Below are 72089 nucleotides of genomic sequence, written 5' to 3'. Positions count from 1 at the left end.
CACAGCATACCCACAGTCGCAGGATCAAAATTTGGATGCTTGGCAACTGGCATATATTTATGACAGGTTCACGTGATCACCATTTGCGACCTTCCCAGCCAGCTTTCCACAAGCAGGGTCAATGGGGCAAGCTGATTCATTTAACAACCATGTGATTCACTTAACAACTGCAGTGATTTAATCAGAATGGCAAAAAAAGTTATACAATCAAGTGCAATTCACTTAACAACTGCCTTCCTCAGTAATTCTGGTTCCAGCTGTGGTCTAATTGATCAGCTGAATGATTGCGTGACCTGCCCCCAATTTATTCCTTTGTAACCATGTATCAGTAACCATGTTCAAATAACAGCAAATTACTAATACAGATAGTCCTCAGGTTATGGCCACAATTGAGCCCAAAATTTATGTTGCTAAGTGAAACAAAGGTTAAGTGAGTTTTGCCCCATTTTATGACCTTTCTTGACACATTTGTTAAGTGAATCACTGCAGTTGTTAAGTTAGTAACGTGGTTGTTAAGTGAATCTGGCTTCCCCATTGACTTTGCTTGCCAGAAGGTCACAAAAGGTGATCACATGACCCCGGGACACTGCAACCATCATAAATATGAGTCAATTGCCAAATGTATGAATTTTAATCATGTGACCATGAAGATGCTGCAATGGTCACAAGTGTGAAAAATGGCCATAAGTCACTTTTTTCAGTGCCGTTGTAACTTCAAAAGATCATTAAACAAATGGCTGTAAATCAAGGACTACCTGTAATGGCTTGAAAAGTTTAGAAAGTCACTTTTTTCAGTGCCGTTGTAACTCTGAACAGTCACTCAGTGAACTATTGTAAGTCAAGGACTGCCTGTAGTTTGAAGTAGCATTAATGGGCTAGGGCAGAGGAACACAGCTTTGCTCTTTCCTCCCATCAACTTGCTTCATGTGGACAGAACCAAGATTTCATCCTTCTCCAGCAATTGTGATCGAGGTGGTTTGTTTTTATATGGGTATGGGTGTGTGTATGTGTCTGTTTGTTTGTGTGTGTGTAAAAGTATGTGAGTGGTGTGTGTGTGAATAATGTAATGTAACCCTTCCATGGCTTTTTTTTCCTCACAGAACGCTCAGAACGGAGTTCCGGCACCTTTTTTGGATGGAACCTTGTAGGGTAGGCAAGGCGGGTTATATGACATGTGTGAGTTCCGGCACCTTTTTCTTTTACAAAAAAAGCACTGCTTGAGACAAACATGTTTCTCTCTCCCTATTTTATTGTTCATCAATCAGTTATTTCCTATACTAGCAGCAAAAAGTTGTACAAATATTCTGCATTTATCGAAGTACATCTACATTTATTTTGTACGTGCAACTAAGAGACAAAAAAAAATAAGAGAAGAACATTCCTGGAAAGAAAATATTTTCCTGCCATACCTATCCATTTTCTACTTTTGCAGAAAATTGCTTTTCTTTCCAATTGCATGACTGTCTTATTACTTGGGAACTTTAATACCGTTTTGTTGCCCTCTCTTTTATTGAATATTAGACTCTTTCTCTTTCACTAACTTACACACTTTTCTCTTTCACTAATTGACACACTTTTCTGGGAACACAATCATTTCAGAGTAGGGAAGCATTTATCAAATTATTTAATGGCCTCCGTTAACAGCCATAGATGAATGAGTAACTAACCTACTAACAAGAAACGGCCTCTACTCTACTCTACTCTACTCCCATGCCAGAAGAAGATGTGAACTTGGAGATCTGGATAGAATAGACTTTCACCCTGATTAGCATTTTCCAACCTAGCGCTCTAAAGACATGTCCAACCACAATATTCCTTGCCAGTAGAAGGCCATGCTAAAAGAGAATGTTGGGTATTGTAGTCCAGAAGATTTAGAAAAGACTAATGCAATTTAAATAAGGCAGTGCTGAAGTCTTCAGTAAAGTAAACAGAACAGGGAAGTTACACTTACAGTCACAACCTGAAACCATTTCTTCCTTCTGAATCTTACATTGTTTCCTTGAAGTGGTTTTTCTTACCACTTTTGTTTCACTTGTCTTCCCTAATTATACTGTTCATTTCTCCTGGATGCATTGCTTGCTTTCAGTAATGTTACGATATTTGACTTCGCCAGTTTGAATTTGCTCCAGAGAGAATGTTATTGCTCGGCATTTTTACACATTCCCTCTTTCAGTGAAAGCAATCAGAGTCTTGCCAAAGGCAACTGACTCATACTATCCCTAAAAGGACTTCAGTTGATTGGTAGGTAACTTGTTCTCTGCTCCAAAGTCTGAAGCAGAAGCACCATGTTTGATATTTCTTATTTAAGTGTGAAGGTTCACTGCCATCTGTAGGTCAGAAAGAGAAACAGCTGTCGGATAGCACCATTTGAGAATTTGTCAGAAATCTATACCTGTCAATGCTCATTCCAGCAAACTTTTGCCACATGAAGAGCAAAGGTCATGATGCCAGAGACCTGCAAACATGCGTAGTTGTAATTAACTGAACTCTTCTAACACAATTGCCTGAGGAATTCTGTAATAAACATAGGAGGAAAAAGCAATGAAATACAGTATGTTAAACTAGGCTCCTTAAGCATAACGCAAACATAACGTTAACCCTCCCTTTATGGATTACTGCCTTGTCGTGACGAAGGGGCTTCCATAGCTCAATGAAGCTATGAGCTATGCTGTGCAGGGCCACCCAAGACGGACAGGTCATAGTAGAGAGTTCTGACAAAATGTGATCCACTGGAGAAGGAAATGGCAACCCACTCCAGTATCTTTGCCATGAAAACCCCATGGACAGTACCAAAAGGCAAAAAGATATGATGCTGGAAGATGAGCCCCTCAGGTTGGAAGGTGTCCAACATGCTACTGGGGAAGAGCAGAGGGCTAGTACTAGTAGCGCCAGAAAGAATGAAGCGACTGGGCCAAAGCCAAAAGGACGCTCAGCTATGGATGCATCTGGTGGTGAAAGGAAAGTCTGATGCTGTAAAGATTTTTTCTCCACAGGAACCTGGAATGTAAGATCCATGAATCAAGGCAAGCTGGACGTGGTCAAACAAGAGATGACAAGACTGAACATCGACATCTTAGGAATCAGCGAACTAAAATGGACAGGAATGGGTGAATTTAATTCAGATGACCATCAGGTATACTATTGTGGGCAAGAATCCCTCAGAAGAAGTGGAGTAGCCTTCATAGTCAATAAAAGAGTAGGAAAAGCAATACTGGGATACAATCCCCAAAATGACAGAATGATCTCAGTGCGAATCCAAGGCAAACCATTCAATATCACAGTAGTCCAAGTCTATGCCGCAAACCACAGGTGCTGAAGAGGATGAAATTGACTGGTTCTATGAAGCCCCACAGCACCTTAAAGAATTAACACCAAAACATTATGTCCTTATCATCATGGGGGATTGGAATGCTATATATGCTATCTTATTTTCAGGACTTAGGCTAAACAAAAAGCTTGTATAAGAAAAAATATTAAAAAGGAGTGAAATACAGAAATTGGCATTTGGCATTTGGCATCAGAGAATTTTAGGTCCCTTAAAATAGACATAAGAAACATAATGTTAGAAATAATGTTAACATACTATATAACTGAACCCCTTTTATTATGTAGAGTGGAATTCTGTGTGTATGTTGCAGCTGTAGTAGTTTAGGGATCAAGTCACATACATCTTGAAATCCAAACATATGTTTGCACCCAGTGGTGGGATTCAGCCAGTTCACACTGGTTTAGCAGAACCCGTAGCTAAATTTTGTTGAATTCAGAGAACCAGCTGAATGTACACTGCTTCCAGAAGTCTGTTCTAGGCCTCGGAGGCCTGGAGGAGGCCTTCCAGGCCTATAATGGCACACCAGAAGTGCATGGATGCCACTTCTGGAAGTCTGTTCTAGGCCTTAGAGGCCTGGATGAGGCCTCCCAGGTCTAGAACAGCCCAGCAGAAGTGCGTGGATGCCACTTCTGGAAGTCTGTACTAGGCCTCGGAAGCCCAGGCCTGCATCCACGCAGAGAACCAGTTGTTCAGATATTTGAATCTCACCACTGTTTGTAGCTAACATTGCTACAAATTATGCCACAACAACAACAACAACAACAACAACAACAACAACAACAACAATAATAATAATAATAATAATAATAATAATAATAATAATAATAATAATAATAAAAACAAGGTTAAAACAAAAACAAAGCCCGTTGTTAACCAACTGTTATAATCAACTTGTAGAAAATTTGCCATGGCATTTCATCTATCCCAAATCATTCAAGACGTTAAGAATAATTCCTCCTAGATCAAATATCCACGTTTGTTTCTTAATGGCATCTCTTATCAACTGTTGTCTAATTAAAAGCAAGTACTTTTTTGAAACACTGGAAACTTTGTATGGACTTGTTGACGAAAGCAGAAACAAATGAAATGATGATTAATGGATCTGAGGACTGAAGAAGGTGTAGATTAAATAAAGGGATTGAAAGGATTTATGTACTATCCAAGAAGAAGGAGGGATAATAAGTTTGTAAATATCTGTTTGAGAAGAAGGTTGGAAATTGTTTATTTGTTTCTTGCATTTTTCCTCTTTTCTCTTTCTTTGGATTTATCTTCTACTGTTTGAAAAATGTTATACCTGTCATGTTTTAATCCTCTTATACTGAGTTCATTGCCAACATTATTAGACTCAAAATGGGTCTTCTTTGAATGTAAAGAGAAATACATTCCGGACTTAGTGTCATTTTTCTGGGAACAAGTTCTTTAAAAAATTACCAGCTAGATTGATACGTGGGTGTGAAGTTACTTGGTGAACACTAATCGGTGCTATGAAATAATTAGACACCTGTTTAATGTCTTTTCCCCCCTGTGGCTCTAGACCAACCATAATTAAGGCCCTGTATAAATCATGAAAATAAGAAACAAATTAGATACATTGGATTATGGTCAGAGAAAATGAGATTTCATGCCTTGTCACAAAGAAAGAGAATGATCATATGATGGTAACACTGTGTGGATAATTTTGACTTCTCAAATAATTGCCTCCCCTTAGGCTTCTGTCAGTACCAAGACAAACTGTGTCTGTGGAGAAAGATTTGGAGTCAACTGAGCCAAATGCAACAGGATTTGCAAGGCTAAAAATCCCCATGTAACAAGTATAGATAGAATTCCAGGCAATCCGTGGTCACACTTCCAAACAATAGATATAACAAATTGCTTTTCTCCAAGTGAAAGCATTTAGACGTACCATATCTGAGCTGCAAATGGAGAATGATATGTAACAGCACCCACAAAAACCACAGGGACACCCTAATGATACATAAGCAGTGATATCACCATGCAACTGCTACCATTAAGCATTGGTGTCCTAACATCTGAAGGGCATCCATAAAGTCACAGGATTTATATGATGGTGTTTCCATGCCTATCTGGTCATGTGTGCTCCTTCTTGTCTTCCCTTGTGGATACCATGGTGACATGATCTGCTATTGGCTCCCTTCTACCTCACTGCTGTTGGCTCCAAATAGCTTCAGAGTTTCGTGCAAGGATCTTCTCAAAAACTACCTAGACAGATCACATGCTGAACCTGAGATTTACTTCATGCTAAGCAGGTACACTTTTATAGCCTTCCACAAAAGGTTTGAAAATTCAACCCTGAGTGAGACCAGCTGCTGTCTGCAATTCTTCAGAGCTACATTAACATCCATCCTCCAGGCCTTGAGTCAATATGGTGACATAACTGCAGTGCCTCCATGGCTTAGCTTCAATGTGCTTCAGCACGGAGACCACTGAACGGTTTGCACCGACAGATTTAATGTAGGACAACTTCAGAGGAACAACTGATGGATTCTCCAGTTTACTTTCCCCTCCTACTCAATGTCACCTACTGAGTGGAAAAACAATCAACCAACAACTTCTATTATCATTAAGTATCCTAGTTGAGAGGTTCCTGGAGGGAAAAAAGTTACAGGTCAAGCAGGAGATGGGATTTCATTATAAAAGTTCTTTTATGGGAGATTAATGCTTTCATCATGATCTTGAGCTTTTAAGAGAAAATTTTACGGATAAAGCTATTTGTGGTTTTTTTGGACTTGTATATTTGCGAACTGCCTGGAGTTATTTTGGAATCTGGTGGTATACAAAAACTGAAACAAACAAACATGCATATGAATACATTAAGAATATCCAGAGTCAGACATTTAAAATCCAAAAGGACAAGTGTAGGTAATCTTGATTTATGACTGTAATTGAGCCTAGATTTACAGTTGTAAATTATACCAGTTGTTAACCATCCCATGACTAACTCAATTTTATGACATTTTTTTGGCTGTTTGTTAAGCGAATCTGTGGTCATTAAGTGAATCCATTGTCCACAATGGGTGTTTTTTTCCTGAAAACCAGAAGTAAATGCCAATTTCTAGCAAAAAACATAAATTGCAGTCACAAGACAATGGGATGCTACAAGTGGCCATAAATGCAGGCTGGTTGCTGAGCACCCAAAATGCAATCACACTGTAATAAAATTTATTTGCTACCTATAGTTCCATGCTCTGACAGAAGGGACGTGTCATTAAGCTTTTCTCCCCAATGTGGGAGAAAGGAGAAGGGGGAAATATTTTTTCTGCAGGAAACACAGAAGACAAATATCTACAAGTATCAGTCTTATGATCAGAAGTGGGACATTGAGAACTAGACCAGAGGTCCCCAACCTTTTGGGCACCAGGGACCAGTTCCGTGGAGAGAGGTTTTTCCGTGGACCGGAAGGGGCGTGGTTTTCTGTGCTGCCTGCATCACATGGATGGGGCTTTGCTTGTTTGCGCAGACCAGTTGCTGGCATGCTGCGGCCCGGTACTGGTCCATGGACCAGGGATTGGGGATCCCTGAACTAGGCAATCTCCAAGGTTCATTTGAACCCTTCCGTTCTATGTTTGGATATGAAACCCTGTTTACTAACTTCACTCTGTCAATGTCATTAGTGGTCCATAGAACACACAGTGCAAAAAGTCAACACTTATGGATTTGTGTCTCCAGCATCTTAAGGGCAGTATCTGTTTTGAGGCATGATACTTTAAAAAAGATTTAGAGAACCCGGAATATATGGACAATGGGATGGACAATGGGAATCATGAGAGACTAAGAACTATAGAGTCCTATAAAGACATAAAGAATGATCTGGGTAAATTCAGTTTTGTGAAAGGGATTTAAAATAGCACTAGTGAAATCCCTCTACAGATGTCACACAGACACACACACCCCAAAATAGATGAAGATTGTTGCTGTTGTTGTTTTGGTTACTCCAGAGTGCAGAACGTGAATTAATAAATTTAAATGCCAGAAAGTAGATTCTAAACGTTAATAAAACTAGGGCTTTGGTTCATGTCAGAAAAGTGTTTTTGTACACATAGGAGCATAAATGAAGCTCTGTCTGCAACTCATCAAAGCCGCCAGATCTGTTTCCAGGATTATATAAGGGCAATGTAACCTTTTCTTTAAGAGCTGCTACGGGATCCTGAGTTGCAGGCAGGCATTTGTTCATGCTCCTGCACTCCCGAAACAGATCTCCTGAATGAATTGTCCAGAGAGGTTGTGGGCAGAACAATGAAAGCCGCATGGCACCCTTATGACACAAGCTCTATCCCTTTCATACATGAGTCATGACATCAGGCACATGCCCACATTTGCTGGAGCCTGCAGCATGATGCCTTAAGGATAATGAACATGTATTTTTTTAATGCCAAGCTACTTCAAGGTAAAGTTCTGAGTTCTGAACATGATTATCAAAGTGGAGGAGACTAAAACATTAAATCCTCCTGATTTTAGAAGAAGCAAAGTCAAAGGGGTGCTGTGGTTTTGTTGTAGATGTAGAAACCATTAACGAGCTAACCTCATCCTGACCATATCATGAAGGGACTCACCAGTATCTTCAACTGGGCAGCTGCATAGTCTCAGGGCTGGCCTGTATTGCAAAACAAAAAAATGTGTCTTGGGACAGCTTTGTTCTCTTGAGAGAGACACTTTGGGGGACACAGAGCGAAAGCGAGAAAAAAGCTGTTTTGCTCTATACTTTTCTGGCCCTGTTCATGACCAGGCTAGAGAACCAGCTCTGAAAGAAAAAAAAAGTTGAAATAAGAAAAACACATACACTTCCTGAAATCATTCAACAAGAGCTTTAGTAGCTAACTATTCCCCCTCCTGAAATAAGATCCGTCTTTTTGCTCAATTCCAGTATTAGTCACGGCGCTGCGGTCACAGCTTTTCTTCTTCTCCTGCTTCTCACTTTCTCATCTCTAAGAAATGTTATTTTTATGGGGTGCCCCCCGAGTCGGCCCAGTCCTTTGCCCCACTTTCAGGTGGTCAGAGGAACCAGGTTATTGATGGGCCGTGCCGGTGGCAGGAGAATGAAGTCAACTTGAATGGATACAGCATTCTTAAAAATGGCTGCAGAGCGGGGAGGAGATTTCAACACCTCTGGTGAGGAAAGATATTAGAAAGAAGACCTTTCTCCTTTCCTATGAAGGAAGGTTGGTGGCAGGTTGCTTATATAGTCTCACTCGGTCGCCATCAAACAAGCCTGCCTGTATGAGCTTGTTAGCTGCAAGGAACCATCTGATGGCCACGTCATTTGAAGATGATTAATACTAAGTGGCTCTGACAGGGTAAACTTTGCTTCATTTCACATATCCCGGGCATTCGATATTCATCTTGCTCCGGTACAATGAAGTGTTATCTGGAAATCTATCGCACTTTCCTTTGGCAAGCCGAATAGCCATTTAGCATGGCTGAGAAAGAGCACAGATTGCAGAAGGATAAGCGTGTCTCCATTTAGAAAAGGGGGGAGGATTAAAAAGAAGCCGTTGGGTGGGATTTCATAGAGCAGTCTTCAATTTTCACCCAGCTGGAAGAAGCAGTTATTGAAACCTTTCACGGTGGCTAAGATATGCCAATTGTTTTAGCTGCTCCACTTTCTATGGAGCTAGATATGCTGTCAGACTTCTGATCAGGGTAGGGGCAGAGCATGGGAAGTGCCCAAATCCTCTGACATTCAAGGATTTGTGCCCTGCTGGGAGTCAAAGATGGGACGGAAGGAAAAGTGGAAAATGTTTGCATTTCCCTATCTGCTTCCCATCCTCTACTCCAGGAAGATAAGCCAAACAGTAAACAACAGCCTAATCAAGGAACCACCAAGGCCACTCCAACCAGCACTGGCAGGGCAAATCATGTGTATAAAAAGAGAGCAAATCCTACTCCTTTCCAGCACTGATGATGTTACCGAGTTGGGTAATAAAACGTCTACAAGGAAACAACCAAGCTCAGAGAGCACCAAGGACTCACCCACAGTTCATCCCTAAGCTACAAATGTTCTCTTCTGTTAAGCCAAACAGCAGATCTATATGCACTGAAGTCAAGGTCATTATTACTGAATCCAGTTTATGCCCCTGCTGCTGCTATTTTGTGGGAAAAGGAGCCTTCGGAGGTTTTTAGTGCATTTGCTGCTGGATGCATATTCACGCAACTCCAATAGTAGGTGATCCATCACACATTTTAGTAAAGCTACAGTGACATCCAGGATGTTCCACTGAAGTCATTTTCAGGACTTCTAAAAACCAAAATGTGATAATGGTATTGCTCTAGTAAAGTAAGCAGTAGGCAATAATGAACTAAACTTTATTTTTCAACAAGAATGCTATTTTTAAATGTTTTGTTAAAGAGCAATTTCATGACACAGCACAGACTTTATTTTATTTTATTTGTTAAATTTATTTGCTGCCCATCTTGTATTGAAACAACTCTGGGCAGTAATCAGGTACTAAAACAAGAGGGTGTCTGTTCTATAAGATTTGAAACTCCTGAGATGAAGGTTTTCCAGGAATAGAGAATAGCTGTGTCACAGGGCATGAACTCAGAATGTATTTGGATTTTGTTTAATGTTAATGCATGAATACAAATGACATGTATAGGCCTGTAAAAAAAAGCTGCAGAACTAACTGAATGGTTGCTAGTTTTTAGGAATCATGTCACTGTTACAAAAATGACTGCTCATTCTAACTCCTCATAAGATGTGCTGAAACCACCTGATCATCCTCTGTGGTATTGTTGCAAAAATGGTAGAAGATTGGGGAGTAAATATTGGACTATGCTGGTTACCCTGCTCTTTGTCTATTCCGTCATTTGATTTTCCTGAAGTTAATGGGGGAGATATACAAACACAAACAATGTGTATATACCTGGATGTTTATGTGTGTGTACAAGACAGAATTAGTTTGGGGAATTTAAATTCCAAGAGTCTGGGTTTTTTGGGGGGGAAAATGACTCTTTGTTGACCTACCGGCAATGCATCTTAATTCCTGATATTATACTCGTAGGATGCAACATTTTTCATAATGTTATAGCATCAATTGGCTAAAGGTTACCTCATTTGCTTGAGTAATCACTGGTAATATTCATATTTTGGTGTTCATTAAAGACATCTCAGTATACTTCAATTTATAAGTCACCTTCCATGGCCTCAGTGTAGAATCTTGTTATTTGTGAGGCTTTAATATGATTACCAAAGCAAAATTTCTTAAAAGATCTAATACATTTTGGGATCTTTCCCACTGATAAATTGACCTTGACTTTGAAGTTGAGCCTGAATCGGTCAAAAGCTGATTCAGGCTCAATGTCAAGGTCAAGATCAATTTATTAGTGCCTTGATTTGACCCTCTGAAAGCTATACTAGTGTGAAATTTGTTATCCTATGGTCAACCCCAACTGTTGCCTCTGTCTCCAGGTAGTGCAGTCGTCAGAGCTTTCTTAAGTTACTGATAAAACCAAACTGATTAGTTCACCTTGGGTGGGACTACAACAGGTATGCAATAAGACTGAGTTTTATCCATATCCCAAAGGTGTTTTTTCAAAAGGCAACTGGACTTTGTTTTTTCTTTGAAGACTTTTCACTTCTCATCCAAGAAGCTTCTTCAGTTCTGACTGAATGGTGGAGGATGGAAGGATTTATATTCCTTGCAGTCGTCTGGACATTAGCACTCTTTCTCAGAGTGGCTGAGGTCACTTAGAGGTTTATATGTGCCCTCCAGGTCACCTGAATAATGCGAATGGGTGTGGAACTTCTTGAAAATGGCTGAAAGGACTGTGTGGTAAGTCTTTCAGCAGTTCCAGAAGGTTCCACACCCATACATATAATTTTGTTCATCAACCAGGCCCTTCAACCAGAAATACGGTACCTATTTGGATGGAAAACAGCACCTTATATGTGTATGTGGAACACAGCCTTATATGTATATGTATTATTTATTTAAGATGAAGACATTTAAAAGGGCAAAATGATGACGAGAAGCTTTAAGTGACCCTTCCCCAGATTTCACCTGCAAAGAGCCCCGTGACCTCATCTGAATTGCTAAATCTGTTTATAATTGCCATCAGCAGATTTATTTTATCCTCAAAGCCTGCAAGGGGAACCACTTCATGTTCTTACAGGCACAATCCGCTCCCTTCCCCAAGGCTGGAAAGTGCGTGTGGGGCTGAGAAGACATTCTCCCGCAAGCGTGTCTTCGATGACAAATACAATTTAATCTCCCATCTTGCGGTATAATTGTCAGAAAGTTTTCAAAAGGATCCACATTTATTCAGACAATAATTCTGAGTGAATCAGGGTGCTGGACTAGCTGTCAGCTTTTCACTGCCAGAACTAAAATGAAAAGAAAAAGATGGTGGCGGGTGGGGTGGGATGGGGGTGCGTGAATTATCTTATAGGCCTTGCATTAAACTAAGGAAGTGATTTCCTGGTGAAGACAGCTTTGGGGTGGCCTAACAGCAACTGTTAAAAGATGGATTTACATGGAAATGGAACAAAGCAAGAAGTATCAAGTTAAATTAAATCTCAAGGAGGCAATGACAAGTCAACAGTTTAAAATGCCTTCACCTCAGCAACTGGAAGAAAAGATCCAGGTGCAAGGATAAAAGGGAAGAATTAAAAAAAATTCTCTTGGAAAATATGACTAGCGTCATTGACAGTGGTTGCAAAAAATGGGTGATATTAACTGACAGGTGGAATAAAAAGTAAAATAATGCAGAAAACTATTGAGCTTGTAGGATATATTTAAGAAAGAGTGGTGGGGGGGGTGTAATTAGTGATTCAAATATCTTTTTTCTTTTGCCTCCCCAGGGAGCTGTGCAGCATAGGCAGATACCTTTTCAACTATTTGGCAGCCAGGAGCTGTGGGGGGTGAGGTAGCTATCATTTTTTTGATGTTGCAGCTATTCAGTTTTGTATTCCACCTTTTATTCTGTCACATTCAAAATGTTTTTCTTCTTGAATATATGTATTGACTTCCTCTCTTCGGTTGCTTTTATGTAATCATTTAGACCTCTGATTTCATCTTCCATTGTCTACTTCATTTGAAACAAACCACAGACACTAATTTTCTTCTTGTATTACCACAATTCAGCTTTGATTTTAAAACTTGTACATATTTGGTGCTGGTGTCTTTTCCACTTAAGCATACAGAATATTATTTGCTTCCAAGTATTTATAATCTTCCTCCACTGTCAGTGCTTTGATGTTAGTGTTGTTCCATAGTTCAATTCCACCTTTGTCCAATTTTTCCATTTTTATCTCACCCATATCCAATCCAGATTTCATTTTGATGTCATCACTGAAGATTTGAACTGTCTATAAAAGTTACTGTATTTCTCTAGATGATTCTGAATTTAGTTTTAAATAAACCAGGCTGAACAAATAATACACTTTTGACTTTGCAAGGATAATTCATAGCCTGATCACGTTTCATTCATAATTATCCTCAGTAGAATCAGAAGCAGATTAAAAAGTATTGAGGCAAAATGTGACCCTCTTCTTCTCCTCCTTTGATATAAAAAAATATGAAGCCATGGGGTATCAGGTTTAGATTACCTATTATCTATGTAAAGGTAAAGGTAAAGGTTCCCCCGCACATGCGTGCTAGTCGTTTCCGCCTCTAGGGGCCAGTGCTCATCTCCGTTTCAAAGCCGAAGAGCCAGCACTTGTCCCAGGACGTCTCCGTCGTCATGTGGCCGGCATGACTGGACGCCAAAGGCGCACGGAACGCTGTTACCTTCCCATCGCAGTGGTCCCTATTTTTCTACTTGCATTTTTATGTGCTTTCAAACTGCTAGGTTGGCAGAAGCTGGGACAAGTAACAGGCGCTCACTCTGTTACGCGGCACTCGGGATTCGACCTGCCAAACTGCCGACCTTCTGATCGACAAGCTCAGCGTCCTAACCCACTGAGCCACCGCGTCCCTATATTATCTATGTAGCCCCACTTAGATATTACAATTCCAAATGAACCCTACCTGGGTTTGGTCAAAATGAATATCTGGGCTTAGTTCAATTATCTGAAGGACAGCAAATACGATAGCAGGGGACAGCAGTGGAAAAAAGGAAAACAAAAAAAGGTGTGAAGAAAGGGAGGGGAAGAAACAAAAGGCATTGACTTCCGACTCTCTCTGTTGCAGTAAAATCAGACATTAAAATCAAATCTCAACTTCTTACATTTCTATAGTAGTATGCACTAGCCATTTCTGTATCGGCAAATCAGTCTAATCCAGGGGTGTCAAACTGCCGGCCTGCAGGCCGGACGTGTCATCCGGAAGCTGTGCCCACCCCATTGCCGGCAATGGTGAAAAGGCTCCAATATGTTGTACAACATCATGTGACGTTGAGGGTATGACATGTCTGGTCTAATCGGTAAAACCCAAAATCATGATATCATTTTTTTCCATCTCAAGGACAAAGTCCAGAAGCGGTTTCCAAGTAGAAACAGAGGTACTTATGTTCTTTTCTTTTCTTTTATCAGCACAGTCAATTTGGCCATCTCTGCTAATTCCATCAGCTTTTGTAACTCTTCATCCATGGTAGGAATCGAGGCATCCTTCCACTTTTCTGCATTGAGCAATCTTGCTGCCATCACCATATATAAAATCAGAGTTCCAAATTTTTCCACCCCTACTATTTGCTTTGGTAATTTCATATTTTATGTTATAAATGAATAAAACTAAATAATTAAAACTAGGATCCTAGAAAATGATCTGAAGGAGAAAAGCCAGCTTACCAATATATCTGAGAGATGCCAGTTTGGAAGCGGAATGATTATTTTTAGGATTTACTGGTAAACATTATGGACTTATAAGACCTGAACCTATTGAATGTAATTCTATTCCATTGATAAATGTCACACTTTTCTGTTTTACTGAACCTCTCTGCTTCTCTCATTAGAAAACCTAAGGCATGTTTTAATGACAAATTATTATTCCATCCCAACACTGAATAAATTTCCTGCATGGTTTATTGGGATAGTGAGAAGGCATGAGGATCCAATACCAACCTCACTCAGATGGGGAGAAATGATATTTTTACTTTATAATTAAGATATGCACATTGGCAGCATTTCTCTGAGAATGTCATGATGTATTTGTATATTTAAGAATGAGTTGCTTCATTTTGGCCTTTGGTTTACAAAATCTCCTTAATCACATGTTTCGGATTTTGTGCTATTGATGGCTAGAACCCAACTTCTAAAAGTTTCAACAATATTTTTGTATTCAGGTAGTCCTCAGTTATTGACCATAATTAGGAACAGCAATTCTGTTGCTAAGTGATGTGGACATAAGGCAAAAAATTATGTGGCTGTACCAATCTAAAAACAGCAATTCTAACACTTCTGGTTGTGGTCATTAAGAGAATCACACACAACCATTAAGTGCATCATGCAATTGCGATTTGTAACTTTCTGCTGGCTTCCCCATTCACTTTGTTGGAACCCAAAAGTGAAGGTCGCAAATGGCAATGTGTGACACTGCAGTGTCAAAATTGGGAGCTGGTTGCCGGGCACCCAAATCATGATCATATGACTGCAATGTAACAGCCACAATTACAAGGACCCCTCACAAATTCTCCTCGTTCAGTGCCATTGTAACTTTGTACAGTCACTGAACGAACGGCTACTTTAAACATTTTTAAATGTTTTAAAAGAGCATTTTGATCATCACATTTTACTAACAAGGCAGAAACTGGTTAAAAAAGAAAGTTGGCCATTATTCTACCACTCCAAAATTCCTGATAGACAGCACCACCTTAATATTTTAGATTCCATATTCCAGACTTTTTTCCCGATTGGCCATACTGACTTGAATCTGGAGGGCTCAGAGTGGCTTATTGATGCTTTATATAAAGAAAATCACAAAACCTGTACCATTAGAAGACACACCATATTGATGAAGATGCTCAGTCATCCCAGTAGAATTGTCTGGAAGTTGAGTCATGGTAAGCTGAGGGCTACCTGTATTTGGATAAACAGCGAAATATTTCAAACCAAAACAGAAAAGAAGTCCAGTTGCCATGACTTATCTTCCATAAAATATAATAGATTGTCCATCTACATCCTGCTAAAAGATTCTATGCAAGTGTTTTCTGCAAAGGATCATGTAGCTTTTGAAAGTTCATACTGATTTTTTTGGATTGCATCAAATTGTCTAGTTCCATGCACTGAACTTTAAATCTCCATACATTATAACATTACAAAGGGATTATTGGAAGATACAACAGCACTGAACAAGGAAACGTATAACTGCAGCTGTCATAGTGTCCTCAACATTCATATGGTGATTCAGGCACCAGCTCACAATTATGATATAGCAATGTCCAGTGTCCAGATGTGCTGGAATAACTGTACAACCATTTTTTTTGTTAGATTGGTGTTTATGGTGTATGATTTGTTGTTGTTGTTGTTAGTTGCGAAGTCGTGTCCGACCCATCGCGACCCCTTGGACAACGTTCCTCCAGGCCTTCCTGTCCTCTACCATCTTCTGGAGTCCATTTAGGCTCACGTCTACTGCTTCAGTGACTCTATCCAGCCACCTCATTCTCTGTCATCCCCTTCTTCTCTTGCCCTCAACCTTTCCCAGCATTAGGCTCTTCTCCAGTGAGTCCTTCCTTCTCATTAGGTGGCCAAAGTATTTAAGTTTCAGCTTCAGGAGCTGGCCTTCTAAAGAGCAGTCAGGGTTGATCTCCTCAGTGTATGATTTAGTCTCCGCTAAATGCACTTAAATGTTTTTGCTATTATAATTGTTTTTACCTAATTTTTAATTTTGTTCATCACCCAGAGTGGCTGGGAGACCATAAAAATTGAACGAATGGATGAATGAATAAACATTAACACATACAGCTAGCATGGCCTTGCCGGCCAAACATAACTGGAAAAATAAGGTTGCTGGTCTGACCTAAAAGGCTATATTTTAACAAGAGAGAAAGGGTGGGGAGAAAGGTTTGCAAAACATCTTAAATTTGCATCTAAATATCCCTAGGATACTAGATCTTGAAGATACAAAGCTGATCCTTATCCCTTCAGTGACAACAATAGCCCCACCCATCCAGAGGATTGCATGTGAGCCAAGCCAGTTCTTTTTGTTCTTTTAAGGGCCCTCTCTGAAAATAAATTGCTGGGTGGGTCGGATGACAGCTTTCCAGACAAAAGCAGGGGGTTTATTTCTGACCATTAATTTGATATTCCTCTCTTTAACCTGCAATACGATATGTCACTTTAGCTTGTTAACAATGGCTTCTACAATCACAGCGTGAGCTGTCTAAGTTTGGGGCCTGTCAGAAGGGGTTTCCCCCCACCCAACCATTTTGCTACTTTGGAAAGGCTGCATTCTTGGGTACAATTGATAAGAGTATTTCCAGCTCACCCTCTCCAAAAGCCACACACCCACTAATGCCTTCTCTTCTGCCAGTTATGCCAACCGATAGAGGAGAATATTTGTAGCTCAGGGTTGAAATGAGGGGCCCTTGATGCTCCCTGAACTTGGTTGTTTCCTTGCAGACCTTTCATTACCCAAACTAGGTAACATGACTAGTGCTCAATGATGTTGTTATCTAGTTTGGATAGTGAAGCATCTGAAGAAAACAACTAAGCTCAGAGAGCAACAAGGACCCCTCAGCTATGCCAATACTGCACAGGTTTTAAATACTTGAAAGATGGAAGTCTTTTCCTATCCACTGGGAGATTTACTGATGAAGACCAGTTATCAACCTGCAAATCATGAGTCTCCATCTAGGGAAATACCTTGATCTGGTTTTCTTACATTCCATTGCAGGAGGTGCATTGCAAGCAGCATCCACCCTGAAAATGACTAGTGAAGAATTTAAAGTTTTGTGGCTGGAAACAAATCAGAGAAAGGAAAGGATGGGAAAGTGGTTGCAGAAGGGATAAATCCAAGGTCTTTATTAAAAGCCTTCTCCAGGCCATTCCCCACTTGCACTAACCCAAGCATAATCATACTATGGCAACATCTTTTTGCTCAAATGTCCCCAAGTTGTTGGCTATGTCTTATCACCAACCCATCAGCCAGCCAAGCATAGGTCATTCTTAGCTGAATTGGCATTAAAGTAGTATTTTTGCCACTGCTCTTATTTTGGCCCCATCCAACAGTAGTCTCCAGGTAGATAAAATCTATTGAGCTTTGAGTCTTTCATGCCCCTGAGCTATTGCCTTCATCTTCTTCCCAGTCCATGATAGAGACAAGCCTAGATTATATGCAACTGTACCAGAAGAGAAACTATTTTTCCCCCCTGGTTCTGACACCCTCCAAAGATAGCAATGAAGGCTGGATAGCAGAGTCAATCTTGAGCTGCTGAGGATTGAACTCCTGACAGTGAGCTGGATTAGCCTGCAATACCACATTCTAACCACTGCGCCACCACAGCTCCTTCATCTTTGCTCTTCTTTGCTCAGGGGTCTTCAAACTTGGCCCTTTTATGACTTGTGGGCTTCAACTCCCAGAATTCCTCAGCCAGACACTGGCTGAGGAATTCTGGGAGTTGAAGTTCACAAGTCTTAAAAGGGCCAAGTTTGAAGACCCCGTTCTTAGCTGATCAAGAATGAGATGTCAGTGTTGTAGGTTTCCTCATATTTCCCCCCCCTTTTCATGACATTTGTTGTCTTTGAAAACTTTCTGATATGAGCAGTTTTATCAGCAACTTTCTCAAATGCATGCAACATGTCTGACTTAATTTTTTTTCATCAGCGAATGAGGAACCTTAAGGGATTCTATGCTTTGCTCCTGTCCATGAGACAATTGCAGGAATGTGCAGTTCCCAGAGAAATCTGCAGATATTTCTTTTACATCTATAGTAAATAAGCGTAACATTCTTTGGGACGCTGGCTTTAGTTTTTAGGCTAAGGATGATCCCAACTTTGCAACTGGCCTTACAGAGCCACATATGCATGCCTCAAGTGATCATATTTCCAAATATCATTTTTCCCATGTGAGATATTGTTAAATTCTTCTACATTTCTTGCTCTGTATGCTCACATAAAAAATGTGTTGCTTGACTTTGTCATGATGTATTCATTTCTTCATTTCTGTTACATAAGGAAAAATAATTTTTGACTGATAGGCTGATATACGTACAGTGTGGAAATTCAATACTCTACTGGATCCACTTAGTCTTGCTCTGTGCTCGTGTTTATCGCTGGCTGTCAAAATTAATACAATAATTGTATTAATTTATGTTTTACACTTGCAAAATAATTGTTGTTGTTAGCTGCGAAGTCGTGTCCGACCCATCGCGATCCTATGGACAACGTTTCTGCAGGACTTCCTGTCCTCTACCATCTTCTGGAGTCCACTTAAGCTCACGCCTAATGCTTCAGTGACTCCATCCAGCCACCTCATTCTCTGTCGTCCCCTTCTTCTATTGCCCTCAATCTTTCCCAGCATTAGGCTCTTTTCCAGTGAGTCCTTCCTTCTCATTAGGTGGCCAAAGTATTTGAGTTTTAGCTTTGGGATCTGGCCTTCTAAAGAGCAGTCAGGGTTGATCTCCTCTAGGACTGACCGGTTTGATCGCCTTGCAGTCCAAGGGACTCGCAAGAGTCTTCTCCAGCACCATAGTTCAAAGGCCTCAATTCTTTGGCGCTCAGCCTTTCTTATGGTCCAACTTTCACTGCCATACATTGCTACTGGGAAGACCATAGCCTTGACTATACGTACTTTTGTTGACAGGGTGATGTCTCTGCTTTTTAATGTGCTGTCTACATTTGCCATGGCTTTCCTCCCGAGGAGCAAGCGACTTTTAATTTCTTGGCTACAGTCCCCATCTGCAGTGATCTTGGAGCCCAGGAAAATAAAATCTGTCACTACCTCCATTTCTTCCCCATCTATTTGCCAGAAATTGAGAGGGCCGGATGCCATGATCTTGGTTTTCTTAATGTTAAGTTTCAACCCAAGTTTTGCACTCTCCTTTTTCACCCGCAACAAGAGGCTCTTTAGTTCTTCTTCACTTTCTGCCATTAGAGTGGTATCATCTGCATATCTTAGGTTGTTGATATTTCTTCCGGCAATCTTAATTCCAACTTTTGATTCATCTAACCCTGCCTTTCTCATGATGTGCTCTGCATATAAGTTAAATAGGCAGGGCGACAGTATACAGCCTTGCCGGACTCCTTTCCCAATTTTGAACCAATCAGTGGTTCCGTGTCCAGTTCTCACTGTTGCTTCTTGGCCCATATATAGGTTTCTCAAGAGACAAATAAGATGGTCTGGTACTCCCATCTCTTTAAGAACTTGCCACAGTTTGTTATGATCCACACAATCAAAGGCTCTAGCATAGTCAATGAAGCATAAGTAGATGTTTTTCTGGAACTCCCTAGCTTTCTCCATGATCCAGCGTATGTTGGCAATTTGATCTCTAGTTCCTCTGCCTCTTCGAAATCCTGCCTGTACTTCTGGTAGTTCTCAATCCACATACTGCTAATAAATAATAATAATAATAATAATAATAATAATAATAATAATAATAATAATAATAATAATAATAAGAAGAAGAAGAAGAAGAAGAAGAAGAAGAAGAAGAAGAAGAAGAAGAAGAAGAAGAAGAAGAAGAAGAAGAAGAAGAAATGATAAATTGGAACTGTAGTGGGAGACAATGCCTCTGTCAATAATAACTTCCTTAGCTGACTTTTCCCTCAGCGCCCCAAATGTGCAGAATCCTCTTTATTTTTTATTCTCCTTTATTTTCTTTCCCATGCCACCACCACCACCTCCTTCTCCTTCTCCTCCTCCTTCTCTCCTCCTTAAAAATATATGACCATATGAAACACCTAACCCTTTTGCCACACATAAAAAGGGCATTTCTAAACAGAATCCATCGTTAGAAACATTTAGAACCTACAACAAATTAAATCATTTTTAATCTTCCCCAAATATCTCTTTGCTGAACTAGGTTTGCTGAATTGAGAAACATACAGATAGTCCTCGAGATACGACAGTAATGAAGTCTGCCTATTATGATCGTATGTTGCGATGGCTGTTAAGTGAAGCATCTCACTTAATAATGACCCAGAAATGGCTGCCATTTTACTCCCGCCCACTTGTGGGTGGGACAAAATGGCAGTCATGAGACAAATTGCTCTGTTTGGCTGCCTGATGGGGTTGTACAGAAGCTTTCTGTGGCACTGTGCAAAAGGTGTTAAGGCAGAAAAATGGAGTGATTTGCCCCTTGCCCATGTGACGCAATCCCAGAATTGCGACCAAATGACCAAGACCCCATTCCCGCACAATGGAAGGCTTCTTCAAGAGGCTCTTCAAAAGATAAGCGAAGAGGAGTGAGTGGGGCCTGGTGGGTGGGAATCAGGCTTAAGGCAGTGGAGAGCTGTTGGGGGGAGGGAAATGCTTGCAGGGACCCATGGGGGCACAGGGAGGAAGGTAAGTGGGGGGGGTCACCGCAGCATCCTTGCGGTCAGTCATAAGGGCAAATGAAAATGGGGGCACTGCAGCAGCTGTAACTTTGGGACTGGATTGTAAGTAGCTTTTGCAGGAACCACTGTAAATTCGAATGGCCATTAAGAGACCAATCATAAGTCAAGGACAACCTATATAGCTATTTGGTAATAGTTCATGAACAATATAATCTACACTAATTAGAAAACAGGAACAGAATGAGAATTCATTGAATATACTTTAAAGATAGTTGCAAGACAAATGCTGCTCAGGATGGAGAATCTTATGCTTCATAGCCATATTATTTTATAGAATTTCCCATCATGATGTGGGACTGAAGGACTATCCTTCAGTGAAACTGCATCTGTCTTCCATGAAGGTCTCAAGTTTAATTCCAGGGTATTAATTCCAGCTATGACTGTGGGTGTCACCTCTCTAAAACTGTAGAGCTGGGAGAACCAAGATTTTTCTGGTGGAGGACAATTGGGAAAATGGAAAGCAAGTTATGGATATTCTCATGCAGTAATTGCCATGGGGTAGGAGATGGGTTTGCCTATGTCACCCTCATAACTGAAGAAATAGCCCACAACTTTCCATATACATACTTATTTCTAAAAATAAGAGAAGCTTTTGGAAATAAAGATAGTGCTTTGGTAAAGCAAAGTAAAGTTTTGATTTGCAGTATGCCAGCTTCCCTTATCTTTTTCTTTTAAGTCAATGTATTTCAAAAGTCAGGTGAACAGGAAGTCTGGAGAAGACATTTAGACATGTCCACCAGTATATTGTAGAGAGCTGCAACTACCAGTTAGAATTAAAAGTGATCAACTGGAGGAACCAACAATTTTACTTAGTATAAGCCAGTTTCTGTGTTTCTAGTAAGTTGTACTCCTGGCAAACCTTATAGTAAATGTCACCATAATATATCTGGGAGCATTATAACCTGCAATGATGGCTGATTTCTTCCAAGGCCAAATAAAAAGATTGGGTTTTTCATTCACTGGATTCCCTGAAGTTCTACATCATAGCCATAACCAGGTTATATAAAAGTGGAGATAAATGCAGGTCATTAAATATTCTGCTAAAGAACAATTGGAAAGATATTACATCACAAGACTCTAATAAGTTAAAAACAACATTTCAACCTTTTGTTATCATTGTGTTGGTTATGAGACCTGTGAATTTCTAACAGCACCCCATTAATATTTTTAATGTTCAAAATAGAGCTAATTACATTCAGAACAGATATTGCAGCACTACAGATATATGAAACAATTCGAAGTATTATGTGGATTATTCTATACAATTTGCATCTCAGTCCCAGTTCAGCTCAAATGAATATAGACTAATTTTTGCTAATAGTAATGGGACTTGATAACCATGACAAATCTATTGATTTCAGGGGGATCGACATGATAAAGCTTAGCAGTTGAATAGCTACCTACAAGTGGTACTGTGGTATAATGCCACTAGTCAACTACTCATAGCTGCTTTGTGTCTTTTGCTGTATAGAAAAAAAAATAAGGAAAAGCACAATCAGTAGAGTTGCCAGGAACTTTCTGCCACTATAATTTTTTGGGTGGTCAGAAATTTTCTGGTGGGAAGCTAGGCCTTTGAACTTTGTCTTTTTCTGAACAATTTTTCTGGTTATCCTATTAGAGCTTACTTTAAGTCTTTATTGTGACACTAAATTGTTGCCAACTGTGATGCAGAGTGTGTAGTGAAAATGCTAAAGATTATTGGAGCCTTACAGGCTGACTACTCTGTTGCCACCAAGGAGGATAAAGATGTGGTAGACTTGCTGAGTGATTTCCAATTGTCCATGTCGATGTGTTTTAACCAACGGGCTCAAAATTATCAATGCTGCATTTTGCAGAATGTGTTTTTATGTGTTGTAACCAAGTACGGCCATACTGGTACAAGGACATTCACTGTTAAAAGGGACCTGCCAATTCAAACTTCTCTTCCACATGCTTTGATTTTGAGGTGTAATAGGAAATAAACATCAACTTAGATGATTTCAGACATTTTTTTTTTGCTTTATGACTTTTTTAGACTCTGCTACATTGTTTATAGTAAAAACAGTGCAAGATGTTTTGCCTTCTTAAAAAGAACAAGAAAAGAAACAAATAAATCAGGGGGGGGTTTGGTCAAACACTTGGCCTGGAATAATGCCAAATGTTTTGGACAAGCAAAGCAGAAAGGAGAGCGATTACCTCTGAATAAGCACAGTAAGCCTCATTTATTAGAGTGTGGCGTAATTTCTTTAGTAGAAAGGCTATTACCAATAGCCAGAAACCTTGAACCGCTGAAATAAAACTTTTTGGCTATGAATGCGGAACCCTCATTAAAAAGAAGAAGCAGGGAAAAGGAAAATATGGTGTGACTACATCTGTGTAAGAAAAATCTAATTGAGTTATTTGGTATCGAAGGAAAAGGGCTGGGAAGAGGGCAGATTTATTTCTGTATTATAGAAGTCACAGCATTTTTGAGGTTTGAATTCACTTTTGCTGGCAACAGCTGCTTCCAGATCAGATACCAAACACTCTTGGCCACCAGTCTGAGTATGGTATTCTAAGTGAAATAGACACCCTATTAGTATTCATGAAATTTTCATGCTTTTGGAACCTAATGGGCAAATACATGGCCTGTAAAACCATCTTTAAACGGCAGCCATTAACATTAACTGATCCCTTTGAGGAGTATCTATGGATGGGCAGTGATAGAAATGTATTGTACTGCTCTGGCCTGCCTTTGGAAGGAAGCATTTAATCTAATCTAACATTTAATTTAATGCCTATCTGTCAGGAGGATTAAACCAGCAGCAGACCAGAGCAGGGGGATCTGCTGCAGAGGTGCAGAAAAGTCAAAATGGCACTCATGACTGTGCAATCCCAGCTCCACCCTTTTTTATGTGCATGGTGGGCTCTTTGACACCCCCTTGACCCAATGCTCCTGGATTACTAACTATGTTCCACAGCATGAACTGTCGTGATTTGACTCAAAATAAATCCTGGCTTAATTCAACACTGCTTAAATCCCAATAAACGTGAACAGGAGTAAAGTTTTTAAACAGGGTTCACTTGATTTTTCATGCTGCCTCTGGATTCCTGGGAATTCACATGTCTTAAAGTTGCTTAGGTTGAAAAATATTGGGCTAGCCATTTACATTAAGTAGAATTATCAGTCCCTGCTACTTTTGTTCCATAGCCACTGCAATTATATTCCCTGGATGATTATATTTCATTGTACTTCTCAGCCTCAGCCTCGAGAATTTTGTGTTTTTGACCTGACCCTGGGGGATTGGGAGTGGCAGAGAATAAGTGAAACAATTAGAAAGGGGAAATCTTTTTCTGTAAAATATACAGTATTCTAACTTACAGCTGTGTGATAAAGGTATACAGCGCCATCTTGTGACTCTTCAACAATTATCCTCCGCAAACGGAAAAAATAGATGTGATTTGAGGCCACCTTAATGCAAACAGAAACATTTGCATCTAATCTGAATGTAACATTTACCACTGAAAATAAAACAAGATTATTATTTAAAATTTGGTAACTGTTTCATTATCAGTTATACAAAAGGGTCTAGCACTTACGTCTATAAGCAGAGTTAGTCTAAAGGGTAAAGGTAAAGGTTCCCCTGCATATGCGTGCTAGTCGTTTCCAACTCTAGGGGCCGGTACTCATCTCCATTTCAAAGCCGAAGAGCCAGCGTTTGTCCGAGGACATCTCCGTGGTCATGTGGCCGGCATGACTAGATGCCAAAGGCGCACGCTGTTACCTTCCTACCGTAGTGGTCCCTATTTTTCTACTTGCATTTTTACTTGCTTTCGAACTGCTAGGTTGGCAGAAGCTGGGATGAGTAACAGGCGCTCGGGATTCGACCCACCAAACTGCCGATCTTCTGATCGACAAGCTCAGTGTCCTAACCCACTGAGCCACCGCGTCCCTTTAGAGTTAGTCTATGTGCAGCTAAAGAGAAACATTATTTTCGATGCTGCTTTTTATGGGCCCTAAAAAAACTAGGAAGGGATAATGGTTCCATCCAATTTGGGGCCTGGCCCTGCTCAAAACTGGCCTGCCCTCATGGCCACTAATGTGTTAATCCTATAGCAATAAACTTTGAACCCAACAACAAGCTCCCCACTTCTCATTTATAAAAATATCCTGCTTATAAAATGCAACCAAGGCAGAATAAAAAAAGAACATATATGCAGTATTGCTGAGAAGAAAGAACAAATGTACACTGAAGGCCATTGCAACACCATGAACCCATATGGAGATGCGAGCTTTTCTCCTGATTTTTGTAAGTTAATCTTAAAGATCAGGAGGGGGGGGGGGGAAGTGCTTGCAGAATATACATATCAATGCATCACACAGTAAAAAGCCATGGGCAATTGGAGTTTTTCACTCTTGGGGAGGGTTCCTCTCCATGCTGATTGGGGCCATTTTCAGAGCTTTGGGGTCTGTGTGTAAGAATAGTGAAAAGAACAGAGCAAAGAGGTTCTTCGCTACACTTGGCTGGGTGAAACTTGCATGTGTGATATGATATTGTCTGTGTGTGTGACTTTGAGACAAGGTTAACTCCTGGTGAGTGTCTTATTATTACCTTCTTCCTAGCACTGAGAGAGAATGACTGGCCAAGGTCAACCAGCTGGCTTTGTTTTAAAGCAGACTAGAACTCACTAGTCTGGACTAGTCTGGACACGATGACTCAGTGGGTTAGGACGCTGAGCTTGTCGATCAGAAGGTCAGCAGTTTGGCGGGTCGAATCCCGAGTGCTGCGTAACAGAGTGAGCGCCTGTTACTCATCCCAGCTTCTGCCAACCTAGCAGTTCGAAAGCACGTAAAAAATGCAAGTAGAGAAATAGGGACCACTCCGGTGGGAAGGTAACAGCGTTCCGTGCGCCTTTGGTGTCTAGTCATGCCGGCCACATGACCAAGGAGACGTCGTCGGACAAGCACTGGCTCTTCGGCTTTGAAACGGAGATGAGCACCGGCCCCTAGAGTCGGAAACGACTAGCACACATGTGCGGGGGAACCTTTACCTTTACTTTACCTTAGAACTCACTGTCTCCTGGTTTCTAGCCTGGTATCTTAATACTATACCAAACTGTCACTTTGACATGATATTGCTCATGTATCAATCATTGCTTAGAAGAAATTCCCATAAAGGCTAGAGAACTCTGAGCTTTACCCCTACTGGTGCAAAAATAATAACATGCTTTTAATACAGTGTTTCCCCGAAATTAAGGCCTATACCAACAATAAGCCCTAGCTTGATTTGGGGGAGTGGGCCTAATATAAGCCCCACCCAACCCGCACCCACTTACCTTGCAGCCAGGCTTCTCCTTGCCGGCCCACTAATTCTCCTGAGGCCTCTTCTGCAGCCAGGCCTGCATTTCTCAGCTATGGATTCAATCCATAACTCGGTTATGCAAGCCCTCAGTAGCCGAGCACCAAGCTACGGATTGAATCCATAGCTCATTACTCGGATGTTTAGGCCTGACTGCAAAATACAGGCCCGAATGCAGCTGCAAAACTTCGGCCCAAGAAGAAGTGGACATGCTGGGTGGGGCTGTTGGTGCCGGAGTTGAGGTAAGGCCTACTCCGAAAATAAGACCTGGTGCCTCTTTTGGAGGCAAAAAAATAATAATAAGACCCGGTCTTATTTTTGGGGAAACACTGTAAATATTCTTTAGAGGAAGGCTGCACAATAAAGCAGAAAGCTGGCTTTAAAGCAAAGCCCAGAACAGCAAAGGACTACATGAAACCCACTGAAGCAAACATTGGGGCCAATTTTTCCAGAAGTTACTCTATGGAGAAGTGTCTGTTTTGAGATACTGGTTTTTGTTTTATGGTGGTTTACTATTCATTTTTATGTTTTTACTGCTGGGTAGCTGGATGAGTCCAATAAATAAATACATGTAAAAATAACAACATTCAGGTAGTCCTCAACTTTTGACCACAATTGAGCCCAAAATTTCTGTTGTGAAGTGAGATGTTAACTGGGTTTTGCCCGATTTTACAGCCTTCCTTGCCTTAGTTAGTAGTTAGTAACACAGTTGTTAAGTGACTCTGGCTTCCCCTTTGGGTTTGCTTGCCAGAAGAACACAAAATCACATGAGCCTGGGACACTGCAACCATCATAAATACATGACATCTGAATTTTGATCACGTGACCACGGGGATGCTGCAATGGTCGTAAGTGTGAAAAACGGTCATAGGTCACTTTTTCCAGTGCCACTGTAACTTTGAATGGTCACTAAAAGAACTGTTGTAAGTTGAGGACTACCTTTGCACATTCTTGCTGAGGCTTCAAGGTCAACAGTTCGCAGGATCTGCCTCTCAATTGCTGTGCATTAAAATGGACCACGGCAGCATATTTCGTAAGATAAAACTAGCAAAAGCTGGAGAGAGATGATAATTTGCAAAGAGGCTTTGCTTCTCATGGGGTATGCTTCTGCTGTACATCCTTCTGCCTCTGGTGAAACGGGCTCTTGAGCTTTTTTTAAAAAGGCAAAGCAAATCTCTTAATCAGTGGGAAGATTGAACATGCCATCAGGGACTCGTAAGCACTTTCCCTATCAAAGCTGGCGCATAACTGGAGGGAGCATTTCCTTTATTCCAACAGCTTCATGAAGCTTTTCAAATGGGATGTAAGAACTTCGGAGGGCTGCCTTGAATACATCCTTGCTCAGACCATGATTCTGTCTCATCCATTATATAGCACTTCCAGGGCTGGCAGTCCCTAGAAGGAAACTTTGATTTAGATGTCTAATATCCTTGGTCAGTCTGTGCCAGAAAGAAAAATGTTAACTCTTGTGACACAGTGCTAATGTATCCTCAGAAAGCGAAAGACAGAAATCTGCTGACGTTTGAGATGCCCCCCAAGTTCAATCTACAATCAGCTAAAGAAGAATCTTGAATTTCAGACTGTACTAAAGTGGTGGTGGGGGAGGTGAGAGCCAGGGTGGTGTAATGGTTAAAGCATCAGGCTAGAAACTGGGAGTTGTAATTCCACTTTAGGCACAAAGCCAGCTGGGTGACCTTGGGCCAGCCCTAGGAAGCAGACAATGGCAAACCACTTCTGTAAAACCTTGCAAAGAATACTGCAGAGTCTTGTCCAATCAGTCTCCAAGAAGTGGACATGACTGAATACAAGGATGAAAAAAAATATGAGAATAACACAACCTAAAGTCCATAAACCATTTGGAGCCCTCTTGGCCAAACTGTGTACCCTCCAGAAACATTGATGAATTCAGGGATGCATCACATTTCATGCAAGATCTATGCAATCCGTCCACCTACTTTGCACTCCGGGCAACCTTCTAGTTCTTCAAAAGCAAGAACAATACAGAAGACAGAATAACAGAATAACAAGAGTTAGAAGGGACCTTGGAAGTCTCCTAGTCCAACCCCTTGCTCAAGCAGGAGACCCTATACCATTTCGGACAAATGGCTGTCCAGTCTCTTCTTAAAATTCTCCAGTGATGGAGCACCCACAACTTCTGAAGGCAAGCCACTGATTGATTGCTCTGTTAGGAAATTTCTCCTTAGTTCTAGATTGGTTCTCTTCTTAATTAGCTTCCATTCATTGCTTTTTGTTCCGCCTTCAGGTGCTATGGAGACTAGGTTGACCCCTCTTCTTTGAAGCAGCCCCTGAGATATTGGAACATTGCTATCATATGACCCCTATCCTTCTTTTCATTAGTCTAGACCAGGGGTAGGCAACCTCGGCTCTTTTATGACTCATGGACTTCAACTCCCAAAATTCCTGAGTCAACTATGCTGACTCAGGAATTCTGGGAGTTGAAGTCCATGAGTCATAAAAGTGTGCTGACTCAGGAACTCTGGGAGTTGAAGTCCATGAGTCATAAAAGAGTGCTGACTCAGGAATTCTGGGAGTTGAAGTCCATGAGTCATAAAAGAGTGCTGACTCAGGAACTCTGGGAGTTGAAGTCCATGAGTCATAAAAGAGTGCTGACTTAGGAACTCTGGGAGTTGAGGTCCATGAGTCATAAAAGAGCCAAGGTTGCCTACCCCTGGTCTAGACATATCCAATTCCTGCAACCATTCTTCATATGTTTTAGTCTCTAGCCCCCGATCATCTTTTTTGCCCTTCTCTGCACTCTTTTAGAGTCTCAACATATTTTTTTTTATATACGGGAACCAAAATGGATGCAATATTCCAATACAGACTAGAAAACTGTACATCCAAATCCTCCCACTGATATCATTGTCTTACTAGACCTGTCCCTTGTGGTCCCGACAAGTATAACAAATAAAACTTAGCAAGAAAAATCCCTCACTTCTGTTCTACAGAGTTTTGCAGAAACTTATTCCCAGCAGACAAATCTTAAAGAGTGAGACAAATTTCCAAATAAATTCTCAGAAAGACTGGAAATTATGAGAACTGAAATCAACATCTAGAGTTCCCCTGGTTGGAGACATATTTCTCAGACAGCTGAGAAATATTCCCTAGCTGCTTATAATTAATAAAATTTCATCTCATGCTTTATCCATGAAATTCAAGGCACTACGTGTACTTCTTTCTTCTACCTAATATTTGTTTTCCTCCCACAGGTCTATAATGTAGGTTTATGCAGAGAACATGTGACCAAACAAGGATATGAGATCTCAGATCTTCCCACTTCTGGTCAGATGCACTAATGCAGCCCCATTAGCATCATCTTCCCTTAGACCTCCTGAGAATCCCGTCATGCTTTACCTGCAGCCATCTTTCTATCAGGCAGTCCCAGAGGGAAACACTAGGAATTATAGAATATGAACTGATCTCCAATTCCTTTAGCCTGCTGCATCCTATTTCTCTTTTGCATCATGATTTCTTAGAATCTAAGGAAGAAGGCAGGAACAATCCTATTTTATTGACCTGAAAACCACCCTGGGTACCTGTTATAAATAAATAATATGAATAGGGAACCTATTGTTGTATTTCCCCAAGTCATAGCCTTGTGTTTGGCTCGCACCTTGTTTTCATTTAGAAGATCAGTACAGACACAACTAAGGTATTAGTTGTTAATTATTTTACTATTTGTGGTGCAGAGGGGTTTTGGGGGTGGGGTTCTCTAAAGAGGAAAGCCATTTGAGTTCTGGTTTGAACAGAAAGCTTCCTATATCCAGTGCCATCATTCCATTCTATCCTTTTACGATATTTCTACACTATTTTCAAGGACAAAAACCTTTTAAGACAGCTAACATTTATATAAAGAGACAGACACTTTCAAAGCAAAAGCAATCCAAAATGAACAAATTATACAACTGAAATCATTTACCTTGCCACAACCACACACACAAAAAATGTACATAGGTGATGCTGCTAAGGGTAGATTATCTGACATAGGTCTTAAGACCTCACAGCCTAAAGGACTTTCAAATTCATAGCAATTTTTATTTGGAGAAAATACAATAATTTTTAGCTGGTGACAGACATTTATGGACGTCTGTTAAGATGGCGGGACTCTGGAATTTGGCTGCTTTATTTTCTTCTTAAAAACATGAGCAACTGTGATGATATACTAATAAATGAAAGCCTCTCTCACTTTGTTGTGTTGGAACCGATCAATTTCGATTTAGACTGATAATGTTTTAGTTCTTTGATAAAATTAAATACATTGCAGCAGGGTGCCATATATAGAACAAAGCAATCTCTCCTAAAACTATGGACAAAATTGTAATAAAGCAATCTAATTAAAGGAATCCTTTGAAGGTAGCCACTAAAATAGCATGGACTCAGACAGTTGCAGAGGTACTGAAAACTAGAATTAGAAATCCTGGAAAAAATAAAATAAAAAAATAAGCTGACACTGAACAACAACCTAAAAGATTCCAAGCACTCCTTTCTGGGTAACTCTGGAGAACTTAAAACATAATCTCCCCAAAAATGCCTTAATTCCTATTAAAAAGCTGACATAGGACTTCTTCAGATCCTTTGGTTCTGAACTGCAAAAGGGCTTTATAAATCTACACTAGTGGACAAAGACACGACCTGGGGGACTATTTCGTTAATGCGAAACTGAGGAGCTAGGTTTATAACTATGCTATGATCACAACAGTATCTAGCAGGACTTTTGATGTTGATGTTTTCTTCAAGGACCATCCCAAATTCCATGTCTTGCAGTAATTAAAATGAGACATTACCAGGGAATTACTCACTTACATCTGCTTTTGTTAAACAATGAACACATTACCTCTCCCTGCTGCAGGCAGGCAATGAATATATTTATGAAAAAAGTTATCTCCTTAGAGCAGTTCCTGTGAGCTCCATGATCTTTAAACCGAACTGTTTATTCAACCCCAGACAGCCAAGTGGGAATCAGAGTGGCTCAAAATCCTCTTCCTTCCAGATATGACACAGTTTGATATCACAATATTCATGTCTGTTCTGGTTTGAATAACATTTCCTTCATGTGTTAGTCCCTATGAAAATGTAAACAGGTGTTGAGAGCTAGTGTTACACTTGAAGAAAAATCTATTCAAATAACACGCCCATGCTTGTCACAACTTGGCTAAAATAGCTTTGGCTGTAGTAAAATTAAAACTCTTCCTCCTGTTTAAGGCCATTTTAGGAGGCACAGCGACAGAAAATTTTGGGTGGTGTAGACTTGAATATGTAGCAATACCACCCTATAAGTCCGTGGAGCAGAAATCTTCCAACCGTGTTGCAGTCCTATGAGTAGCAACGGCTACCCATAGGACTGCATTAGCAGTGTGTGATTATAATGATGGGCTAGCACTAGAGAAAGAGACCCAGGTTCTTGTCCAGCCTCAACCAGCAAACTTCACTAGATGACTTTTGCCAGTCACCCCGTGAGTCCAACCTATCCCACAGTGTGCTTATGGGAAAAATGGGAAGAGAAGGTGCCTTCAGCTCTCACACAAAAAGTATGATATAAATCGAACTGTGGGAAGAATCCAGAGAAAGAAATATTTTGGGAAATATTAAAAAGGCAGAATATATTTCCCCAAAGGATTTTAAAGGCAGAAACCAAGCCCGCCCCTCCCTCAAGTCTCTCTGCCCCAGACAGAAACCAGGTCTGCAGAAATGCAGATGTGATAATCTTGTCAGAAAGATTGGAGTCAGGAAGTTAGGATTAGAAAGAAAGATCCCTAGAATCAACCATCCCTCACACCAAAAATTCCAAAATTCATCAGTCACAGCCCCAGGGAAGTGGGATATGAGCTTTGAGACATAATAGGATTAACCCACCACCATCAGAATACCAGAAGGGCACACTCAGACTCGGGTCAAAGTACGTGACACAGGAAATACAAAGCCTCAAACAGGAACAGGAAACAACCTGAAGAACCCCAGAGAGTATAAAAACTCACTCCCTACATGTGCTCACTCTCTTTTCTTCCAGAGCCATTTTCCTGTCTGGCTCTCCTCTTCAATAAACTGCAACCTTCTTTCTAAAGCAGTCACCATGTTGTTTATTCCCGGCTTGGATTGGACCCTGATGAAGATTTTTCTTTCTACAGAACCAAAAAATGAAAATCGATCACGTTGGCCCTCTGTATGGCCAAAGGAAGAACCATGAAACGTGCATCTGACAGAGGTAAATGATTTTAGGAAGAATGTCGTATGAACAGGCACTTCAGTAAGAGCCACTCCATGCCTTCTGTCATGTGATTGCTGGTCTTTCAAACTCTTTTAATGAAGGGTAATGTGGTGAATCTCTCCAAAGTGGGGTGAGGAGGTTAGATGAATCTCTCCAAAGATGTCTCAGATCAAGGATGATCATCCTTGTACTTTTAAGTTTTGTGGACTTCAACTCCCAGAATTCCCAAGCCAGCATGGTCTTAAAGGTGCCAAGTTGGACATCCCTGTTTTAAATTTTGAAGTGCAACTTCTAAAATGCTAAAAACTATGGGCCATTTTTCAATTTTCTGAGCCTTTTGAGACCCAAGACATTGGTAATCAATTTCTCTTAAGCAGCCCCAAGGTCTATTGCCTGAGACCCATTCTTTGGAGTATTAATACTGCACATTTTCAGCCATCTCGCACATGGAAATCTTTACTAGTTAGCAGCCTCTTTTCCTGCTGTTGTGTTAGATCGGGGATTTATCTTCTTCATACTGTTGCGTTGCTCAGCTTAATCTGGAGTTTTGACAAGCTGCACTCTTTTTTCATGTGCACAGAACCATCAGACCATAAGGCCATAAAAATACATTTCTCTCTCTGCCATATGCTCAAGAGAAAACACATTTACGTGAGAGTTGCTTCTCTTCCTAAATACAACTTCAATCTAAAGTATTTGAACACTTCTGATATGGGAAAGAAATGGTGGTACTTCATCTCAAAGGGTTCAGAAATAAATGTTGAATTACAAGGAACGTTTGTGAAAAGAGTTTAGATCTCATTGCTCTAATTCATGATGGACAAATATAGGGTGGTTTGACCTGTTGAAATGCCAGGGGAATCTTTAGGATCAGACCATTAATCTCCTTTTTTTTAAATCACAGTGAGAGCAAGAAACCCTCTTGATAGCTGGCTTTTTTTTTTATCTCTGCAGGCTTGAGTTCACACTCTCAAATTCTCTTTATGTGCTAATGAGCCTTCTGCCACAGTACACTTTCTCTGGTTCCTGCATGATATGTCATTCTTGTTTTGTCACCAGCAAATTTCCCTAGGTCCATTTCTTCCTCATTTGCAATATTTCAGAATTCTTACATAAGTGTAGCCATTGTACGATCTTAAGATTTAGCAGTGCATTAATTGACTGTAAGCATCATTTTTAGTTAAATCTCCTTGAAGTTTGCAGACTGCAGAAAAACTGCTGGATATGTCATGGCAGAAAAAGGGTTGAACATTTTCTGCTTGAGCTGCTTTTCTATAATGGACAGTCTCCTCTCCTCCTAAAGTTACTTCCCTTTTCTTTCTAAAATACAGGTAGAATACAGACTTATAATACAGACTTATAACCACAAGTGAAACTAAAATTTCCATTGCTAAACAAGACAGTTGCTTAAGTGAGTTTTGCCCTATTTTATGACCTTTCTTGCCACAGTTGTTAAGTGAATCACTGGAACTGTTAAGTTAGTAACAAGGTTGTTAAGTGAATCTGGCTTCCCCATTGACTTTACTTGTCAGAACGTCGCAAATGGTGATCACATGATACCAGGACGCTGCAACTGTCAGACATACATGCCATTTTCCAAGGGTCCAAATTTTGAACATGTGACCATACGTATGCTGCAACGATCGTAAGTGTGAAAAATGGTCATAAGTAATATTTTTCAGTGCCGTTGTAGCTTTGAGAGGTCACTAAATGAATGGTTGTAAGTCCAGGACTAGCTGTAAGTACTGTACAAGTGTCCTTTATATGCACTAAGTTTTCAGATTTACCTCCCTGCAAAGAGACAGAGAAAAACAATTAGAAACATTCTTCTTTAAATATATCCACTTATTCTTGCAACTTGGTTTTTGTTATGTTCGGATTGACGAGCACACACAGCGAGGTTAATCAACAATAACGTTTATTCAATACACATGTGGTCAACTGGGGATCCCCGACCGGGTGGCCCTATATATACGTCCAACGGCCGCTTGACGCTAACCAACCCCCGGCCTGGAATCTCCCGCTGAGAAAACAACATCCAATCCCTGCTCGGGGGTTTTCCCGCCTATGGAAAACCACTCCCTTATTAATCTGCCGACACAACACCTTTAGCATGCTAACTTTTAAAAATGGGTCTCCTGGGGCAGTACTTTGGCAAAGAGGGTTACTGAAAAATTCATGCTCTGTCAACTATTTAATTATCATTAGGTAATGATCTCGTAGGGACGCGGTGGCTCAGTGGGTTAGGACGCTGAGCTTGTCGATCGGAAGGTCGGCAGTTTGGCGGGTCGAATCCCGAGTGCCGCGTAGCAGAGTGAGCGCCTGTTACTCGTCCCAGCTTCTGCCCACCTAGCAGTTCGAAAGCACGTAAAAATGCAAGTAGAAAAATAGGGACCGCTACGGTGGGAAGGTAACAGCGTTCCGTGCGCCTTTGGCGTCTAGTCATGCCGGCCACATGACCACGGAGACGTCCTCGGACAAGCGCTGGCTCTTCGGCTATGAAACGGAGATGAGCACCGGCCCCTAGAGTTGGAAACGACTAGCACGCATGTGCGGGGGAACCTTTACCTTTACCTTTAATGATCTCGTATAACATTGGAAGGTAACAGTAAAATTAATAAAGTTGGTGGTTATGCTCAATGAGAATGCAAAGAAAAATCAACCATGTGGTGTTGGAAGAGATTTTTTTCTGAGGTCTTCCAGTTCAGCCTCCTGGCCAGAGCAAGAATTCTCAGACCATTCCCAAGAGGGAGGGGGCTGTCCAACCTTTGTTCGAAAGCAGGGCAGCTACGATCTTAGAGGCAGGCAGTTTCACTTGTCATTAATGGTTACGGTCAAGAAATTCCTCCTTATTCTGTGTGTGCATCTCTCTCTGCAAAGCTTCCAGCCACTGGTCTTGTCCTATCCTTGGCACTAGAGAAAATAAATCCATGGGATTTTTCTTGTGAAGGGGAGTCTTGTATTCAAGTTTTCAAGTGTTGGAAGACTACTAGTCTTTCTCTCTCCCTAGCCTTCTCTTCTTCTCTTTATATCAGGTTTTTTTAACTGTTCTTCGTAAACCGAAATGTGCTTTTTCACAAGGCAACTGGACTTTCTTGTTTTTCTTTGAAGACGTTTCACTTCTCACCCAGGAAACCTCTTCAGCTCTGACTGGGTGGTGGGGAATGGAAGGATTTATACTCCTTGCAAATGGCTGGCCATTTGCATTCTTTTAGAGAGTCGTTGGGGCTACCTGGAGGTTTATCTGTGTTGTCAGGATCGCCTGAGTAGTGCAAATAGGTGTGGAGCCTTCTTGGAACTGCTGAAAAGACTGTGTTGTAGACTGGAGATAGATGATGTCAGATCCCCCCCCACCTCTGTTGAGAGAGGCCTGTTCAATTTTGACACAGATGGCCTCTTTGACCCCTCTTTCAAATCAGCTATCCTCTCTGTCCAAAATGTGGACTTTGTTGTCTTCGAAAGAGTGGCTTTTGTCTTTTAAATGCAGATGGACTGCTGAATCCTTTGGGATAACTATGACTTGGATGACTGAGAATCTCCTCAGACATTGTTCTTCATAATATTTAGTGTCCAAGGTCCTTACCATTTATGTTGCTCTGTTCAGCATTTTTTTCAGTTTAACGTTGTCCATCTCACCTTTCTTTATCATCAGTCAGTAAAATCATCAGTAAAATATACAGATATTTTACAACCTGCCAGAAATGGAGGTGAGGTTCATAGCTTCAATCTCAGCAAGGCAATCTGCACCACCTACAATCAAATTTACCTTTGGCAACTAGGTTTCCTGGGTTGCCTCGCCTGAAGGGGGAAAAATGAACCTTTCTCTCCTGAAATTCTCTGTTGAGTGCAGTCAACTTAGAAGCAACAGGATTACTCTCAGTGGGGAACTCGATAAAAGTCCTGTGATGGCATGGGGTGAGCACCATGATGATCAAAGAAAGGACAAAATCTTGATAGTACCTCTTGAGTCTGAATGGAAGCTCCCATTTCAAGGCAATTGAGTCCATCCAGAACTGATAAACCATGAATAACAAACTGAAATAGCAAACTGGCTCTCCGCAGGCCAGATTATCTACTGCTGAAAATAAGTACTTACTCTGCAAGTGGAACAGCAAAATACAAGTTTCTTTCTCTTTCTCTCACCTCTCTCTCTTCCCCCCCCCCCACAACCCTGCCCAAATAACCTTGGAAAAAAAGGGGGCATTTTCTTTCAGACCTGTTTGGGATAAACCCAGCCAAGTTTTGGCTATTGAACTCTGTCCAATTTCCACGCCCGCCTTGCTTAACCTTGGCTGTTGCATGCGAAGAAGAATTGCAAGGACAGGAATTAAAAATACAGCTGTGGTCAGAAGAACCTAGATTCATCTTAGACACGTTTAATGCTGAAATCAGAAGAATTGGAAGACAGAAAGAGAGAGGATTGTATGCAGGCACCTGCATAGCAACAGCCACCGGGGGCATTGGCCTGAACGGTTTTGGTGGGAAACCCAGTTTCGGCGGGAAACCTAGGGCCAACCCCATTGGCTGTACGCTTACCTGACTAGGTATTTAAGGAGGCCAGGTAACCCTCATTCCCCAGTTTGCTACCCCCATTCCAATAAAGAGCTGAACTCACACACCGGCTGGCGTCTCTTCCTTGCGTCGGACCCACTACACAACAAGGATCCTTACTTTATACTGAATGAAAAAGGCAGCAACAGAATTCAAATGCAATGATTAGAGTGAATAACCTGTTGTGTTAAAATACAAGTGCAAGGTACACCTCCAATAAATAGCACTGCAAATACAGGAAGTGGTTAGAAGAGCTATGTTTCTTTTAGATCCATTCACTATTGGGGAACATGCATATCTGTCCAGAAATCAAATATTAATTTCTTGTATCCTTGTTCATAAATGCAAGCTTTCATTGCTGCTTGTTTGAGAAGCTATTTGTTTTGTGTGGGTGTGTGTTTAAACCTTCTAGGCAAGCCCTCTTCCCAACTCTCAAAGGCAGAGAACCACTTCTTAGCAATGCTTCATTCTTACATTAACCCTTCACCAGCACTAATAATGCTAAATAGCAGGAGAAAGTACGAAGCTCCATCCTCCATAAATCCCTCTCTCCCAATACCTAAACATCAATAAGAAAAAGTCTTCGGAACTCAAACAATACCCAGATGAACAGAGATTAACACCAAGATTAAATCAGGCCAATAATCAAGAAGTCAATAATACCCAAATCAAGGAACAGCTAAACAAGCTAACAATAAACAATCCAATCAACGAACATCCAAGACCACCCCCACCAACACTAACAGGGCAAGACACTAGAATAGGGGTCTTCAAACTTGGCCCTTTTATGACTTGTGGACTTCAACTCCAAGAATTCCTCAGTCAGACATGCTGGCTGAGGAATTCTGGGAGTTGAAGTCCACAAGTCATAAAAGGGCCAAGTTTGAAGACCTCTGCACTAGAATATAAACTGAGAGCAAACCCCATTCCTTACTAGCACTGATGATGTTACCTAGCTTGGGTAATGAAACATCTGCCAAAAAAACCCCCAGTAACAACCAAACTCAGAAAACACCAAGGACCCCTCAACTCTAGTTTTAACCAAAGACCTGTTCCAAACTATTTGGAGCTTTACTGCATTAATACAGTGCTTAAAATGTGTGTTTGACAAAAAAAAGCAAAGACAAAAATGTGCGCTCTTTGACTTCAAGAGGGAAACTAACATTTGTTAAATTATCCTATTAAATGAAGCAGGCAACTGGAAAATGCCCAGGAAAAAAAAAGCTATCAAAACCAGGTACTCCAAATCCTTGGCAGCAGTCTTGGAATTCATTCTAAGCAACTAGTAGACTACATATCCCTCTGGCAAGCATCTACAGAACATTTTGACACATGGGGTCAATTTGTGATGATTCATCATCTCATTTGGAGCGTACCTATTTCACGAGAACCACATGAGCCAAACTAGGTCAAAGCAAACACTTTTGACAAAATTTGGGGATTCTAATAAAGGAGAATATTTGTAGCTCAGGACTGACATGAGGGGGCCTTGGTGCTGTCTGAGTTTGCTTGTTTTCTTGTAGATGTTTCATTACCCAAACTAGGTAACATCATCAGTGCTAGTCTTTTGAGGATTCCTGCTTCTACTTTTAGAAAAATCCTAGGTGATTTGCTATGAGCTGCATGTTGCTCTCCAGGAATCCAATTATTTTTCCAACAGTGGTGGAAAATTGTACTGAGCATAGGCAGTCAGCCCTAAGGACAATGAAAAAGTCTTGTCTCCTCTATAAGTCAGGTGGTGCCAACCCACTGGAATCTTTTGATGAGCTGGTTTTTTTGGGGGGGAATCAAACAGTTTATTTGTTGTTTGATATGAATTATAGCCTTATCCTGCCTTTTTCCCCAAGATCCACAGAGTACCCAGCATGGTACTGTCTCCAATGTCTTATTACATCCAAACACCAATTCTGGGAGATGAAAGAGATGTCTATGAGATAAGATGATGATTTTGGGCTTCTTACTCTTGAGAATTACTTTTTCCAATCAATTATTTTATCTCAGTAACCAGAGGTGAACAAGAATCTCCTCCCAAGTTTGTTCAAGGATTCAGAATGATGGAGAATGTTTGAACTTTGCCACACTTCTATTATTATGGTGGTTGGCAGTAGAGGGTCTGTTGACCAGTTCTACATAATTGAGTAAACTATAAAAACAGTGGCCAACAGTCTTGTGATTTTCATAATAATTTCATGAAGCATCATAGAATGAGGGAGATAATAAACATCATTGGGTTTTTTTTTTAGAATGATAAATGACGCTAATCTTTCACATTTCTGCTACAAATGTACATCTTAAACCATTGCCCAATTACTATAGAGCTGCAGTTCGCTCTTCACATAGTTCCCACTGGATTCCCTTTGTGAAGGAAATTGCTGTTTATATCTTTGTTGCCTAATTAAAGGCTCAAGCTTGATAACCCTTGAACAAGTAATAACTAGAAATTAATGGTCAGACACATTAAATCCCCAAGATGGCAAGGATTACACACACTGCCTATTAGCTGATAAAATTTGAGCCATGAAATGGAAAGGATGTATATCTATGTGACAGAAAAGGAGACACAGGGCAATATAAACACTTGGGTCACAGGGCTGGAATCCAACTCATGAATCCAAGTCATACTCTGGACTTGCTGCTATGGTGGCTACCGTGATATGGTGTACTTAGACTTTAGTAGCCAACCTGAAGCCATGATTTTGAGTTAGAGGGAGATGCATTTGCAGAGTTTTCATTTACAGGTAGTCCTCGACTTACAACAGTTCATTTAGTGACTTTTCCAAGTTACAACTGCATTGAAAAAAGTGACTTATGATCATTTTTCACACTTATGACCATTGCGGCATATTCATGATCACGTAATCAAAATTCAGACACTTGGCAACTGACTCCTATTTATGACCCTTGCAGTGTTCCGGGGTCTTGTAATCACCTTTTGCAAGCTTCTGACAAGTCAATTAACAAGTGTGGTAAGAAAGGTTGTAAAATGGGGCAAAACTCATTTAACAAATATCTAACAACAGAAATTTTGGGGTCAATTGTGATCATAACTCAAGGATTGCCTGTACAGGCTCTCTTATTCTAAACTTTTCATCTTTGGTACATATTAGTGTTTATACGCGGTCCCAGATGTTGTTTTCCGCTTAGGTTGTGAGGACACCAACATGGAGGTGGCTGGGCTAGGAAATTCCACAGCTAAGGAAATTAAATCCTTTTGTTAAAGCACAATTATCCCTTGAGGGATAGAAGGCTGCTTTGGGAATAGCCTCACCCGCCACCCCACTCCCCTGCTGTTCTACAAATGGTTTCTCCCTCTTCACATGAGCTCAGGTATATCAACTGCCTTGAAACCAGTCAGAATTACTCGCACTTTTTCCCAATGTCTTTGCCTCTCTTTCTGAGCCCATTTTAAGGTATATTAGTTTTAATTGCCAGCAGGGTCCCATTGCTCTGCAGATGTGTGTTACATTAAAGCAAATAACAATAAAATGCCTGTTTGTTTCCTAAGCAGAGCTCAGGAATGGGTTCTCTGCGAATTCAAAGGCAGAATGACAAACACAGCTACATCTCCAGATGGCAGTAAAGTTCATTCACTGCGAGCACCTGAGGCAGAAAATCAAGCTAAGAAAATTGTAGCATTAAAAGTGTAGCACATGGCTGCAGTTATTGTACCGAGACAAATGCAAAAAAATGGCATCGTCGGAGCTAAAAGGACTCCGGCAAGACTAATAAAAATAAGCCAGAAATGTAAAGCATGATTAAAATGAAATTATTCTGTTTGTACTAAATAAGCGAGAATAAGAAAATAGTGATGTTTGAGAACTGAGGAGGTGACAAATGCACCTGCAAATTCAGAGAAAGGCTTCTCATACAGATGGGAAAATCCTCTGCTGCTTCAAGCTGACAGCACAGGCAGGAAAACTGGATGGAAGCTTTGGCAGAGGAGAAAATATCCAGACAAGGGAAAAATGATCAGCCTTCTGCTCCTAACTGGGGACTGCCTCATCTTTTACAAAGAAGGAAAACAGGAATTCTACCAGCCAGGAAAGTTCTTTTGGGAAGCAAAGGTATTTGCACCCTCACTTATTTGACTTCTTTGCACCCGCTTTATTAAAAGGAGTCTTCTCTGGACTCTTTATTAAAGCGTCCAGTGAAGAGCAACAAAAATGATTAGGGGCCTAGAAGCTAAAACATATGAAGAACGATTGCAGGAACTGGATATGCCTAGTCTAGCGAAAAGAAGGACCGGGGTGACATGATAGCAGTCTTCCAATACTTGAAGGGCTGCCACAAAGAAGAGGGAGTCAAGCTATTCTCCAAAATACCTGAGGGTGGGACAAGAAACAATGGATGGAAACTAACCAAAGAAAGAAGCAACTAAAAAAGAGAAAATTCCTAACAGTGAGAACAATTAACCAGTGGAGCAGATTGCCTTCGGAAAGCCAACACTGAAAGCTTTCTTTTAAGAAGAGATTGGAAAGCCATCTATCAGAAATAGTAAAGGTCTCCTGTGAGGGCAGAGGGTTGGACTAGATGACCCCCAAGGTCCCTTCCAACTCTGTTACTGTTACTAAAAGTACGTGGAATCAGCAGCCACATGATACCCTCATAATGTTTTTTTTCCCATTAGTCTTAAGGGTGACAAATCATAGGATGGTCATGTCCTAAGGAGGCATGTCCTAAGATATTGGAGAACCAATCTTTCGAAGCATTTCATGACTACAGACGTTAATGCAATAGGTGTGGTAGGATGGAGGGTTTGTTGTCACTGTGTGTTGAGGGGAGAGAGCACGGGGGGAGGCTCAGTTAATCTCAATGTACACATGTTGTACTTTGACAATAAAGGTTTATTATTATTATTATTATTATTATTATTATTATTATTATTATTATTATTATTATTATTATTATTATTATTATGCCAAAGGGCACGTGGTTGAATGTGGATTGGAAGAAAATGTTTCATGTTGAAATATTGACCCCATAATAAAGCTATGCGGGTCCTATTATCATAGTGACTCTCGTGTAATTGTTCATTCTGACTTGCCTCTGTGCCAAATGCAATGTTCCTTTGGGTGGGAGGGAAGGGGTTTATCCAACTGTTGGGCCATTTCCCTGTGACTGACATTCGACAGAGATATTTTCTATTCTGACATCCAGCATCTGTAATGCTCTGCAAAGGCTGTACCTGTCCATTTCTGCAGTCAAGGACATTATCTGGTGCAGCCTGACAACTAATCGGCCATCCTGTCCACTGCTGGAGTACAATACCAGCAATGCATGTGGGTCTATGGGTCTTTAATAGGAACTCACTGAATAGCCCATAAGCAACTCTGGAGCTCTATAACTCATATAAGAATTCCACATGTTTATGCAAAGATTGAAATTTATCTGACAGCTTCACACCCAGAGGCATGATGTGTGGTAATTAAAATTAAAAATGTTTTGACAGCTTAAACAAATGGCTATATAAATTTCAAAGTTGCTTTAAAAAAACACACCACAGCACTGAAGTAAAGATCTCCAGACAAATACATCAGAACATCATACAGAGGCATTATTAAAATATACATGTACAGTTAAGGGCAAGCAGTTCTCCAAAATCAACTATAATTCAAGGAAAAATAGCATTCCAAGTTTAGTGAGAATCCTCTGAGAGAAGCCAAAGGAACTCAGCATGGTTCATAACTGGGTTTGGGCAATTTTCATTGAACACATTTTCCTTTATCCTTCCCCCATCCCTGTCCTTCTCTTTTTATTTGTGGGAGGCACTGTCTTTCCCAGATTTCCAGGGCTAGATTCATTTTCTTGAGCTGTTAAGAGCACTATATTTGTCTCTGGAGATTCTCAGTTATCCACATCATGGTTGTCCCAAAAGTGCTTTTTTTTCCAAAAGGCAACTAGACTTGTGGTTTTTCCTTGAAGATTTTTTCCCTTTTCATCCATCGGAGCTGAAGAAGCTTCTTGGGTGAGAAATGAAATGTATTCAAGGGGGGGGGGGGAAACAGTCCAGTTGCCTTTTGGGGAAAAAACACTTTTGGGAGCACTATATGTGATTCGCAGAAGAGCAGCCCTAAGCTTTAAAAAGTTCTGAGCAAAACACTTTTCTATACTTTCACTATTTTTTTTCATTCCATGTATGTATGTATTTATGTATGTATGTATGTATGTATGTATTTATGTATGTATTTATTTATTTATTTATTTATTTATTTATTTATTTATTTATTTATTTATTTATAAAATACAAACAACAATAATACATACTTGCCGGGCCAAAGTTACAGTAGCATTGAAAAGAAATGACTGATGGCCTGTTTTTCACACTTGCGACCATTGCAGCATCCCCACACGATCAAAATTCCTCTGATAAGCAAAGTCAGCGAGGGAAGCCAGATTCACTTAACAACTGCATGATTCACTTAACGGTGGCAAGAAAGCTCATAAAATGCTGGCTGAGGAATTTTGGGAGTTGAAGTCCATAAGTCATAAAAGGGCCGAGTTTGGAGCCCCCTGGCTTAGACTGTAGCCGAAGGTTGAAGCCCCAAAGAGAGTGAGGGCAATTGCAGGTTTTATTTTTATTTATTTATTTATTTATTTATTATATTTTTATACCGCCCTTCTCCCGAAGGACTCAGGGCGGTGTACAGGGCAGTAAATATAAAAACAAAATACAAAAGTTAAAAAAAGATTAATTATTATGCCCAAGTTTAAAACAGTAATTAATTAAAACATATTAAAACCCCAACCCTAACCCATCAGACCAGGTCAGATTGCTCAAATAAATAAGTTTTTAGATCCCGCCTGAAGGAGCGAAGGTCGGGGGCCATCCGGAGCTCAACCGGCAAGCGGTTCCACAGGTCTGGCGCGCCCACAGAGAACGCCCTCCCCCTGGGGGCCACCAATCGACATTCTTTGATTGGAGGCACCCTGAGGAGGCCCTCTCTGTGGGAGCGCACTGGACGGAGGGAAGTTGACGCCGGCCGCAGGTGTTGCCGTAGGTAATCCGGGCCCATGCCATGTAGGGCTTTGTAAGTTATTACCAACACCTTGAATCTCACTTTATTGAATCTTACTTTATTGCATTCTAACTTATTTTCTGGCAGAAAATAAGTTGCAGAGACAATAGGGAAACAAGGAGGGGGGGAACCCATCAATTTCCTTTGGTGCAGAGAACCATTGTACCAGTTCAACATTTGTTCTGGATTTCAATAATCACAGTATTCACTTCTTTGGGGGAAGGAGCAGTGTCAGTGTTTGGGGTTGGGTGTTTTTTTTTTAGTTGGATCTGAAACTATAGTCAGGCTATCTATTCTGGTTTGCACCTTTGGGAACTCATGCCTATCCATGCCTCAAGCACGCTACCCTGTTTCTTGGGGTGGGGGTAGAGAGGAGGGAACAAGCAGCCTGGTGTTTCAGATGACCTTTTTATCCCAATTTGTTTGCTGTAAATTCCAAGAATCTGCAAAACCCCCAAACAGACTGATTCAACCCTGGCTAAGTTTTAAAATGGAATTCCTGAGTCCTGGTGGCCTTGCTTAGAACTTCGGTTCCCCAATGCAACCTCTATAGCCGCGTGCAATCACCAACGTGGTTACAGAATCGGGGAAAACATCTTTTTTAATTGGGCAACACAATATCACTACACTTTTACACTCTTTTTAGATCTGACCTAATGATTGTGGCAAGACAATTTGGAAGAAGTTTTGTGTTTTGGTTTTTTTTTAACATGGGCACAGGGAGAGTGTCATAAAAATGTATTTTCTTTTTGGCATGAAGAGCCCGTAATAGTTCAGGAAGCAGGATGATGATTTTTGCAGTTTTGTGTAGGTCTGCTGGAGGGAACACTTATTTCCTTATTATGATCTCAGCATGGCCCCCATGTTTTGCAGCTGACAGCAGCAAAGAAAACTGCTTTGGTCGGCCTCAAACTGCTTTGGAGGGTTGCAGAATGAAAACGGGGGTGGTGTGGAAGGGCCTTTCGTTAATGGCACAACTCAAAGAGTGCCCTCCAGAAACAAAAGCCCCATCCTTGTTGCCATCAAATGTGGAGTTGGGAACACAATCACAGCAGAAGACTGCTGCTTAATGGAAGCATGCTTAATTAAAGAGTTCTAAATCCACAACCAAGTTAGGCCATTTAAAGGAAACTTATCTAATGAGCCTTCAGTTGTGTTTCCGTACAAAGTCTTTTGTTCTGACCGGGGGCACTGTCGTTCCAGCTCAGGGGACAAAATTAATGCATCTGAAGAGCAGCAACATGGTTTTCAAGGAGACGGGAAGGCAGCCCGTGGCCAGCCTGGTGTCAGCAACTGTGATTCCTAGATAGCTAATTAGTCTCATACCTCGGGGAGGACCCGTGGCATTGCATCTCTTCTGCCGCTCTCCGTATCAGGTGTTTGGGGAAGTGAGCTTCCATTTTAAACTGTTCAGATTGTCCCAGGGTGAAAACTAGCAGGAGAAGTTGAAAACGGCATGTTCTATTTTCCTTTTGCAGACCCTCGCCTTTGCTGGAAAGCAGCCAATGGCGAAAAATCCCGTTGTGCAACAAGCTGGTCCTGCTTCTGTGCTTAGGATTTCACTGCTTGTGCTAAGGCTCAGAAGGAGCTGAACAGCAGTACTACTGTAATAAGGGACCTCCCACCCTGATCTAATAAAAATTAAATGAAGAAAATCAATATACTAGCTGCTCAGTGAAGATGTCAGAATGGAGGAGGAGGAGGAGGAGGAGGGGAAGAGGGAGGAGGAGGAGGAGGAGGAGGAGGAGGAGGAGGAGGAGGAGGAGGAGGAGGAGGAGAAGCAACTACAGTTTTCAGCTCAAGTTTGGGATCCTTCTTCTCCAACAAGAGGATTACACTTGTCCTCTGGAATGAATCCTCCCTCAGATTCACATGGTCTTCATTCTGCTGGTATTTCAAAAGGCCTTGAAGACCGGGCTCTTTGCCCAAGCTTATGAAACCCTTTTTCTTTCTTTCTTGGTTCCCATCCCTGTTTGTTATCTCTGGCATTTTTGTGTTGCTTCCAGGTTTTAAAATGTTTTTGGCAATTTGTAAACCGCCCAAAGTCACACGGAGTCAAGCAGCATATAAATTTAATAAAGTATTTTTACTATTACTATTATATTAGTTTCACGAGGATACTGTGAACCACAAACTAAAAGATTAGGAATGAAGCTTGACTCTGATAGAAATATGCACAAAAAGTACCTTTTCCCTCCCTCCCTCCCTCCCTCCCTCCCTCTTTCTTTCTTTCTTTCTTTCTTTCTTTCTTTCTTTCTTTCTTTCTTTCTTTCTTTCTTTCTTTCTTCTCTCTCTCTCTCTCTTCTTTCTTTCTTTCTTTCTTTCTTTCTTTCTTTCTTTCTTTCTTTCTTTCTTTCTTGAGTAAATCCCAAAGACAAAACAAATTGTGTTCTAGGATACTGACAAAGCTTGTTGATGATTGAAGCTGAAGCACTCTGAGAAATTGCTGACAATGGATGAAGGATTCAATGCTTGGGGAAAGGACCCAGGTTCTCTTGCTGGTAACAGATTAAATTTAGTTCTAATTCATCTCCATTATACACTATATCCAGTAAAATCATAGAGAAGTCCATTTTCTCATTTGTAACGATGACATTTTTGCAAAGCTTGTGGTCTGATCATTTTCCCATTGATGGAAACTTGTGTCATCCTGTCTTACAATTTATTTATTTATTTTTATTTCTCTTGTGTTCAGAATGGGGATTTTACTTAGAACATCGAATAATACAGTTGGAAGGGACCTTAGAGATCTTTTATCCAACCCCCTGCTCAAGCAGGAGACCCTGTACCATTTCAGACAAATGGTTGTCCAGTTTCTTTTTGAAAGCCTCCAGTGATGGATCACCTACAACTTCTGAAGGAAAGCTATTCCGTTGTTTGATTGCTCCAGTAAGTTAGGAGACAGGAAAGTTATTAATAATGTTCTTAACACTCCGCTATAAATCAACTGGAAATGAGCTTATAAAGTTTGCTGAGTGTTCTCAGAGATTTGAGGTTGGCAGAAGCAAAGACCTTCGATCAGCTCCAAACTGCTTCTTGAGGGGGGAAAATGGGGTTATGAAAGTTTCCTAAGTAAAAGCTCATTTTGAGCTTTTTTGAAAATTAAATGACTCAAAAATCATTTTCAATGGCTTTCCACTGAACCTGAGTGAAATAGCGAATAAGGTGCCCCTAATTTTGCTACTAAATTCTATCTTCTTCAAAGTTTTATTAATGATTTGGAAGATGAGCTGAAGAGAATACTTATCAGAGTTTCACATGACACAAAACGTGGCTGGATAGCTAAAGCCTTAGAATTGTGTTTTTCAACCTTGACAACCTTAAGATTGTGGACTTCAAATTCCAGAATTGTCCATTTAGGGTGCTGAGCTTGAGAAACAGTGTCTAGAAGACAGACATTCGAAAGAATCTTTATAGGATACAGAAAATAGCTGAACATAACTGAATGGGGGGGAAAACTGTGAATACAAACCGAATATAACTCACCAGTGTGAAATGGATGCAAAGAAGGCTAACAAAGTTTTTGGTGATATTCACATATCCCAAAATCCCCAGATGAGACCCCACTTTGAAAATCTACTTTTGGGCACTATCCTTCAGGAAGGTTTCAAACAAACTAGGGCAAGTTTAGAGATAGGAAGATCAGGAGATTTTGTTCTGTACCAGCCTGCTACCGGCCCTGCAGAAAAGGCAGGGACAACCCCTTTACAAACGGCAAGAGGCTGGAATTAAGCCTGCCAAATTTATTAACATAAAACAGCAAAACAAGACACCAACCATGAAACAGGAGCTATGAAACAAGGAACTAATCAAGCGGTTGCCTTCAGCAAACCAGCCCTCCCACGCATTCCCCTTTTATACAGTTCTGGGCGTGGCTTCTCTCTGCCTCCTTCCAAGGTGCCCCATTGCCTTCCTCTGTTTACTCCTGATTGACTGCCTCCTGCGTCGGGCGTCCTTGAACAGGGCCAGCTGTGGGTCATCTTCATCCACGCTGTCAGGCTCACACAGCTGGGTCTCCGTCGTGACCAGGTGGGAGGGGCCTGGCTGAGGGCTCTCATCAGCAAGATCTTCAACCCCCTCAGCAAGCTCTTCAACACCCCCCTCCTCCTCCTCTGAGTCGTCCGACCCAACTGCCAAACCCACAGGCTGACCCTGAATCACAACAGATTTGGAACCAAGTCCTATAAAGGAAAGTGAGGGAACTGATCTCCCTAACTTTGATAGGTAGTCCAGGACCTACAACTATAATGGAGCCCATAATTTCGGTCATAAGCCTGATGGTTGTACTTTGAGGCACTCCATGACTGACCCAATTCTAGGATCTTTTTTGCAGCAGCCATAAAGTAAACGCTGCAGTTGTACAGCAAACATGACGGTCATTAAGCGAGGACTATCTTGTGTTGAATCCCTGCAGGGATGTTATGTGGAAGAAGGCCAAGATCTGTTCATTGTTACTTCGAAATGCAGGACAAGAAATAATGGATTTAAGATGCCAGAAAGCAAACTGATTGGCTCTTAGAAAAACTGAACAGTGAGAAAAAAATTCACAACAGTACTTTGGACAATAGAAAAAATTATTTAGAGATGTTGAGGGGGGTCCCTTTCATTGCATATGCTCAGGCAACAGTTACTTTTGTAGAAACTTTAATTTCATTCTTTCACAGAGCAGAGAGCTGGATTGATTCAGATGTCTCTTTCCAGCCCTGTGATGGTTTCAGCAGCTCTATGAATAATTGCAGACATATTTCTTGTTCCTCTTCAAGATACTTTTTCTTTAATCAAGAGAAATAGCCGTAATATTAAAGGCCCGACCGTATTCCATATTACTGGATTACCTCTAATAGGTTTAGGATCCATTATTTAAAGCAATATTCAAATTATTTCAAGGCTAAATTCCAGACAGAACATTAAAATGCATAATCTTCCACCTGCCTTATATCTTTGAAGATCAGTCTTCCTGCTTGTGAACTGCTTCTATTTAGTAAGGAAAAAAGAAGTAACCCCTTTTAATTCTCCAGACAGGAGTTGCTGAATAAATGTACATCACAAAGCAAAAGAAACAGGCTGGTGTTGTTTTTTTTAAAGATTGCATAAAAGTTAATTACGCTGTGCTGATACACTTGTCATTAATCAATGTTTATTTTAAAGCAACCAAAATGATTGAAAATGTTGAAAGTGTCAAGGGGTAAATGATAGGGAATAGACACATTGAAAAATGAAATGATATAAGCCAGAAAGTAATCAGTCGGCCTGATTAATATTTCTTGTGGAAGGCTTTTATGCTTTAAAATATAATGAGATTTGCATGATTCTGAAGTTGGATTTCTCATATATAAAACATCTCAATAACTGAAGACATAATTCTAAGAGCATCTTCTTATCTGAAGTATAATTATAATCATACTAATAAACCCAGCCTTGACAATGCTGCAACATGGCTTAGCTTTATCTTGGTTCATGTCAAAGCAAGAAATTATGGTAATACTTGGGAGTGGTGGGGGAGAGGAATATGCCTTTGGTGAAGAGGATCCTAATACAAGCTACATTATCAGAAAACATGACCATAAGTTTAAACTCCCTCCTCCAAGTGAGATTTTAAGAATGCAAAATTTCCCAAACAGATTGTACTGGAGTGGGAGGAAATATACTACCGCATACGCTTCCATTTGCTGTGTGATAATTTACTGCACTATATTCAGAGACACGTTTGGAGGTAAAGCTTAAAAAAAAGCCAGCTTGACACTTGTGACTGTGCAAATGAAGGCCAACTCTTTTTTTTTAACATGTTATACATGTAATGCATGAAAACAGGGGCAGGAATGAGTTCATGTGGGGATTAAGCACCATCTTCATTTTTTTTTCAATCTCCTAGTAGACACCCCTGAACAAATTAGAAGCAAATAATCTATACTCATACACTGTACCGGAGTCCCCAACCTCTGGTCCATGGACCGGTATCGGGCCGTGGCATGCCAACAGTTGGTCTACACAAACAAGCAAAGGCCCATCCATGGGATGCAGGCAGTTCACAAAACCACGCTCTCTCTGGTGGAAAAAACTTTCTTCATGGAACTGGTCCCTGGTCCCAAAAAGTTGGGGACCTTTGCTGTATACTGCTCCATACTCTATACTAGAGCAGGTTTGGTGTAGTGGCTAGGACACCACAGTAGAAACCAGGATACTGCGAGTTCTAGTTCTGCCTTAAGCATGAAAGCCGGCTGTATAACTTTGGGCCAGTCACATTCTCTCAGCCCTACGAAAGAGGCCATTTCTGAGATCTTGCCAAGAAAACTGCAGAAACCTATCTTGGGAGTTGCCAGGAGTCATCACTGATTCAAAGGCATGCAAAAAAATAAATAAATTCTATACTAGCATCCGTGGTCCTGGAACTGCAGTGACCCCCTTTCAAAGCACTGAGCGCATTACACAGAGGCCTCCAAAGTCTGTCCCTGAACTGTCATTTTCAGTGTGGCAGAAGATAAAGCCATCAAATATGGGAAAGAAACCAATCAGCCCTCTCTCACTGAAAGATGAGTTAATTCAGTTTTTCATGTTCATCCTGCCTACTTCCTTATCCCAAATTTGTCCTCTTTTTGGAGGGCCCCAAACCTCCACTTTAAGGCTAGGCACAGGTCTTGTGGTGGTCCTTGCGATTTTTCTCACATACTTAATCATTTTCCCTCATGCCACATTAAAATGTGCCATTCTATGGCTACTTTGGGAGGAGCTGTTGCCTTTTGATATGCAGATAACACTCCTTACTTTATCACTGCACCCATGTTGTGAGGCAGTTTTTACGAGCGTGATCCTAGACATTACTTTTGCTTTTTATTTCTAATATTATTATTCAATGTGGGGAAAAAGGAATTGCTCTTCAGCTTTTTCTAAGTAAATTTTCTTTGAAGGACCAGGGGAGGGAACACACTGTGACTCCATGAAGTGACCCCCATGAAATGCAAAGGTGTCTCATCTTCCATTTACCAGACTCCAGAATTTACGAACTCCTAGCTTCCCATGTTCCTATCAAATCTCAAGAGAAAATATCCTAAAGAACTTGGTCTAGCTATGGAGCCATATTGGTGATGTGTGGACTGGGAATTATATCATACTGCACATAACTTCTAATATGTCCTGTCAATAATAGCTGGTGATGTATACATTCATTTTGCATAGTAAAGCCAAAGCTGACTATGGCACCAACTGAAAACAGCCCCAGTGTCAGACGATAAAAATCAGACTTTTGGGTCCAATAAGTCATGATTTCATAGCACTCTTCCAGCTTAGATTAGTGTTTCTCAACCTTGGCAACTCTAGAAAACATGGACTTCAACTCCCAGAATTCCCCAGCTAGCCAAGGCAGAAATCAGAGCATAGTGCAGTCTTGTCCTTAAAGGGACAGCTTGAACTTGCCTTGTAGGGGATGTTGACTCATGCGCCTCTCAGCTCTTAGCAATGTGGTGGCTCCGTGAATGCTCTGAGAGACATCCAACGTTTATTACAGACAATAGACATGAAGGATCGTTCACAATTCATTTCCTTCCATTCTTGTTACAGGGAAAATTGATGTGTTTAGGCACAGACCTAAATGAAAACAGCCCTAAAGTAATCTCATGTGTATTTTAGATGAGGTTTTGAAGGTTGTGAGATGGAGAGTGTTGTATAGTGGGTTCTGGAGAGCAGGAAGGATGCCGAGACGATGAGTACAACATAACAGCTCTTTATTTGGTGGAAGTGACTGTACTGGGGAATAGGGGCTACCTGCACTCTTTATATACCTGGCCAGTACCTGGCCAGGTACGCAACCAACCAATCGGATTGAACCTCTGTTTCCTGCCGAAAATGCTTCCTGCCAAAACAGTTACAGTTCAACGCCTCCTGGTGGTGACTCTTATACAAAGCTTTAGGTGTTCCAATAAAGCCTAATACATAACAGAGAGGCTGGTCATCTGGAAGAAGAGAAGGATTAGGAAGCAGCAGCAAGTATATTTTGAAAGGGGGGAGACGGACATGAGAATCTAGTGCTGCAGTTAACTCAGGAGAGCCTTTGAATCACCAAGAGGACCAGATCCTGTAGATGTCAGAATCTGAGGTTTAATTTCAGAAGACTGAATTTCCAGAGAGTAGGCTGGACTGTAGCTTCTGTCATCCCAGTTGGATATGATTCACAACAACCATGATTCCCAGAACAGAGAGTCTATGCTGGCTGGAATGATGGGACTTGTTTGATGGAAGTCTTAGAGCAGACATGTCAAACACAAGGCCCGGGGGCTGGATCCGGCCTGCGAAGTGGTTTCATGTGGCCCGCGAAGCCATCCTGGAAACAGTGAGGGAACGGCCCCCACTGCCTTGGCCCTGGCCAGAGACCCTCCTTCTGCCAGAGACCCTCAGATCTGTCCCACTCCTGCCCAGGCCCCCATAGGCACCCTTGATGCGAACGATGTAGAGCTGGCCATGCCCACCCAGTAGGCCATACGCACTCTAGCCACGCCCACCCAGTAGGCCACGCCCACCCAGGCCATACCCACCCGTCCCCCTGAGGGCAACCGCAATGCTGATGTGGCCCTCAATGAAATTGAGTTTGACACCCTTGTCTTAGAGAGAGGATGGATTGCTCTGGGTGGTATGTGCTTGAAAGAGATTCAACAGATCCTATAAGGGGTTTGCAGGGCATAAATTTGTAATTGATCTGAGAAATGGAGTACTCTAACAGAAATGTATTTTGGCACCATAGGGTTCTCCTTTTTTCCCCCTGTAGAATAGCTGAATATTTCAGCTCCTCCATTTGGTGTGGAAATAGTGGAACTACTAAAATTAATGGAGGGGCACGGGGAGGGGCAGCAGGATTTGTTAGCAAATACTTGCCACTGTTTGTGTTGGAAGCATTCAGACTCAGTAGGACCCCCTTTTTTATATCTCCTACATCTGTTATGCTTTATTGTTTGTTTCAAAATGCACTCCATATCCCAAAGCCTGGCAGTGTCTGTTGTTGCTCATGGTGGAAATTAAAGGCACAGTCTACCAAGTGGTTGTTGTGGACATCATTCCCAATTTTCTATGGCTTAGGAAACTGCTGATTTTTAGGGAGTGATCTATGCAATCATGATCTTCAGCAATTGAAAACAAGCTTTTCTGGCCTTAGGTTAGCATTTTTTTCCTCATGAAATCGTCTATAATGTGATGATAATACTAATAAATTTTTGAGTGGTAGCCTAAATAATCATTTAGTGCTTCATGAATAGTTTACTTGGCATGTTTTCAGGAACTTCCTATAACTGCCACGGAGTGACATATTTGTGCTACTAATGTCATCATTGCCTGTCATGGATGATTACACAATTAGCACTCTGCAACATTTTCTATCACTTCTCTCACCCAACTGGTAGAATGCTAGTAGCAACTCTAACTCCTCTCCCATGTCCTTGCCTTCCCTTGGGACGCTCAGTTTACTGAAACAAGTTGTGACCAAATTTCTGTTCAACTAATACCTAATTTCAAGTAACCCCTTAGATAAAAGGAGCAACTCTGGTTTATTGAAGATTGCAGGCTTATGGCCATAAACTTGACAGAAGCTTATCCACGACTTATTACACTTTTTAAGAAAAGGACAATCTGGTATCATCTCTCCATTTCACAAAAAGAAACCAAATGGATTGGCAGTCTTATTGATAAGGGAGGATCCATTAAATTTGACAGCAGCAGATTAATTTAAGGATATATGTTAAGTAAGATATTAATTAATATTAATTAAGGATATAGCTGCCCATGAAGTGACAACTGCCCAGTCCTCAAGACAAACGACTGGCTAGGATCCTCAGAAACTATGTCTAGAGACTGGCCTTCTGTCTTCAATATCTGCCATCTGAGATATTGCCTAGCTAATTAATTCTTGGCCAATTCTGCCAACCTGCCTTCACATAGTCTTGAATAGTAACTTAACTTTACATCCAGACAGGATGATCAAGGAATATTGCATCTTTGAGACCTGGTGCTACTAATAGAGATGAGAAGGGACAGTGGGGCGAAGACTAGGTCAAGATAAGAGAACTAGTAGGAGGAACATTTAAAACCTCCCCAACAGATTTTCTTTTCTCAAGGATTCTCCTGTAAAAGGCAATGGTGACAGGCTCTCACCTATCTAAATGACTGTCCACTAGGATTCCTAGATACCTCTTGCAGTTAGTGCTGTCGAGCCAGATACCCCCTGTTATATACCTGTGTATTTTATTTTTCTTTCCTAATATAAGACCGTACATTTCTCACCACTGAATTGCATTTTGTTGGATAGGATCCAATGTCAACATCCTTCTGTATCTTGAGTCTAACTAATCATCATCATCATCATCTGCTCATGCTGCTGCTGCAAGAAGATCACATAGACTGACTACAAGCAGCAGCATGACAAAGTAGCAACAATGGTGCATTGGAAGATCTGCAAGAAATATCATTTGCCTGTAAACAAGAACAGCTGGGACTATAAAACAGAGAAAGTTGTATAAAATGAAAAAGTTGTATAAATTGCTCTAGGACTTTAGAATTCAAACAGACAAGAACCTGCCACATAACACCCCGGACTTAACAATTGTCGATAAGAAAGACAAAAAAGTCTGGGTACTGGACGTGGCAGTACCTGGAGAAAGCAGAATAGAAGAGAAAGAACTAGAGAAGATAACAAAATACAAATACCTACAAATAAAAACAGAATGACTGTGGCAAAGGCAAGCAAGGGTAGTACCAATAGCAATAGGTACCTTGGGTGCAGTCCCAAAACAACTGGAGCACCACTTGAACACCATCGGCATTGACAAATTTGCCATCAGTCAATTGCAAAAGGCGGCCTTATTAGGAACAGCTTCCATTCTGTGACGATATTTGTTATACATCAAACATCCACATCTGCCTATCTCAGGTCCTTGGTAATGACTTGATAGGTAGACAAAAATGCCAAATCCAATCTGAACACCTGGCTGACTGTGTGATGATCAATAATAATAATAAAGTTGGAAGGGAGCTTGGAGGTCATCTAGTCCAACCCCTGCTCAGGCAGGAAACCCTATACCATTTCAGTCAAATGGCTGTCCAGTCTCTTTTTAAAAACTTCCAGTGTTGGCGTATTCACAACTTCTAGAGGCAGGTTGTTCCACTGATTAATTGTTCTAACTGTCAGGAAATTTCTCCTCAGTTCTAGATTGTTTCTCTCCTTGATTAGTTTCCATCCATTGTTTCTTGTCTTGCCTTCAGGTGCTTTGGAGAATAGCTTGACTCCCTCTTCTTTGTGGCAACCCCTGAGATATTGGAACACAGCTATCATGTCACCCCTAGTCCTTCTCTTCATTAAACTAGACATACCCAATTCCAGCAACAATTCTTTATATGTTTTAGCCTCCAGTCCCCTGATCATCTTTGTTGCTCTTCTCTGCACTCTTTCTAGAGACTCAACATCTTTTTTACATCGTGGTGACCATAACTGGATGCAGTATTTCAAGTGTGGCCTTACCAAGGTGTTATAAATGGGTATTAACACTAGGATAATGACAGACATTCATGGAGTGAATGATAGAACATCTCCTTTACCTCCATGATTTTACCACCATAAGCTAATCACGATCCTAATCATAAAGGGCATCCTGATTAGAGATGGAAGTCTTTATCAAGAAAAATAAAATTTTCCAGTTATGCCTTTTTAGTAATGATGCCATGGCTCAAGAATTTGAAATATACTGCTCAAAAAAATAAAGGGAACACAAGATAAGACATCCTACTATTAAATACAGTACATTGTGTTGTTTAAGTGTTCCCTTTATTTTTTTGAGCAGTATATAGCTTTGGGGGGAAAAAGATCTAGACTTCATGGAGATCTAGACACAAAAAAAAGATAGCAAAGGATCAAAGTAAGTCCATTATTTTTGTTGGCTATTACCCCCCTCCCCCCACTTGCTGTTATCTGCTAATTCCCCTTCTATCTCCTCATCTAAATCATTTATGAAGATATTCAAGAGTACTGGGTCTAAGACAGAACCTTGGGGTACTCCATTGCATACTTCCCTTCATGTAAATGTAGTTCCATTGAGGACTACAAATCCAACTGCCTGGTGGTGAGGCTCTTTATCTCACATTGTTCTATGTCACCAAGTAGGCTGTGGTCTACTTTGTCAAATGCCTTATTTAAGTTTAAGTAAACTATGTTCACAGCATTTCCCCAAGCAGGTAATTTAATCTCTTTGTCAAAGAATGCAATAAAGTTTGTCTGGTTTTAACAAACTAATGTAATCTTCTAGTTCAGTAATATTATGCTTGTTTCTAAGTGTTCACAGATCATGCTAGAGGTGTGGGATATATTCAGTGGTAGGATTCAGCTGGTTCGCACCAGTGTGACAGAACCAGTAGCTAAATTTTGTTGAGTTCGGAGAACAGGCTGAATGCACACTGCTTCTGGAAGTCCTTTCTAGGCTTCGGAGGCCTGGAGGAGGCCTCCCAGGCCTAGAAGGGCCTGCCAGAAGTGTGTGGATGCCACTTCCGGAAGTCTGTTCTAGGCCTCAGAGGCCCAGGCCTGCATCCATGCAGAGAACCGGTTGTTCTGGTATTTGAATCCCACCACTGGATATATCCTTATTTCATTACTGGTGTTATGTACTGGGCTCATTAGTAATACCATGTGGGTTGCTGGAGCAGCTAACAGCTCTCCAGCAACCCAGACTACAAGTCTCCAGTGCTACTATTGGCTATCCCTAGGTGGCAATGATTGCTTCAAACCTATTGGCTGCCGCCTAGGGGCTAGACTATATATTGTGGCTAGTTGCAGCCATTTCCCCTGTTCAGATTCTGCATGAAATAAACCATGAGTTTTTCTGTACTCATTTACCTCACCTTCATTCCTGCACCAAAGAACCCGCTACACAACACTGGTGACGAAGGTGGGATCCTGTTTCCCTGAAAAAGAGCTGAAGTCTACGAGAGGAAGGCAGTGCACGCCGGAGGGAAAAGGCATTTTCCCCCCCCTCTCTCAAGGTCGGCTAGCAAGCTACGCTAGCGACCTCGGGCTCAGTGGACTCATTCCCTGAGCCTGGGAAGCAGGATTTGGAAGAAAATGCAGGAACCAGCAAAGACAGAATGCCGAAGGTTGGGAGAATTCGAGAATTTGACGTGAAGCACCCAGAGGAATGGCCATCCTATTTGTCCCAGGTAGAAAACTACCTCCGGGCAAACCAGATCGCAGAAGAAGGACTGAAGGCCGCAACACTACTCTGCCTGTGCGGCCCAGCAACCTTTGATTTGGCCGAGAACCTTTTTGCTCCGACACCGATAGAAGCGGTCTCCTATGCAGACCTCAAAAAGAAGCTAACCGGACATTTCCAGCCCAAGATGTCTGAACTGGCTTGGCAGTTCAAGTTCGACCAAAGAGTGCATCAACTGGGTGAATCAGCTTCGGAATTCATAGCAGGCCTGAGGCAGGCCACACGCCTTTGCAAATTTTCAAACTTAGAAGAGCGACTACGAGACCAGCTCGTCTGCAGCCTATGGGACCGAACGCTTCAGCAGAGACTCTTTGCCAGACCAAACGTAATGTTTTCAGAAGCACAAGATGAAGTAATGGCCGACGAAGCTGCCGGGGGCACAGTTCAAACAGTACAGCCTGCCAAAACAACAAAGCATGAAGAAATGGTCCACCATGAGGACGCCAAACGCACCAAAGAATCTTCTGAGGAAGAAGAGCCTGAAATCAACAGACTCCAAAAGCAACCCAACGCGCAACACTGCAACAGCCAGCAGTGAGAGAACACTTACAAGGTAGTTCTCTTACCTAGATGTAAAGGGTGCGGTGGCAACCATTTTCACGCCGATTGCAGATACCGATCAGCCACGTGCAGAGCTTGCGGAAGGACAGGACACATCGCAGTGGTTTGCAGAGTCCACCAGAGAGACCGGCCACCCAAACACCAGTCAGAAGAACCAACTAGGAGAGGTACTGGGGCCCAGGGTCCGGTTAGTGTGGGGTTTTTCAGAAGCCGTAGAAGCGCACCAGGGCCCAACGCCCCCTCAAACCTAAACTCAGACTCGTGGTAGAGCTACAAGGAGTTCCATGTAAGATGGAATTGGACTCTGGCTCTGCAGTCTCAATTATTTCTCAAGACACTTTTAACTTCATGTGTAGGCGCAGTAACAATTGGGCCAAACTAAGGCCCTCAGACATAATCCTAACTGACTTTCAAAATGCTCAAGTTAAAGTTAAGGGAGAAGCTACTTTGATGGTAAAATTTAAGGGTTTTTTTGGGCACCTGGATGTCATAGTAGTAGGGGGCCAGAGAACAAGTCTCATTGGACTCAATTGGTTTGATGCCTTAGGTATTCAGATTACTGGTATAAACTGGACACAAACTGCAGACCTCGCATCAGTATGCGAGAACTATGCAGATGTTTTTGATTCAGCCGTAGGAACATACACAGGCCCGCCTATCTCATTTAAGCTAGATCCCAACATAGTTCCAATCAGGGTTAAGCCTCATAGGGTCCCCTTTGCCTTAAAACATAAAATTGATTCAGAAATTGATAAGCTTGTAGAACAGGGCGTTTTACAGCCTGTTGATGGTGGGGAGTGGGAATCTCCTATAGTCACTCCACTTAAAGCCAACGGGGAAATTCGCATTTGCACTGACTATAAATGCACCCTAAATAAAGCCCTCAAGCAACATGCTTATCCGGTCCCAGTGGTCAACCACATTTTAGCCTCCTTGCAAGGGGGTACTATTTTTGCTAAACTTGATTTAGCACAGGCCTATCAACAATTGCTGGTTGATGAGGCCACAGCTATGGCTGAGATGATCGTGACTCACAGGGGGGCTTTCAAAGTTAAACGCTTATAGTTTGGAGTCAGTGTTGCACCTGGCATTTTCCAGGAGATCATGGAGTGTACACTTAAGGGTATTCAGGGCGTCTGCCCTTATTTTGATGATGTTCTTATTGCAGGGGAATCCTCAGAAGTGCTAGCCAGTAGGCTCAGGGCTGTTTTGCAGAGGCTTCGCGAGGCAGGCATCAAATTAAAAAAGAGCAAGTGTAGTATTGGGTTCCTTCAACAGAATTCCTGGGTTTCCGAATTGATGCTAATGGCATTCACCCTGCTGATTCTAAAGTGAAGGCCATTAAAATGGTTCCTAGGCCCAAATCCAAAGGAGAGCTACAAGCATTCTTGGGCCTCCTAAACTTCTATCACACATTTCTGCCTCATAAGGCCGCACTAGCAGAGCCCCTCCACAGGCTTCTAGTTAAGAAAGCTCCATGGAAATGGACTAACTTACATAAAAAAAGTTTCCAGGACTTAAAAGCACTATTGTCACAAAAGTCCACTGTAACTCACTACAAAGAGTCTAAACCAGTATGTCTTGCATGCAATGCATCTCCCTATGGGGTGGGGGCAGTTTTAAGTGACGTAGAAAAAAATGGAACACAGGTTCCTATAGCATTTTACTCAAGGACATTGTCCTCTGCTGAGTGCAACTATGCTCAGATTGACAAAGAGGCCCTAGCCATTGTTGCTGGAATAAAAAAAATTCCATGACTATTTATATGGCAGGGACTTCACGGTCTTTACAGACCACAAACCTCTGTTGGGACTTTTCACAACAGACAAACAAACCCCCCACATACTTTCTCCAAGAATGCTGAGATGGTCTATTTTTTTATCTGCATACACTTTTAAATTGATTCACAAACTGGGCAAAGTAATGGGCCATGCTGATGGCCTCAGCAGACTACCACTGCCACTAATGGAACCAGATCTGGCTCCAGCTGCTAGAATATTGTCCATTCAGGACCTACCTGAATTTCCCCTCCATGCAGAGGACATTGCTGCTGAAACTGCCACAGATAGAACACTTAGTAGAGTATTGTCATGGGTATACACAGGCTGGTTGGATAAAAGCCCAAGTTCTGAATTTCAGAACTATTTTGTCAGAAGGCATGAGTTATCTGCCCACAAGGGGTGCATTTTATGGGAAAACAGAGTCATAATTCCCTCTTCCCTAAGAGACAGGGTTTTACAGTCATTATATGAAGGCCATCCAGGCATTGTCAGAATGAAAGCTTTAGCTAGAAGCTACCTTTGGTGGCCTGGCCTTGATAAGGACATTGAGGCACAAGTCCATGTTGTTATACATGCCAGCAATCAAGGTCTGAAATGTCATAGGCTCCAGTTCACAGGTGTGAGGAAACACACACTCCCTGGTCTAGGATTCACATAGACTACACTGGGCCCTTTTAGGGACAGCTCTTCCTTATACGTAGTGGTGGATAGCCACTCCAAATGGTTGGAAGTAATTACAGTTCCTAACATGACTACTGCTAGGACCATCCAGATGCTGAGAAAACTCTTTGCCACACATGTGCTGCCAGATGTCTTAGTTTCAGACAATGGGGCCCAATTCACTGCTGCTGAATTTCAGGCCTTCCTTAGAGCTAATCTCATCAGACATGCAACGTCTGCGCCTTTTCATCCGTCTTCTAATGGTCAAGCTGAATGCATGGTGAGGACAACGAAGGTATCACTCAAGTGCATTGTAACAGGTGACTGGCATCACGGATTGGCAGATTTTCTACTCTGCCAGCATTCTACGCCCTGCACTGCTACAGGCAAAAGTCCTGCAGAACTACATTGGGGGAGGCGATTGATCACTAACCTGGACAGGTTGCATCCAGATAGAGTGGCAGCAGAAGCCTCTTGACCAAAACCCCCAAGGGACTGTAAATGGGTGATTGGGTTTGGGCCAGGAACTATGTTCATAGGAATCTGTGGGTTCCTGGTCAAATTACCAAAGCATCCAGGCCCCTGTCTTATGAAGTGGGGTTGAAGGGAGGGCGAGTTGTCAGACGCCACATTGATCAACTCAGAAAATGGTTTCCAGAACGGCCACTAAGTGAGGACTGCATCATAAGTCCCTCCCAAGGTCCTCAAACTTGCAGCCAAGCCAGTCCTCACATGGACTCTCAGGACTTTTCCTTCATAACTGAGGAGGAACCAGAGGGAGAAGTGGGGAGTCCAGGAATGCAACATGGATCCCCTGAAGGAGCAAGCCAACCAGACTTCAGCAACCGCTGTGCCTACTCTGCTGATCAGTCTGACTCTAGGGTGGGCCAACCTGGAGAGGCCAGCCAGAGAGCATCTAATATCCTTGACTCAGGAGCACCAAGGGACACAGGTCTACCCAGCCCACTAGGTAAGCTGGTAGACCACAAAGTGACTGGAACTCCGAGACATTCCACTAGGACACACAAGCCTCCTTCATATCCTGCTGATTACGTTGTAAAATAAAGAGCTATAAAATTGTTGTATTGCAGCTTGCCACTGTACTACAGAAACTAGCGTTATGATGTTAACTGTCTGGCGTACTGTCAATGAAGGCATATTCATTCAGGTGCTATGATGTAACTGTCTATTGTGCTGTCAATGAAGCCTATTTGTTCAGACGTTGTTTAATAACACTGTAACCTATATGGGTTTTTTTCTATTACTATTATTTAAGTTTGTTTTGATAATGAGTCTTGATAATTGCATTAAGACTAACTTGTGTTAATATTGTCTGATCTAAGAGGGGAGGGGTTTTATGTACTGGGCTCATTAGTAATGCCATGTGGGTTGCTGGAGCAGCTAACAGCTCTCCAGCAACCCAGACTACAAGTCTCCAGTGCTACTATTGGCTATCCCTAGGTGGCAATGGTTGCTTCAAACCTATTGGCTGCTGCCTGGGGGCTAGACTATATATTGCGGCTAGTTGCAGCCATTTCCCCAGTTCAGATTCAAACCATGAGTTTTTCTGTACTCATTTACCTTGTCTTCATTCCTGCGCCAAAGAACCCGCTACACAACAAGTGATATCTTTCTTTGCTTGGCCAAATATTGGAGAAGCAGCCCTGCAGGTCTGTTGGGGAATTTCTGCCTCCTTAAGTCCCAGGTTAAGGAAAAGAGAGCTGAGAATCAAAAGGAGATGCTGAGCTTAAGTTGGAAAGCAAAGGCCAGCTAATAAGAAGCCATACTGTTCTCCTTCCAAGAGTTAAAAAAGAATTGACATAAATAAGGATTTAAACAGAAATAAGAATTGACATGGAAAATCGCTGAAAAGTGAGAAGTTCCAGACTGAAAAAAGGAAAGGAGTTTTTTAATACAAGATGAAAATGGTAGTTAGGGATTTTGTTTTTTTCAAGTCTCTAGTAATGATTGACATGGACTAATATATCTCAGTGTGAAGTTGCTTTTGTTTTATGCTGTTATTTTTCCATTTTTTGTTTGGTTATGGAACTACACTCTACATAAAATATTTCTGTGTTTTATTTCAAAGAAACATTTTGAGACTAGTAGACAGCTCACAATGAAACATATTTGGTTTTTCTATATGCTCATCTCATCAACTGCACCCTTTTGTCTTTGTCCATTGTCTGCAGTACAATGGCCATTTGAATGCATGTGTATGCTTGTGTGTGTGTGTGTGTTTGTGCGATTGTTTTATGATGAATATTTTCATAAGAGTTAAAGCCATAAAAGTGCCTTGCAGAACTACTTACGTTATCAGCTACTAAAAGCATGCAGCAATTTATTTTTGACCACATACATACACATGCACATAGACTAACAACTTTTGCAACACATTAGTCATTTGTTTTCAAGGGAAGGTTATAAATAGTGAGGGGGGGATTGGCGGGCCAGTCTGAATTTGGTAAATGAACACAGATGGAAAACCAACAGATGGTCTTCTACTTTATTTTGTATGCTCATCCCTCCATTTAAATTAAAAAATGTTCATAATTAAGATGAAGGCTAGCTAGTTTTCCTCAGCTGGCACCATCTATCACCGGCATCATTATGCAACATGCTCCTACCATGGCTTATAAATCTATATGAATCTTGCTGTTGTTTGTCACAAGCAGCAGAAAAAGGAAGATAATATGGTTCAAGAAAAGCGGTGGTGGAGGGGAATACGCAAGCCTATTTACTGGATAAACTAAAGATATCCCTTACCATCTGGTCCTTATCTTTGTATAATGCAATAATCTGCCATGGACATTTAAAAGGAGAAACACATTTAATGCACTTTGAACAGGCAATTGATAGACTCTTCTTATTTTATCACTTTATTTATTTAGCATCTCGTATTTCTGTTGTGACAAGCACTTAAGGAAATTAACCTATATTAAATGGGCCTTTTTCACAGTTACCAAAATGTCCTTCATTATAAAAGGGTAATATGTATGTATCTGTGTGAATATGTATCTGGGTGTAGTACAGGAATGCTGAACCTATAAAACCCCCAAAACCCTGGGTGTGGCCCAGAAAATCCCCCAACATTTCCATCAGACTGGAATATGTAATAGCGGGACATCATTAAACAAGGGGAAATAATCTACAATATTTGCTTCAGTTTAGTTGTAATTACAACTAATATAGGTTTAATCAAATTTAGTCAGATTTGTTCCATCTGTTTTTGGGAAGTGTGGTTCCTATTATACTAGGGAAAGGCCAGCTATGGTGTTGGGCTTTCCTAATGCAGAGGAAGTTTAATATTGAAAGGGGCCCTGTCAGATACAGTGAATTTCATGACCAGCTGCATATTATACTTTTTGTGAGGTCTCTGTCAAGGATTGGTTCCAAAATTTAAGGAAGGACTGATTGAAGCAATTTTGTGCACCATTTTAACCTGACATTTAATGTAGCATTTGTCAGGCACAAATAACCAGACTCACAGAATTCAAACTAACTACTTAATTTTCTTCTGCCTAAAATACAGGAATCTCCAGTCTGGCAGCCTTCCTTTGAGAACAATCGGATAAAGCTCCAACGAACTTGGGGGTGGAGGGGACAATCAGTCCTAGTCCTTTTGCAGCTGCACAGTGACTCCAGGCTAACTCTGCACTTGATCCCTCCTCCCTGCGAGTTGGCTGGATGCTTCCCAACATTTGGAGGCCCCCCCTCCTAATTTTCTTCATGTTTTTGTCTCTTCCCCTTTTCCCATTAACCAAGAGGATACAAGGGAAAACAGGGAGAGAGAAAGGAGACCATGTATATACCCACTGATAGCATACTGCTGTTGACCTATCAACTTCTACCTCTAAAAAGACTGTCCATCTTGATGTTGGCAAAGAAATGCCTCTTGCCACTTTGTTGGGTATCCTGGACAAAAGCCCAGCCTCACTATTTTCTGGAAGTACATTTTATTTATTTGTTTCTTCATTTACTTTATTATTTTCTTATAAAGAACTCAAGGCAAGAAGCATACTTAATACAGGTAGTCCTCGACTTTTTACAACACTTCATTTAGTGACCGTTTGAAGTTACAATGGAAAAAGTGAGTTGTGACCATTTTTCATACTCACGACCGTTGGAGCATCCCCATGGTCATGTGGTCAAAATCTGGACGCTTGGCAACTAACTCATATTTATGATGATTGCAATGTCCTGGGATCATGTGAACCTGACAAACAAAGCAATGGGGAATCCAGATTCACTTAATTATAACTGTGTTACTACTTAACAACTGCAGTGATTGACTTAACAAGAGGCAAGAAAGGTCATAAAATGGGGAAAAATTCATTTAACAACTGTCTCACTTAGCAACAGAAAATTTGGGCTCAATTGTGGTCGTAAGTTGAAAACCACCTGTACACCTTCCTCCTCCTATTATAGCCCAATTATCCCCCAGGAAAAATTGCTTTTATTTCCTAAGTTTCACAAAGAAAAGGATAATGGATATTATTTGGATCTAGAATTTAAAAATAAGCTCAGGAATGGAATTAGACTTACAGCTCTTTCCAAAAGAAACAACATATGGTTTGAACTTTTTCTTATAAGCCAAGATGAAGTTCTGTATTTTGGTTCTTGCTTTACTCTTGCTTCTAATTTTATTACTAACTAGAATGCTTCCTTGCATTTTTAAAATATTTTTTATATTGGGAAAACTCTATTTTAAAAATTATCCACATTTTTAAAATGTCCAACTATCTATGCTGTCTCCACTGATAAAGTAGGTACAGGAACATCTGGCTAGAGCACAGGTCTGCAACCTGCGGCTCCGGAGCCGCATGCGGCTCTTTCAGCCGTCTCCTGCGGCTCCCAGTCCTCTGACATGTGCAGTCACCCCCAAAAAAAGTGGGACTAAAAAAGTTCAACCAATCAATTCAAATATGCAGGGTAGGTGCATATCTCGCCTTGTCTCCACTCTTCAGTCAAACCCTGTTCTGCGCATGCCCGCATGTACGCGCATGTGCACACATTTTTTGCGGCTCCCAGTTTTTCCTTTTGTGAGGGAACCGGTTCCGAGTGGCTCTTTCACTGTTTCAGGTTGCTGATCCCTGGGCTAGAGCTATGTGCTATTGTTTTAGGGGGTGAAATCCCAAATGAAGCACATATTTAGAATCTTCCAAAAAATGTCTTCATTTATAGTATACCCCCACATCTTTAGCTATGAAACATCCAGTCAGTCTTCCACTATAACACCTTTCTTCAAATACTTAATTTGTCTTTCTTTTTGTGAACAATTTACCTGGTTGTAATATACCAATTAATTTAATATTTAATAATTTAATATTAATTAAATATTAATTGGGAGCTGGCCAGGGTTGATTGAAAGATAAGCAATTATACAAATGTTTTAAATAAATAAATAAAATAATGAAGTAGGATGCGGCCACTGTTTTGGAGAGATTGGGCTCTTGTGTCCATGCTGCCATTTGTCGACAGCGTTGTTTCTCAAACTCAGCAACTTTAAGATGTTTAGACTTCAACTTCCAGAATTCATGCTGTTTGGGGACTTAAAATTTCCAAGGTTCAGAAAGACTGGTGTATAGTGTTTGAAAACTCCGTCTTATTGTCCTACTTCAAAGACCCTAATCTCCTGTCTCATGGCAGAATGAAATATCTGTGTTTATAATAACTTTCTTTTTGTCCTGTTCTCCTAGCATTGAGTTATTACTTCAGCCTTTTGGGATTTTGTCAACTTCAGTGTCTAATCTTTGTTTAGAATTTTTCTAAACTTTTGATCTGGGATAGCTTTGTTGTAATTATATTCTGTGCACATGGGGAAAAAATAATCTTGCAAAAGTATTAAACAACAAAGGATAGTTAATTCTTTTGTGATTTGGGGCAAAAGTTAATAAACTTTAATATATTAAATTTAAATTGTCTTTTTTTTCTAGTGGTCATTATTATTATTATTTTTAAAAGTACACTGATATGTTCTTGAAATATACAGTGGAAGTTCACCTAGAAAAAAAAATCACATCTCTGAATTATTTTTGACAAAATAATTTTATTGACAAAAATATGAAACTAAATAGTAGACTGTCTAATCTGCACTAAGTTCTATGTGAGCATAATAAAGGGCATCCTATTTAAAGCACGTAAAAAGTGGAAAAAGTAGAAACCAGTTCTAATAATATAGGATTAAACTTGTATAGGGTAAAATAGCAAAACAAATCCAGATTCCATTATATTCATATGCTCCTATTTTCAATTAACTATGATTTATTGTATATGTGGAGGAATGTACTCTTGATTCCCAGGAGGGAGGGGCTGCATTAAGAGGATTAAGAGACTGCAAAGTTTAGACACCTTGTGTGAAATGAAGAGTAGTTAAACGAGCTCCTAGAAGCAAACTGCTTAGAAGAAACTCAATGTGTCTTTCTTGGTTTTTGGAGCCTGACAATAGTGAAACACAGTTCTAGGGAAAATAAATTGTAGATTAGAACCAGGGGTGTTCATGGTGGAGTTTTAAAAAAAGGCAAGATAGTGGCCATGACAATGTGATTGAAGATCTACCTGGTTTTTATGGGCATTGCACTATTTAAACCAGTTGTTGTTGTTAGTTGCGAAGTCGTGTCCGACCCATCACGACCCCATGGACAACGTTCCACCAGGCCTTCCTGTCCTCTACCATCTTCTGGAGTCCATTTAGGCTCACGCCTATTGCTTCAGTGACTCCATCCAGCCACCTCATTCTCTGTCGTCCCCTTCTTCTATTGCCCTCAACCTTTCCTAGCATGAGGCTCTTCTCCAGTGAGTCCTTCCTTCTCATTAGGTGACCAAAGTATTTGAGTTTCAACTTCAGGATCTGGCCTTCTAAAGAGCAGTCAGGGTTGATCTCCTCTAGGACTGACCGGTTTGGTCGCCTTGCAGTCCAAGGGACTCACAGGAGTCTTCTCCAGCACCATAGTTCAAAGGCCTCAATTCTTTGGTGCTCAGCCTTTCTTATAGCTTTGACTATACATACTTTTGTTGGCAGGGTGATGTCTCTGCTTTTTAGTGTGCTGTCTAGATTTGCCATGGCTTTCCTCCCCAGGAGCAAGCGTCTTTTAATTTCTTGGCTGCAGTCCCCGTCTACAGTGATCTTGGAGCCCAGGAAAATAAAATCTATCACTACCTCCATTTCTTCCCCATCTATTTGCCAGGAATTCAGAGGGCCGGATGCCATGATCTTGGTTTTCTTAATGTTAAGTTTCAAATTTAAACCAGGGTATGGTTTAAAAAAGATACAATCCTGTCTTTTTTAAGCCATATCCTATGGAGTGTCCTGATTAGGATACTGTTGTGATTCTGAAAGATACAGCTTGCAGCTGTATCTTTGCATTGAAATTTTCTTATTCCAGGTTTAAGAAAAAGCTCTAGTTGCCATATGATGTCTTGCATAGACTATATAAACTCTCTGCCTCTTTTTTCTCACACCTAACACAGGATGCCTTGAAAAGGAGCAGAGAACCAAGTGGACATCTCCGTTTGGTTTGGCATGATCAAAGAATGAGTGATCAGTGACTTCAAGTTATGTCTGGCAATATGCATCCAACTCAACTCTGGATTCTTAGGCTCATTAAAATAAGGTCAGGTTATTATACGCTCTTTTACTAGGTCTGAATAGTATTTGCTGCTAGGCTTGTTTTAAAAGTTCAAGATAAGGTCTTTAGGTAGTTTCAGGTAATTTCCATTGAACAGGTGATTCAAATTCATGTGTTCTTTTTTGTAAAACAGGACTAGCTTGATAGTCAAACACATTCTCCATGCTGAGCTTTCAAGGCAGGCAGATTTGACTATAAATCATGCTTCTGTGCAGAGGTTTGTGTTTGCTGTTCTTTGTTTATAGATGCCTAAAATTTTGTATAGGTTATTTGCATTCCCAGATGGCACATTTCCATGAGGATCAATACTGTAATGTAGAAAATGGTTCTGGTATTCAGACAAATGAACTAAAACAACTAAACCTAGTGAAAGTGACCTGATTTATTCATCATTGACAATATAGTATGATATTCAAACAAATGATGTACAATGTTTCCACAACCCCAGCAACAGTCAACGCAATGTGAAACTGAGGAAGATAAAGTTGTCCAATGCAGACATGACTAAGCTGTACAAAAAATATTGATCTATTCCCATTTTGGGTAACTTTGTATTTATCTCCTCATATATTGTTTGTGTAACTAGCTTCATCCCCTGAGGTTTCATTTGTACTTTGATGGACAAGGTATAATAATATTTGTAGAATAAAAATATTGGGAGGAAATCAGTGCAGTAGTTAAGCTGCCATGCTGTGTTTTAATGTCAGATTTATAAGTCATTGCTATGTTGATATTTATTGCTGAGAAATGGGAGGTAATTGCATTATAAATATTACAATGATTTTTTGTAGGAAATTAAACCTCTCTACATATGCACACATATGCACACACACACTCACACTGTATTCAGGTTATTATCAGGAAATCTTGAAAGTTAGTCATGCCTCCTTAAGTAACACCAGCTGCCTGCAATTAGTGCAGGTTCGAGTCCCACCAGGCTCAAGGTTGACTCAGCCTTCCATCCTTCCGAGGTAGGTAAAATGAGGACCCAGATTGTTGGGGGCAATAAGCTGACTTTGTAATAATGCCGCTTGGGGTGTGTGTGAGAGCCCTAATAAGCAGGCATATACGTAGAATGAAGGCTACTGCTAAGCTTGTAAGCCGCCCTGAGTCTTCGGAGAAGGGCGGGATATAAATGGAATTAAAATAAAAAATTAACTGTAGGGAGAAGGGGACAACACAGCTTGTCTGCCACAGCACTAGAAGAACAATCAATCTAAATTCAAGGTGTAGAAAACCAGAAAGCTGCTTTAAACAGCTTTCTTCCAGACTATGAGATGGCAGAAAAGAATGCCACACTACTTGAAAATGACCTGATTTTTGCCTCCTTTTCTGTATCAACTGAAAAACCAGTGAACTCCAAACTTAATTTGGGATAGGATAGGAAAAAATATCCCTACTCAAAGTGAAAACCACTACCAATCACTTTTCTTAGCAGATAAAGCTGGAGAGGACCAAGTATTGACAGATCATTGATTTCATTTACGGTATTAGATTTGTTTTAATGCCACCTGTATTACTTTATAAGTAATTCAAAGTGGTAAACATACTTAATATTTCTTCCTCCTCCTATTTCCCCCACAATTGCATCCCTATGAGGTGGGCTGGGCTGAGAGAGTGACTTGTGCAAGGTCACCCAGCTGTCTTTTATGCTTAAGAATTCACGCTTTCCTGGTTTCTAGCCTGGTGCCTTAACCATTACATCAAACTGCTTTTTAAGGATTTTATCCTAACAGGCAGTTTATGTGGTTAATCAGTATTGTCTAAAGGTGTTGCTCCAGAGAGTGCAGCTCTGCCACAGAAAATGTCCTTCACCCAAGGATCTTTTTGCATAAGGTCACTAGACCCAAGTTATACATGACTAACACTTTGCAAAACACTAGTTAGGAATTATGTAGGGAAATTACTGGTGCGGATCACTCCTGCTGGTCTGGCCAAAATGAAATAGACAAAAGTTACAGCATTCTAGAAAGGATGCATGTAATGAAACAGCAATCAAGATGATAAGAGGTGGAAAAATGTATGAGGAACAGTTGGAGATGTCTCTGGAAATCCACAAGGAGACGTAATATCTGTCTCAAGTATTTGAAAGCATTGACATGTAGAACTTATATTTCTGCTGATGTGAGAAGATCAAAGTTCTGCTAATGTGAGAGCTTGCCAGCTACCTTTTAACTAAAATCCTTGATTAACATTTTGGGGGATGTAATAATAATTGCATACTTAACGATAGCTTCAGGTAGGCATCCTGACCTACTAGCAATAGCTTTTATTCCTGCAAGGGAGATAGCTAATTCTAAATGCAATTAGGCTATAAATCAAGTTGTCACATTCCACTCTTTTCTGAAGTCAGAAGCAGGAGGGATTGGCTTGTAGGCTTTTTACAAAGTTAGCCCTGCATGTCTCAAAGAGAAACTAAACTTTGTTATTTCTCCTTCTGCAGGACAGAACCGCAAGATGTTTGAGGAAAGAGATAAGGAAAAAGAAATGGAAAATATATGCCACACTTGCTCTTACCTTTTCTATACAGAATGCACGCTGGCTTCTTTCGTTGTATAGGAGAAAAGTAGGCTAATTTATGAACCACAAAGGAGGCTGTGTAATGGATGTGCATCTCTGCCTTCCCAGTTTCACTAGGTGCCACTGTCCCCCAGGATCCATGGCCCAGCTCTCACTGTCAAATGATAGGTTGTCCTTGGGGAAGGGTAGCATAGTGCCAGGAGAGCTAAGTAGAATTCACTCAGTGTTGCTCCCCAGATTGTATAAAAAATACGGTGAACCTGAAATTGGAGGAACTGGGATTTTATCAAAGTTTGTGTCTCCTCTTAGATTGTTCTGCCTTTTCACGTCACTTGTCAGGATATTTTGCCTTTTCCCCTTCACAATTTTCCTACACCAATGAATATGTTTCTTGCTGGACAAACTGGGAGTGAAAGACATTAACTAGAAACAAGAATCGAAATACTGTAGAACACAGATCAGAAGAGAATTCAGCCTCTTACAATCCTCCCCTCCCCCAAAATTCATGGATATGTATGTGACTTATGCAATTCTGATTGAAATGAAGGAAATTATTTAGAGACAGAACTTGGCAGTTGTTGTAAAAGTGGTTTCCATGGATATTTTGGAGCTGAAGGTGAGAAAATGTGGGTTGCTAGAGGTGACTTGGAGCATCTTTTCCCTTCGTGAAACTCCATATTAGTTTTAATGTGAAAGCTTAACAAATCTTATTCTGCAGATATTTGTTCAGTGGTGTCCCTTCTTTTCCTGAAACATAATAGACCCAATCCATTATACGCATTGCATCTCCGCCAGCAGCATATCAAAAAGAATATATGACCAATAACCAATATAGGATCATTAACTAAGCCAGTGGAGACAAAGTGGCACCAAATAGAAAAAAGGAATCACCAGGAGGAAATGAAAATGGATTGTGGTATGCCACAGTTTAACACAGCAGGACACTGAAAATGTGCTGCTCGCAGAAGACCATAGGAGGCTTCCTACCCATTGATCTGGTGTCCTTCAAATGCCCTCTAGTGGCTGAAATTCTACATATAAAAGCTCTAGCTTGCACTCCCCCACCTTACCCCAAAGGGAACTAAACACTTACACAACTGAGACATCTAAGTGGATGAGCAAATTGTTCCTTGAAAAGTTGTTTCAGAAAATTGTCCATGCATGCTGAAACCCCACCACCACCACCTGCCTCCTCTTAGCTGTGATTTAGGTAATGTAATAGACAACAGGGCAGATTTCTGGTTCACAGAACAGAACACAGAAGAATGCCTGCAAACCAATGGAAGTGGATGTAAAACTGGCACCTTGCTGGGTTTCCCTAATAGAGATTCTCCTTCTAAAAAAATCCTTCCTTCCTTCCTTCCTTCCTTCCTTCCTTCCTTCCTTCCTTCCTTCCTTCCTTCCTTCCTTCCTTCCTCTCTCCCTCCCTTCCTCTCTCCCTCCCTTCCACATTTAACCAGAGCTTGGTACATTTACAAAGAGATTTAATTAAAGTTTGGTAGGATGAAAAATACCTCTGTACTACAAAGCAGAGGACTGGCAAATTGTAAACAAATTATGTAAACTGCCACCTTACCATATGAAATAGACATCAAAACTGGGATAATATAAATCATTGGGATCCAGAAGGGAATTGTAGATAATCTAGATAATTTATCAATAAAGAAATTAACATTATTTATCAAATTAGCCCATGCCATGTTGCTGCTAGCTATGTGCTATTGATACTTGCTTAACAAGGTACAGAAAAACAAATATTTTATGTAGCATAGGAGTCTTCAAACTTGGCCCTTTTATGACATGTGGACTTCAACTCTCA

Source organism: Vipera ursinii (assembly GCF_947247035.1).
Source record: "Vipera ursinii genome assembly, chromosome: 2".
Lineage (NCBI taxonomy): Eukaryota > Metazoa > Chordata > Lepidosauria > Squamata > Viperidae > Vipera > Vipera ursinii.
This window is presented reverse-complemented; position numbering follows the sequence as displayed.